Below are 72,089 nucleotides of genomic sequence, written 5' to 3'. Positions count from 1 at the left end.
GACACATATTAACTACATGTTCTACTTAATAATATACAGCTCTCTGCCTTAGTGATCTATAGACCTTTCTTAGGGCAGACTTATATATATTATTGAGAGAAGTGGTGGCTGTGACATTAATGGTAATGACAAAGTTGAACTGGCAGTGTGACAACTGCCCTTCCAGTCTGTAGTTGCAGGCTGGGAGCCATTTGTACTTTTTCACACACAGGGTGGCACAAGTAGTGCTGCAGCCCTGGTTAGACACTACGCCTTACATGCCCTTGGTACCCTGGGTATCATATACTAGGGATTTATAAGTCAGTACTTGCCTATTGGGGATAGCCAATTCGACATACACTTTGTAATGGATAAGAACACTGTTACGGAGATCTGGTTAGCAGGCCTCAGTTACTCTCTCAGAATCGAAATACCAGCAACCAGTAGTCCATATGCCAAATGGGGCCAAAAAGTGGGGTGAGCCTGCAAAAAGGCTGTTTCCTTACACAGAGGGGCCGATTCCGATGTCGGACGGACTCTGGTCCGTCCGTCATCGGTCAGAAGCTGTAACCGACCGACCTGCTGTCGCCGGTTACGGCCCTGCAAGTACGATGCGACCGAACCCTGTACGGTTGCACACTTATGCTTCACAATGGGAGCATGCATTCCAAGCGGAATGCATGCTTGCATTGTGAAAAGCAGGGGAGCAGTTTATCCCTGCACCCTGTGGCCGGCACCCCAAGGTGCACGCCACCGGGTGCAGGGATCAACAGGGGGCACCATAGGTGCCCCCAGGCTGCCATTCGGTGGCCTTGCACCCATGGGGGCCCTACTGGGGGCCCCCAAAGACAGTTTCCGACTGCCTTTTCGTGCCGGAAAGACCGGCACAAAAGGCAGTGAAAAACTGCCATCGTACTCCCTCGGTCGTGAAGAGGTGGCCGGGGGAGTACTGAAGGATTTCCAGACGGCGGACGGGCTCTCCGAGCCCGTCGGAAGTCATCCGGAAATCCGAGTTGGATTTCTTTCCGACCAAGCCCATCGGAATGGCTTGGTCGGAAAGGAATCAAGCCGGCACGTTCCGATTCAGTCGGAAGGGCTCCGACTGTCGTTCGTTGCCCTTCCGGACGAAATCGGAATTGGCCCCAGAGTGTCTTAATTGTTACTTTCCCGTGAAATCACCCTGGGATCGTAGTAAGAAATGTAATGTTTTGTTTCAATTCCTAAATATATCCAATGAGGTTATACCAAGAAGGCTCTGCAAAGTAATCAATCAATCAATCAATCAATCAATCAAGATATTTGTAAAGCGCGCTACTCACCCGGAGGGTCTCAAGGCGCTAGGGGAAGGGGGGTCCGCTACTGCTCGAACAGCCAGGTCTTGAGATGCTTCCTGAAGGAGAGGTGGTCTTGGGTAAGACGGAGGTGGATGGGGATGGAGTTCCAAGTCTTGGCTGCCAGGTAGGAGAAGGATCTTCCTCCCATGGTGGCTCTTTGAATGCGTGGAACGGCGGCGAGGGCGTGGCTGGACGATCGTAGCTGGCGGGTGGGAGTGTAGAAGGTCAGGCGGTTGTTGAGGTACCTGGGGCCCAGGTCGTGGAGGGCTTTGTGTGCGTGGGTGAGCAGTCGGAACGTGATTCTCTTGCTGACGGGGAGCCAGTGAAGGTCTTTCAGGTGTCCAGAGATGTGGCTGTGTCGGGGGAGGTCCAGGATGAGTCGTGCGGAGGCGTTCTGGATGCGTTGGAGTCTTTTCTGTAGTTTGGCTGTGGCTCCGGTGTAGAGGGTGTTACCGTAGTCCAGGCGGCTGGTGACGAGTGCCTGGGTGACCGTCTTCCTGGTTTCGGTGGGGATCCATCGGAAGATCTTTCGGAGCATGCGTAGGATGTTGAAGCATGATGATGAGACGGCGTTGACTTGTCTGGTCATCGAGAGGGAGGAGTCCATGATGAAGCCCAGGTTGCGTGCGTGGTCCGTTGGTTTGGGTGCGCTGCCCAGGGCAGGGGGCCACCAGGAATCGTCCCAGGCAGAGGGTGATGGTCCGAGGATGAGGACTTCCGTTTTGTCTGAGTTCAATTTCAGGCGGCTGTTCGTCATCCACTCAGCTACGTCTTTCATCCCGTCGTGTAGGTTGGTTCTGGCGGTGGCTGGGTCGTTGGTGAGGGAGAGGATCAGCTGGGTGTCATCGGCGTAGGAGATGATGTTGAGGTTGTGTTGGCGTGCGATGGCTGCGAGGGGGCTCATGTAGACGTTGAAGAGGGTGGGGCTGAGTGATGATCCTTGTGGTACGCCGCAGATGACTTCGGTGGCCTCGGACCTGAACGGGGGGAGGCGGACTCTCTAGGTTCTTCCGGTGAGGAATGAGATGATCCACTCCAGGGCCTTCTCTTAGATTCCGATGTTGTGGAGGCGCTGCACCAGGGTGTGGTGGCAGACAGTATCGAATGCTGCAGAGAGGTCTAGGAGGATGAGGGCCGCTGTTTCCCCTTTGTCGAGCAAAGTTCGGATGTCATCAGTGGCTGCGATGAGGGCGGTCTCGGTGCTGTGGTTGGCTCTGAAGCCGGACTGCGAGTGGTCGAGGGATCCGTTCGTCTCGAGGAAGGTGGCAAGCTGTCTGTTGACGGTCTTCTCGATGACTTTGGCAGGAAACGGGAGGAGCGAGATGGGGCGGTAGTTCTTGAGGTCGGTGGGGTCTGCTGATGGTTTCTTCAGGAGGGCGCTGAGTTCGGCATGCTTCCAGCTCTCCGGGAAGGTGGCGGTGTTGAAGGAGCAGTTGATGATGTCCCGGAGTGGGGGTGCGATGACGGAGTCGGCCTTGTTGAAGACGTGGTGGGGGCATGGGTCGGTTGGTGATCCGGAGTGGATGGTGTTCATCGTGCGGATGGTGTCTTCGGTGCTGACCGGGGTCCAGGCGCGGAGGGTGGTGGTGGGGGGAGTCGGTTTGGTGGTTGGGTGCGTGGTCTGTGCGCCGAAGCTGTTGTGTATGTCGGCGATCTTGCGGTGAAAGAACGAGGCCAGTGAGTCGCAGAGGTCTTGTGAGGGAGTGATGTTGTTGTTTCCGGCGCTGAGGTTGGAGAGCTCTTTGACGATGTTGAAGAGTTCCTTGCTGTTGTGTGCGTTGTTGTCTAGTCGTTCCTTGAATGCTGTCCTCTTGGTTGTGTGGATCAGCTGGTGGTGTTTGCGGGAGGCGTGCTTGAGGGCGTTCATGTTGTCTGTAGTCGGGTTTTTTCGCCAGGCTTTCTCGAGGGTGCGGCAGTTCTTCTTGGAGTTTTTGAGGTCGTCGTTGAACCAGGGGGCTGTCTTGCTTTTGGTCCTGTTGGCATGGTTTTTCAGGGGTGCGAGGTCGTTGGCGCAGTTGGTGATCCACTGTGAGAGGTTGTTGGCTGCTTGGTTGGGGTCCGTTGAGCTGGCGGGAGGGTTCTGGCTCAGTGCTGTGGAGAGCTGGTCGGTTGTGATCTTTTTCCAGCTCCTGCGGGGAACCTGTTGCTGGTGGTGGTGAGTCGTGGTTCTTCTGAAGCTGAAATGGACGCAGCTGTGGTCTGTCCAGTGGAGTCCGGTGGAGTGGCTGAAGGAGATGTGCTTGCTGGAGGAGAAGACTGGGTCAAGCGTGTGTCCGGCGTAATGTGTGGGGGTGTTCACCAGTTGCTTGAGTCCGAGGTTGGCGAGGTTGTCCAGCAGGGTGGTGGTGTTGTTGTCGCTGTTGTTCTCCAGGTGGAAGTTGAGGTCCCCTAGGAGGATGTAGTCAGCGGAGGGGAGGGCGTGTGGGCTGATGAAGTCAGCGATGTCTTCACTGAATTGTGTGCGGGGTCCTGGTGGTCTGCAGATGAGGGTGCCTCTGAGTGTGGTCTTGGGGTCGGTGTGAATCTGGAAGTGAAGATGTTCGGCGGCTGTGAGGGTGTCGTCGGAGTTCGTCGTGATGCGGATGGTGTTCTTGTGGACGATGGCGAGGCCTCCTCCTGTCTGGTTGGCGCGGTCCCTCCGGGTGATCTTGTATCCGTCTGGGATGGCGATGTCGGGAGCTGAGGAGACGTTCATCCATGTTTCCGTGAGGAAGGCGACGTCTGGAGATGTGGTGTCGAGCAGGTTCCAGAGTTCCATGGCGTGTCTGTGGACGGAGCGGGTGTTGAGCAGGATGCACTTCAGGTGGTTGCTGCTGGTGCTTGGCTTGGCGGGTGTGGTGCGGGTCCGGATGCAGGAGAATTTGCAGGATTGGCAGGTGAAGGGTCCATGGGTGCGTCTTGGGGCGGCGCGGGAGCAGCCGGGGATTCGGCCGGTGTTGAGTGCGATGAGAGTGGCGGCGTTGTAGGTCTGGCGGGTGGACTGGCATCTGCGGGGGCCAGGGGGACCGGCGCTGGGTGCGGGCCTGGCGCGGACGGGCGCAGACGGGCTTCCCTTAGGCGCGCCCGTCGGCGGAGTAAGGGATTTCCTCACATACAGAAGACTCCAGGGGATGTTATTCACAGAAATGTCTGACTGCAAAAGCTTTTATTCTCTCCTGCACCTGTGTCTCTTTGTTAGATGTGTATAAGACGGGGCCTGTTGGCTGATTATGGCCACAATATATGTACATGACCTAAATCCATAAGTTGAGCGGGATCTGTACAGAATGACATGCCCATACTTTTTTAGTTTAACAAAAACAGTTCTCCTAGATTTAGGTAAAAGAAAGAACAGTCTGGGGATGGTTAATACCAACAGTTGAGATGTCTCAGCTGAAAAGAAAAAGGAGGGATCTTCTGTGGAGCCAAGGGAGGAACAGACAGCGAAGAAAGAAACAAGCCTTCTCACCAGGATGTCTGCTACCCAGAGAAATGTAAATGCGTGTTGTATTAGCTTTAATTGATGGAGCCATTTGAAGATTCATGATGACAAAGATTTATTGTTTTTAAGAGGTAACGTAAGGGTGTCACCAGCTGAGTTGTGAAATGCATGATTTTTAATGGACAATAATAAAACATGTTTGCACTGGGTCCAGTCTGATTGCGCATTACTAAAATCTACATTTTGAAAGCATTTGTATCTCAAATCTAAATCTTTTTGCATATTTTATAGCAGCTTGTCTTATTCTGCATGTAATGCAACTTTGAAATAATTACATTCACAGTGATTTCTGTAACTGATCAAGAAAGGTAAGCAAAAGGTGGGTGCAGAGGTTGCAGAGCTTCACCTGCATATTTGAGGCCTGTTGACTGGCCACAGCAGGATCTACGGTGACATTTATCTACAGTTTGCACTGGGTTTGCATCACATAAGTGATGCAAACTGATGCAAAGTATTGATTTGGGGATTTACTTTCCAACACAAATCCTGATTTAGCTATGAATGTAGCCTAAAGTAATGCAAAATAACATTATCCACTGCTTTTTGGTACCTTGCGTCAAGGTGGAGCACTCTGGGTGGTACATGGGCATTCTAATGCAACCACTCATAGGTTTTGCCTCAAATACATATCTACTTAAAAGATAGACAGGGGTTTGCATCAAAAATTACACATCCATGAGACGGTCACAACATATGGGAAAAGCTTTCTTTTCTCAAACTGTTCTAGTTTTGCACATGTGCTGTAATGTAGAGTATATATCTAAAGTTAGAAAAGATTTTAACTATGTGTAATCATAGTTTTTTTGTGCAGGATGCGTACCCTTCCAATACAAAACCTATGCTTGATATCACACACACACCCTTTCACTATGGTGCACATGTGAGTGGGTTTGCGCTCGGCAGCAAAAGTGCACCAGCACTAGTGGAGAGAGCAGCAGGGTGTAAAAAGTAGATCTTCTCAAGTTGTTTAAACCAGGAAAGGTTTATTAGGTTCAAGAGATAATAAACCCATCCATCACCAACTCCTGCAACTGCCAATAGCTAGTTGCTTACATTCTACCCCACCTGAAGTTCCACACATTCCAAGTTCTAAATCCAATGGCATAGCAACCTAGAACCAATGCATATGCCAATTTAAGAACACTACATCATCTCCCTTCTCAACAAAACACATAGAACATATAACCAATGTCAATAAAATAAAAGAGAGAATTATACACAAAAAAAAGAAATAACAATCAAACAAAGTCATTGAACTTAGCAGGGTGCCGAACAACCCTACGAGGTCTAACAAATCTTTGAGGTGTACCAGTTCCTTGAGATGAACCCACATCAGAACCTTCTGAAACCTCTCTGGGTTGACACTTTGCAACCCTGTTCAAGTTCCAAACTTTATGATTACTGATTTTCACTGCATTCTTGAAAACCTTGATCACTCTGAATGGGGAACTAAACTTTGATTTAGACTTGCCTAAACGAGGAGATTTTATTTTCACCCAATCTCCTACAGAAACTACTGTGTGCTTGACAGCTCTCCTTTCATCATACCATTTCTTCCTTTTTTCCTTAATCTCACACTCTCTTTCTTTCCAGCCCGCCACACTACCAGCATTCTCATCAATTAACAGTCTCTTAGAAGACACCCATGAAGGACACACTTCCATGTTAGCTACTCTCCTCTTGAACAAACGAAATGGTGAAACTCCTGTGGAGGAGTGAGGAGTAAATCTATACTCCCTAACCTTTTTCATCATAGCTGTGAGAAGTTGGCCTGATATGTAGTGCTCACTATTCTAGTGATCACTGTGTATCATTCCAAACAACCCTTATTGATGATTGGTTGTAAGTCAACCTTATAGACCAGCTATCCTAGTAGCGTGGATACGAGCAGTCTTAGGCTAAACTCTAGAGGGCGTGTTAAGCCAGCTGTTTACCATCACATATACCCCTTGAACACCAAGTGAAAGGACACCACACAAGTTGTTATGAAAATAAAGGATATTTATTTATAACAAGACTACCCTGGCTCTTTATGAGTCAGGGAGCTAAGCACAATACAAAACTCTTAGGAAAATACTTCTGGTTGCACAATTTACACAAATGCCCGAGGGCACGAAACCATTACACTGCAAGTGGAAGGGGAGAAGTTAGAAAGTCTAAAGTTACTGATTCCGGAGTGATCCGATCAGTGGGACTAAACGAAAAAGGAACTGGACACTTGTAAAGCGAACCTGTGATGGAGCACCGAAATGCTCGAGTTACCTAGCCCAGAGGCTGCGGCTGTGGAAGGTTCGGCAAGATGTCGGAAGTCCTCGTTGTAGTCTCAGGAGCCTGAAAGAAGAGTTGCTGGCAGGCGACCAGTGTCGATGTTCAGCGAGATCCAAGCCTGGATCGGTGTTGAAGGAAACCTGAAAGCAGAGGGGACTCAGTTCTCAACCGCTAGCCAGCGATCGTGTGGGCACCAGGAGGGTACCGGCTGAAGTCACCTCGACCAGGTGAGTGGATGACGTCGGACTCGGCTGTTCCTCGGACCAGGAGGCGCGGCGGCGACCAGGATGGAGGGCGAGCTGTCCCACGAGGATATCTGCTGTCGATGATGCTGGGCCCAGGAATGGGGCAGCGGATCTTGGCAGTGGCAAACCCACGCGGTGGAGTCAAGATGGCGTCTGGAGTGGACGCCAGGAGCAACCAGACTAGTGATGAAACAATCGTGGTGCGTCGTGAAGAGGGCCACAAGCCGGTCGGCAAGTGGTCGAACAATGCGGTGAACAGCAAGGAGCGGAAGGGCCCCCACGCAGATCTCGTGGATGCTGGGGAGGCAGACTTCGGTGCTGGAGATGCTCAAGGTTAGGGCTTCTCAAACCCTAGGTGCACTCACTCGAGGGTCCCTCGGTGGGCGTGCTAGATAAGCGTCGTGCAGGTTCTGAAGATGGCCGGTCCCGCAGGTCTCGTCACACCTACGGCTCTCAGCTGGGCTGATGAGGTAGGTAAAAGGTCAGAGATGGCAGGGACTCGGGTTTCGTCGAGCTGGGCAGTCTTGATCCGTAGGAGAGACTTACAGCAAACCGCAAGCGCTTAGGTGGTGCCTGCTGGTGCAGGGTGGCTACTCCTTAGCCACAAGGGAGAGTCTTCAGAAATAGTCAAGAGTTCCTTTCGTGGAAAGTAGTTCAAGATTCCGAATTATCCAATTTGGGAAGGGGACTCGCTCCTACCTTTATTCTAAGAAAAGGGGCTGGCCCGTGACTAGGTTCTACCTATGGGTGGAGCCAGGAGGGGGGTGGTTACACCCCTCTCCTTTGTCCGGCTTCGCCCCAGCTCAGGGGCTGGTGTGCCCCCGAAACTGGTTTGAGCCGGTGTTAGACGGCGACCTCAGAGGAGCCCGGAAAGGGGTCCTGACTACCCTGAGACCCACCCTCAAAGTATCGTAGCCGGGCACTGGCGGGAGATTCCCCAGGGGGAGGACTCTCGCAACTAGGATCGTACTTCTGGCACCACACGACACAGAGGGACCACACTGGGTATTCTCAGAACAAGCTTTATCAAACAGGTATCACTGCAAATATGTACAAGGTGAGCACGGGCTCAAGAGTCTCGGAAAGGTAGGGGGTAGCGGGACTGTCTCTGGTAACGGTTCAAAGCAGGGACGTACCCGGCGCACAGCTCGCAATCCTCGAGCTGGGGGATACGTGGTCGGAGTTGGGGTCCGGCGGGACCGTGAGAGTCTGGGGGAGCCGCGAGTCGCTCAGCAGGGCTCAGGTACAAGTTCGGAGGTCTTACGATCTTCAGGGAGCCGCGAGTCACTCAGCAGGGCTCAGGTACAAGTTCGGAGGTCTTACGATCTTCAGGGAGCCGCGAGTCACTCAGCAGGGCTCAGGTGAGTTCCAGTTCCAGGAGCCGCGACCACGTCAGCAGGCTCTCGTTGTTCCAGCGTCGAATCTCCCGGACAGCCCCAGAGCACCCCTTGTTATAGTTCGACCCCCCTTTGATGTCCGGAGTCTGTGCAGGCAGGGGTCTTGTCACCTGGGGGTTGCTTGTCGGGATTTCCTGCTATAGTCTTTTGATCCTTTCAGGGCCGGGTCGGGAGGAGTCCCAGACACCCAGCAGGCGTGGAGCCAGCCCTCAGGGAGGCCGGAGGGCCAATCGAAACCCATCGTCCCGGGGGAGTTCAGAGGTGCGATAGAAACTGCTCCTCCCTCTCTCATCCCCTGGAAGCGTGATGTCCTCCAGCCGGAGTGGCGCCTCTATGCCCGGGTCGCGCTGGGGCCGGGTGGCCATCTTGGTGCATGAAGTGGGCACGCGGGCCCGGGGTGGCCGAAAGGGGAGAGGCCAGGGACGGGGATGTCCGGGTCGGTGCGTGTGTCCTGGTGGGGAGGTTCGGCTGGGCCGGGGGCTTGGGCTGTAGGTACCAGGTTTCGGTGGTGCGGGGGCAAGGAGGGCCATTCTACGAGGCCGGGTCCAACACGCGTCCCCCCCAGCTGAAAGCCGGAGAGAACTGCCCATCAGCTTGGGGGGTTCTCTTCGCTGAGGCGGAAGAACCGGGAGAGGCCGTCAGCATTGGCGTGGTCCGTACCAGGGCGGTGTTCCACGGTGAAATCCATCCCCTGGAGGGAGATTGACCACCGCAGTAGCTTGGGGTTTTCTCCTCGCATCTGCATGAGCCAACGTAAGGGCCGATGGTCAGTTTGGACTCTGAAATGGGTGCCAAACAGGTAGGGTCGTAGCTTTTTGAGTGCCCAGACCACGGCAAAGGCTTCGCGCTCTATGGTGCTCCATCTTTGTTCTCGGGGCAACAGCCGCCGACTGAGGAAGGCGACGGGCTGGTCTAGGCCTTGGTCATTTACTTGGGACAGGACGGCCCCAATGCCATGCTCGGAGGCATCGGTTTGGACTATGAACTCCTTGGCGTAGTCGGGAGCCTGGAGGACGGGGGCAGTACACATGGCCCTTTTTAGGGCATCGAAAGCTTCCTGGCAGGCAGCCGTCCACTGCACTTTCTTTGGCTGTTTTTTAGACGTGAGTTCTGTGAGAGGGCCGACAAGGCTGCCATACCCCCGAATGAATCTTCGGTAGTAGCCTGTGAGTCCCAGAAAGGCTCGGACCTCCGTCTGGGTGATGGGTGGTTCCCAGGCCAGGATGGCGTCGATCTTTGGCTGTAGCGGGGCGACCTGGCCACTCCCGACCTGGTGCCCCAAGTAGACCACGGATCCTTGCCCGATCTGGCACTTGCTGGCTTTTACTGTGAGGCCTGCCTGGCGCAGGGCGATTAGCACCCTTCGGAGGTGCTGGAGGTGCTCACTCCACTCTGAACTGAAGACAGCGATGTCGTCCAGGTATGCCGCGCTGAACTGTTCTAGCCCGGCCAGGACTCTATTCACCAGTCGCTGGAAAGTGGCCGGGGCATTTTTCATCCCGAAGGGCATTACGCGGAAGCGGTAGTGCCCATCGGGGGTGGAGAAAGCGGACCGCTCTTTGGCCCCTTCGGTGAGCGCAATCTGCCAGTATCCGCAGGTGAGGTCAAATGTGCTGAGGAACCGGGCTGCCCCTAGTCGGTCAATGAGTTCGTCGGCTCGTGGAATGGGGTGGGCATCGGCTCGGGTAACGTCATTGAGCCCCCGGTAGTCCACGCAGAATCGGAGCTCGGGGGCGACACCGGGGGCCGCTGCCTTCGGGACCAGGACCACGGGGCTGGCCCAGGGACTGTCAGAGGGCTCGATCACCCCCAGGGTCAACATCTTCGAGACTTCCGCTTGAATGCAGGACCGGACCCGGTCAGGAACCCGGTAGGCTCGGTGTCTCACCGGCGGGCTGTCCCCGGTGTCCACATCATGAACACACCAGTCGGTGACCCGGGGGGTCAGGGAGAAGAGGTCAGAAAATTGTCTTAGGAGCTGGCGGCAGTCCGCTTGTTGCTGGGCAGTGAGGGCTGGGGAGAGGTTCACTCCTTCCACGGAGCCATCCTGCTCCTTGATACACAGGAGGTCCGGGAGGGGATCCGACTCATCTTCGGCCCCGTCATCGGTGGCCAGCAGGAGGCTCAGTTCTGTCCGCTGGAAGTGAGGCTTGAGGCGGTTCACGTGCAGGACCCGGAGGGGATCCCGAGGCGACTGGACGTCCACCAAGTAGGTGACTTGGCTCTTCTTCTCGACCACTTTGTAGGGCCCAGTCCATCGGTCCTGGAGAGCGCCAGGCTTTACGGGGGCCATGACCCACACCTGCTGGCCCGGCTGGAACTCGACCAGAGTAGCATTCTGGTCGTACCAGCGCTTCATTTCTTCTTGACTCGCCTCCAGGTTGGCCTCGGCCAGTTCTCGGAACCTCCTGGTCTGGTTCCGGAGGGCCAGGACATATTGGAACACATCTCGGGGGGTGGTCTGGGGTGCTGCCTCCCACCCTTCCTTAACTAAACTGAGGGGACCTCGGACGGGGTGCCCATAGAGTAATTCAAACGGGCTGAACCCTAAGGACTTCTGGGGGACCTCCCGGTAAGCGAACAAGAGGCAGGGGAGCAGGACGTCCCACTTACGCCGGAGGGGCTCTTCTAGGCCAGCGATCATCCCTTTCAAAGTCCTATTAAACCTCTCTACTAGGCCGTTCCCTTGGGGATGGTACGGGGTAGTGAACTTATAGGACACCCCACATTGTTGCCACAGGGACGTCATATACCTGGATATAAAATTAGTGCCGCGATCGCTCACGACCTCGCGGGGGAAACCCACCCTGGAGAAGATCCCCATCAGGGCCCGGCCCACCACGGGGGCCGTAATGGTGCGTAGGGGAATAGCCTCTGGGTAGCAGGTGGCGTGGTCCACTAGGACCAAGATGAAACGGTGATCTTGGGAGGTGGGGGGGTCCAGTGGCCCCACGATGTCGATCCCGACTCGTTCGAAGGGGGTACTGACGACCGGGAAGGGTTGGAGGGGAGCCTTGCGCTTCCCCCCACTCTTCCCACTGGCTTGGCACGTGGGGCAGGACTTGCAGTGGGCCTCTACCGCTGCTTTCATCTTAGGCCAATAAAAATGGGTCACGAGACGGCTGTAGGTCTTGTCCTGACCCAGGTGACCGGCGAGGGGGACATCGTGGGCTAAGCCCAGGAGGAAATCCCGGAAGCGGAGAGGTACCACCAGTACCCGTCCGGATCCCAGCTCCATTGATTTCTGCTCACTATACAGGACGTTATTCTCCCAATAGATTCGGTGCGTTCCGGTCTGGTCACCTGCGGCTTGGCCCTCGGCCTGGCGCCGCAGCCCGACCAGGGAAGGACAGGTGGCTTGCTCCCGGCAAAATTCTTCTCGGGTGGGCCCGCCCTCGTGGCGCCAATGGGCCAACTCGGGTAGATCCCCCAACTCGGGGACCGGGGCGGGGTCGGATGGGGCGGGTTCGTCGCTGGCGACGGACCCTTCCGATGGGGGAACGGGAGGACCCTCGGCGGGGACGGTGCTGGCTACTTCGACCGGGGTGCTCTCGATTTCTCTCCGGGGAGTGAGTCGGGCTGTCATAGATCGGGTGGTGGCACACACCCACTCGGGGAGTCCCATCATTCCTAGGTGGGCCTTGCGCTCTACGTGCTTCCAGGGAGAACTCTCCAGGTCGTTCCCTAAGAGGCAGTCGACCGGCTGGGAGGTTCTTACGGCCACCTTGAGTTTACCTATCACCCCTCCCCACTCAAATGGCACCAGGGCCACCTGACACATACTTTCCCTATTGTCTGCAGATATTACGGGGCAAAAGACATTGGGGAGGATCTGCTCCTCGGGAACTAGGTGCCTGAGGACACCGGTGATACTGGCCCCGGTGTCCCGCAGGGCCTCTACCTGGTGGCCATTGATCTTGACGAGCTGCCCATATTTCTGTGTGTTGGACGGTAGGAGGCTACCAGGGATCATTTCCCTATCTCCCAGGGATACTAGGTCCATCGCGGCTGGTTCCCACTCCTCGGCTTCCTCAACCTCCTCACCTAGGGCTACGTTGGCTATCTGTCTCGCAGGGGTGACTTGGGTGGCCATGGGGCACTCTGGGTCATTGGCGTAGTGCCCGGGTTTCTGGCAGCGGAAACATGTGACGGTCACCCGGTGTCCCCGTCTCCCAGGGGGCCCTGTTACTGGTGGGGGGGGCGCCGGGAAAGGTGGAGGTGGTGTCTTCGGGGGGCTAGGCTGGGACTCCCTCGGCCCTCCCTGGTTCCCTCCCCCTCTCTGGCGGGGTGGTCCCTGACTGGTTCGGGGGTACTCTCCTACCATGCCCCGGGAGACCCGGGTGTTGGTCCAGCGGTCGGCCTCCACGGCCAGCTTCCGGGGATCTGTGAGCTTGCTATCCAGCAGATGTTGACGTAGCTCTACGAAGCAGTTCGCAGCCAGATGTTCCCATAACATGAGGTCAGTGAGTTCGGCAAGGGTGGTGACTTTGCTGCCCTTGACCCACCCATCGAAGGCCCGACTAAAAAAGTTTACATACTCCACCCAGGTGGTGCCCGGGATCTTCCTGCAGTCCCGGAACCGTTGGCGGTACATTTCTGGGGTGAGGCCGTATCTTGTGAGGAGAGCCTCTTTCATGTGGCTGTAGGAGGTCTGCAGGGAGAGGGGTAGGTCGAGCAGGGTGTCCCTTCCTTCGCTCAGAAACCGTCCCCACAACCCCGCCCCCCAGTCCTTCTGTGGAATCCGATGGGAGGTCATGGCGACCTCGTAGGCCCGAAACCATTGCTGAATGTCATCGTTTTTATAATATTCTTTGACCACATCCTTGGGGATGTGGACCTTCTGTTCCGCTGGGGGGGCCGTCTCTCGGTTCCCCGAGGGCCTCCCGTCCTCATTTCGGGCCTTGAGCTCGAGTTCCTTTAAGCTCCGTTCGTGCTCCAGTTGGAGCTTACTTCCTTCGTGCTCCCGTTGGAGCTTCTTTTCTTCCAGTTCGCCTTGTACACGCATTTGCTCTACTGCTAGCTTCTTCTCCGCTAACTTCAATTCGCCCTCGATTTTGAGTTTGGCTAACTCGAGTTCATGACTGCGGCTTCTCTCTCTGTCCGCGAGCTCTTCCGGGGATAGGCCCCCGTCTGGTACGATGCCTCGCACCTGATTGCTACTGCTTTCACTTTGGGGGGGTTCGGCTTCGTCGGGGCGCTCCCCCGTGCCTTCCGGGCGGGAGGCCCCGGTCTCCACCCAAGTTTTCAGTGCTTTCTGCAAGTCTTCCTTAGTGTTGAGGCCAGTGGTAGCGATTTTAAGTTCTTTGCAAAATTGTTTTAGCTCTTTGTGTGTGTATTCTTCCAGATGCTCCACCTGGAACACTCTGTTGGCGTTGGTTTCTGCGGAGCTCGTGGCGCTTCCTTCTGCCATCTTTGTTGGTCGTGCGTCCGTCGTTTACTGTACGATCTCTAGGTGATGGGCCCGAATCCCGTCGCTTGCCACCAATGTTAGACGGCGACCTCAGAGGAGCCCGGAAAGGGGTCCTGACTACCCTGAGAACCACCCTCAAAGTATCGTAGCCGGGCACTGGCGGGAGATTCCCCAGGGGGAGGACTCTCGCAACTAGGATCGTACTTCTGGCACCACACGACACAGAGGGACCACACTGGGTATTCTCAGAACAAGCTTTATCAAACAGGTATCACTGCAAATATGTACAAGGTGAGCACGGGCTCAAGAGTCTCGGAAAGGTAGGGGGTAGCGGGACTGTCTCTGGTAACGGTTCAAAGCAGGGACGTACCCGGCGCACAGCTCGCAATCCTCGAGCTGGGGGATACGTGGTCGGAGTTGGGGTCCGGCGGGACCGTGAGAGTCTGGGGGAGCCGCGAGTCGCTCAGCAGGGCTCAGGTACAAGTTCGGAGGTCTTACGATCTTCAGGGAGCCGCGAGTCACTCAGCAGGGCTCAGGTACAAGTTCGGAGGTCTTACGATCTTCAGGGAGCCGCGAGTCACTCAGCAGGGCTCAGGTACAAGTTCGGAGGTCTTACGATCTTCAGGGAGCCGCGAGTCACTCAGCAGGGCTCAGGTACAAGTTCGGAGGTCTTACGATCTTCAGGGAGCCGCGAGTCACTCAGCAGGGCTCAGGTGAGTTCCAGTTCCAGGAGCCGCGACCACGTCAGCAGGCTCTCGTTGTTCCAGCGTCGAATCTCCCGGACAGCCCCAGAGCACCCCTTGTTATAGTTCGACCCCCCTTTGATGTCCGGAGTCTGTGCAGGCAGGGGTCTTGTCACCTGGGGGTTGCTTGTCGGGATTTCCTGCTATAGTCTTTTGATCCTTTCAGGGCCGGGTCGGGAGGAGTCCCAGACACCCAGCAGGTGTGGAGCCAGCCCTCAGGGAGGCCGGAGGGCCGATCGAAACCCATCGTCCCGGGGGAGTTCAGAGGTGCGATAGAAACTGCTCCTCCCTCTCTCATCCCCTGGAAGCGTGATGTCCTCCAGCCGGAGTGGCGCCTCTATGCCCGGGTCGCGCTGGGGCCGGGTGGCCATCTTGGTGCATGAAGTGGGCACGCGGGCCCGGGGTGGCCGAAAGGGGAGAGGCCAGGGACGGGGATGTCCGGGTCGGTGCGTGTGTCCTGGTGGGGAGGTTCGGCTGGGCCGGGGGCTTGGGCTGTAGGTACCAGGTTTCGGTGGTGCGGGGGCACGGAGGGCCATTCTACGAGGCCGGGTCCAACAGCCGGGCTATGCACAGTGAGCACCGGGGTGCCACTGGCAATCACCTTCCTTTCAGCCCTGCCTACCTGGGATACACAAACCCTGTCTGGGATGGTGCTAACACCGCCCTCGACAGGAAACCCTTTGTCCAAGCTCCCCTCGCTGGAAGGTCTCCCAGCAGCAGGAGGTCAGACTTGTGTCTGGTGGCAGCATCCATTTTGTGATGCTGAGGCTTGAGTCAACTTTAACCGGGGTTCAAGGTTACTTCCATGTCGTGCCCCTCTAAAAGGGGGGAACGCTAACCCCGTCGCCAGAACTGGCGAGGGGTTCGTATTCCAATTCGTATGACACCTTACTCGACATGTGTAGGTGATGCGATGCCAAAGTTAGCAAATAACCGCAAGGACTATAATGCATTTAAAAGTAGTTGGCCCGCGTCACCATGGAACGGCTATTAGGACTTGGTTCCGCAAGCCGTCGACGGGCTCAGCTCGCGCCAGAGCACCGTCCCACATGATTCCCTGCACTCTGCCTTCAGGATTGATAAGGCCTGCCATAGGAGTGACTGATAGGAATCCATGTGTCCATTTTAGGGTTAGGTGTAGGAATACTACACCTACAGCAACGGGTGATTACACCACGTTGCCCCAGCTGTCGTGCAGCCAGTTGTGTCCGATTTGGGCGGCCATTCCAGGGGTGGCATAATACATGCTGCAGCCCCTGGTAGGCCCTGGGTACACCGATGCCCTGGATACCTGTGGTATGCTGAGACAGGGACTGACAAGGCGGCCCAGTTCCAATTGGTGGATGCACCTACTGTACATGTGTTTAATTTCGAGAGAGAACAGCTAGGCTGTGGGTCTGATTGGCAGGCCCACAGCCGGGGAAAGTCGTAAACCAATGAAGCAAAAGCAAAAAATCTGGGTGATCATAGGATTGCAGACCCTACTCTCCTACAATAGCTACCTCCCAGTCCGTTCCACTTGCCACTGCATGTTGTACAGCCTCTTTTAACACTTTCACAAATCTCTCTACCACCCCGTTGCTCTCAGGATGATAAAGAGCTGCCTTCTTATGTTTGATGCCCCTAGAAACCAAATAGTCCTCGACTACCACTGAGGTGAATTGTACACCGTTATCAGAAAGTATAGACTTGGGAAATCCTTCCCTTTCAAATAAACCATCCAAAAACTCAATTACTACTGAAGATTCTACAGAAGTGACAATCTTGATTTCAGGCCAGCGAGAGTACATGTCTAAACAAACCAGAACGTATACGTCCCGTGATTTTAATCTAATGGGGCCCAAAATATCAATAGCTATGTTCATCCAAGGCCCATCTGATTGCTCCCTCACCACCATGGGTTGCGTTCTACATTTCAACACCTTGTCACTGCAGGCACACTCTGAACAATTCCTAACTTCTCTCTCAATCCACATATCCATGGCGGGCCACCAATAAGCTTCACTTAGTCTTTCCTTAGTTTTCACTATTCCCATGTGACTGGCATGTGCACTTTTCAGTAACTTCTCCCTTAAGAGACGAAGAGGAATCAATCTACTGCCTCTTAATAGAATACCCTCTACCACAGACAAATCATCTTTCACTTGCCAAAACCCAGTGAGCTCTTCACTACACTCTTTCTTGTCACACCACCCCTCTGATACCATATTAATCACTTTTTGCAGAAGTTCATCCTCAACTAGGGCCTTTTTCCAATCATCTTCGGATACAATTCCATCACTCAGCAGACAAATGTCAACCTCCTCCTCAAATTCTTCCCCACCAAACTGATCATGTTCTTGTGGTTCCTCACGCACTGTGCCCAGTCTTGACAGACAGTCTGCAAGTATATTAGAGACTCCTGGGAGATAAGAGACACTGAAACTAAATTCTTGAAGTGCAACCACCCACTTGTGTATTCGATGAGACACGAAATCAATGCCTTTTTTTGTAAAAACCTCCTTCAACGGTTTGTGATCCGTTAGAACTTCAAACCTGTTGCCCCAAAGAAATTTTCGTAATTTGCGAATAGACCAATATATAGCCAGAGCCTCTCTTTCTACAACGGAGTAGTTCAACTCTGCTCCTCGCAAAGGCCTGGACATAAACAAAACCACTTTGTCTTCGCCCCCTGACCTTTGAAATAGAACTATACCTAAACCTTTAGAACTAGCATCAGTCATTAAATAAGAAACCTTTTTTGGATCAAAACTGCTAAGGTCTTGTGCGTGATTTAAACAATTCTTAAGGTTCTTAAACTCTTCTTCACAAGCAGTAGACCATATAAATTCACAACCCTTTTTTAAAAGCTCACGTAAATGTCTGGTGACTAGTGCAAAATTAGGGACGAATTTATGGTAAAATTCTGCCATTCCTAGAAATTTTACCAGTTCATCTTTATTCTGAGGAGAATTTAGCTTGTAAATGGCATCAACTAGAGATGGCTTGGGCTTAATTCCATTACTAGAGACTAGGTGACCTAAATATTCGATTTCACCCACATCAAATTTGCATTTATCCGCTCTTAAGGTTAGTCCTGCCTCACATAACTTTGTTAAAACCATCCTCATCTTTGTATCATGTTCTTCAGAACTGACCCCAAATACAAGAACATCATCCTGATATATTTTGATGCCCACGACACCCTGCAAGACACGTTCCATCAGTCTTTGGAAGACAGAAGCAGCGGAAATTAAGCCAAAAGGCATTCTCAAAAATTTAAATGTGCCAAAAGGCGTGACAAACGCAGTTACATCTTGAGAAGAGGGGTGCAATCTGACCTGATGGTAAGCAGAAGAAAGATCGAGAGAAGAGAAATGCTTCGCCTTCCCAAGTGAACACAGCATCTCATTAATATTTGGCAAAGGGTAATGATCCACCACCACAGCCTTATTGAGTTCTCTCAAGTCAACACAGAGCCTGGCCTCTCCATTCGCCTAACGAGCCAAAACTATTGGAGAAAGCCACTCAGTGGCCTCTACCTCTTCTATGATTCCATTGTTTTTTAATTTGTCAAGTTCAACCTTCATAATGTCTTTTGCCACTAGTGGAACATTGCGAACTTTAGCCACCTTAGGTACAGAGCCAGCTTTTATTTTTATTCGGTGCATATAATTTTTAAGACACCCTAATCTCTTGTCGAAAATTTCTGGAAACTCTTTTACCCATTTATTACATCCCGCCGTAACCTGACCGACAGTAGGCATGTCCTTTAAACACACCAAAGGATTTTGATTAGGATCCAAAAACACATACAGGTCACGTTGATGGAACCAACTCAACAGTGAGTCACCCTTCATTGAAACATAAATTTTTGCAGGAACAATTCTTCCTTTATAATCAATTGTCCCCCAAAACCATCCTAGAAGATCAATAGTTTCTCCACTGTACCCCTTTGGTCTTATATCAGGTCTCATCAGAGAGACCTTGCCTTTTAAGAATTGATCAAAAAAATTCTTTGGAATCAACGTCACCTTTGCCCCTGAATCAAACAACATTTTTACAGGTGCATCATTAATTAAGACAGAATCTATGGGTCCGCCAGACCCTTTAATTTGGCATATCTCATTTTGATCACCCTCATCCTCAAATAAATAAACCTCTCTAATTTTCTTTTGGTCTCTAGTAGACCTACAGCACTTTGTAAAATGACCTTTGCGACTACACATTTTACAGATAGACTTCCATCCACGACAGTCTTTAAAATTTGCAACATGACCTACATTGCCACATCTAAAACATTTAACTTGAGAATACTTTGAAACATTAGATTGATTATCAGACTTATATGAATTTAAGTTCGACTTAGCCATAGGTTTTGAAGTTTCATGCAAGTTCTTGTCTTTAGTACTATCCACTTTCAAAACAGCGCTTTGCCCTTTGCTAACAGAAGAGTCCTTATCCTTTTGAATCGCTTCAAGACACACTTTTGAGTGTTCGTATGTTTTAGCAATTGTGACGACGTCATGCAAAGAAGGATTATCCTTCTGCCATAAATTGTCTTTAGCTTTATCAACACTGCATCCTAGCATCATTTGGTCCCTGAGACGTTCTTCAAGTGAAGCTCCAAAGCTGCACGTAGAAGCTAACTTGCGTAATTCAGTAATATATTGTTCAACCGTCTATTCAGGTTTTTGCATTCTTCTTCCAAAGTGGTATCTTTCTAAAACCATGCTCACTTTGGGTAAATAATGCAAATCAAGTGTCTTTATGGCAATTTCAAATTCATTGAGTCCTGATGCATCACCGGCTGACAAATCAGGAAGATGTTCAAAGACTTCTTGCCCCTCAGGACCCAAACAATGCATCAACAGGGAGGTTTTTCTCTCTGCGCTGAGTGAGGTTCCACAAACACGCGCATAATGACTAAAAACCTTTTTCCACTTCAACCAGGGTATCGCAGGGTCACCAGGTGCAGATAAAAAAAATGTTGGAGCAGGTACGTTCTGCATTGTCAGATAAGAAACCCAGTAAAAAGTTACGTAAGGAAAGAAGAAACACTAGTGGATATGTAAGTTCAATGTGTGTCTCTGGTGTTGCGAACAACTAAATAAAACCAAATTAAACTTTGATAAATGTGAGAACTTCACTACAGAAGGCTTAATTTGCACTTCAAAAGGAGAGATAATACACCAGAAAAATCAGCCATCCTCGTCGCCAAATGTAAAAAGTAGATCTTCTCAAGTTGTTTAAACCAGGAATGGTTTATTAGGTTCAAGAGATAATAAACCCCATCCATCACCAACTCCTGCAACTGCCAATAGCTAGTTGCTTACATTCTACCCCACCTGAAGTTCCACACATTCCAAGTTCTAAATCCAATGGCATAGCAACCTAGAACCAATGCATATGCTAATATAAGAACACTACACAGGGCCATATCTTATAAGATACTGGGCTGACCTGCTCTCTTCTTTTCATGCATCACGGAACAGCAACATTGGTTGCTGTGCTACATTCATCAACTTGTATTACATTTCCCCTCCCAAGTCTATAGCAAGTGTCCAAACTGCAAACACTGACCCTGGCATAGCAATACTGACTAGGATCTGAGATGGGTAGGAGTAGAGCATGAAATCTGTTGCCTTTGATAATTATCTCCAGGTTCATGTGTGTGGCTAAGGGGAGGAATGCAGAGTCATCTGTTAGCTTTTGAATCTTTCTAAATGGGCAGGATGAAAAAGCTGATCTTGTTTCATCACCCTTCCAGGGTACCACAAGGCTATTACCTGATAGGCTCGGAGGCCCAGAGGTCAAGAAGGGGCAAAGAGGGCCTGCAAGTCCAATCTGATTAAGAAGGATGGTGTATCCAGGCACTGAGAAGGCTGACTGGTGAGGCCTAGAAAACTGACTGGCTGCTGACGAGAAGTATGGTGGGGTTAGTAGAGGAGGTAGGATTATTGGGTTTGACAAGATTGACAGGTAGGTCAGAATGGGATGGTGGGCTGGTAGGCCTGACAGTGTGGGTGTTTTAAAGGAAAGGCAAAGTTAGAGCAGTTTTAGGTTTTAATTTTCCTGAGACATACGTTTTTTGCAGTTTTGTATAGCGCAGACTCGGCCTTGGTGCTTTGAAGTACTTTGCATCAGCTTCAATTACATTATACAAGGTCAGATTCACTTTTTATTCTTTAGGCACGGGAAGATTCAGGGGCAGATTTATCAAAATTCTTGCAATGCAGCGTAGCAAGACAAGTGTGACAAGTAGAGTGCAAGAATGCACAATATTTAACATATGGCACCTTCCTGTCCTCTCCTTGCACTGGTGAACTGAGTGCAGCCTAGCACCAATGCAGGCACCCTTGCACCGTGGTGCAACTGTGCCTGTGTTGCAGGGAGGGACACCTATCAGTACAAAAACAATACTCTGAGGTTTCTTCCCTTTTCCATGTGTGATGCAGGACGCAGCACACCTAGAAAGAGGACAAAATGAGAAGAAATAAACATGTTTCTCCTCATAACACCTCCCCTGAGAAGACATAGCATTTTGCCAGAGGTACGCGCAATTATTGCACCGTGGCCTCTTCTTGCTAAACTTTTAAAGGGCTAAAGGTGGTTTAATAAATAAAACTTTTAAAGATGACTTGAAAGAAAGGTGAAATAGTTTCTTTGAAAGTTAATGGCAATAACAAGTCATTTTTTAATTTATTTTGCAGTTTTGCATCGCTCAAACTTGGCCAAAGGGCATTAGAGTTCTTTATATGAGAATCGGATTACATTACACATTTTTTCTTCTTGAGGCACAAGGAGGTCAAGTGATCTTCCCGGAATCACAGGATGTTGAGCCAAGGCCTACACTCAAATCTAATTGCCGATTTCCATGGTCGGCAACTCAGGCCTCCAAAAGCAAAGCACTGTAATGGGGCTGGCCAACGGAATCATGTGATTTTGTTGTGAGGGTGTTTTTCGCATATTTATGGATCTGATACATTGCCACATAATCCATTATCTCCTGCATAATCTTCAAATTACAGCAAGAAAAAATCTCTTGCTGAAACAAATCAAAAGTTATTAAAAACATGGCAACACGCAGTGGAAATTCCCTTCGCAAAGTTTGACTGGTCATCTTTAAATTACGTATTGCTGTGTGTGGGTGTTAAACTGGTACTTATAAAGGTGAAATCTTTGCCCAGGCAGTATTACCATGTGCAAAAATAAAAAAATAAGGTGGTAATACTATGACAAAATTTGCCTTTTCTTGACGCCTAATTTAGTCAACCATCTTGCATAATTTGGTCCTCCCCTGCCACATTATTCCAGTGGCCCTGGGGACCACCATGTTTGGGCGTAGGGCCACATATGTATGTCATACGCTGAAATAAACCAACTGTTCGGAAAGAAGGCCACAATTCTCATCAATTAAGTTTCCCAGCTGCGCTCAGTTCTCGTTTGACAGGAGGGCTGCCCTTCATTAAGGCGCAACGTGGCCTACAAAAAACAGAGAAGTCTTGCAAAGGCTGATCCGTTTAATCCCTCTAATGTGTTATTCACGTTCCGGTTGCTGAAAGGCTCCAATTATCCAGGTGTCCTGTGAAGCCTGGTGCAGTAACTCCCAGCGACATCTGGGACACGGTCTTCGCACAGCGGCCATTTCCCTGTTGGCTCAGCTAACGCTGCAGAACGTCACGTGATGACGCCAGCAGGTGTTCCGGCTCTTAAAGACAACTGGATACATTTCACGCACCGACCCACAACCCGGAATTAACAAATATTTCAACAGGAAGGAAAATGTTCAGCAAACGTGGACATTAGTGAGTTCAGACAGGTGCACATATGAAATCCCCACAAGCTGCCCAGTAATTCGGCCTCCATAATCAGCTCATAAGAGATGGAAACTGCTATTTTTAACTGAAAGTGAAGTTGTAGCACTTAATTGTCAGCAGTAATTAGGATTCTCCCTCGATTTGACTTGGTATTCCACCTCCTGAAATATGCACTGAGTTGAGGAAACACTGAGGCTATCGCTGCGACAGATTCATAATCAGGGACTATATTATAACAGTGTGGTCAGAGCACACAGAGAAACACATAGAGGGAGGCCCAGGTTCTGACCTTGGGAAATAGCTCCAGGGACACAAGAGCTGAAAATGCTCAAATCAACAAAGTGGTAGCCACCACACTTGCCGTGCCGTGCCACTGCCAGTCACCGGACACACAGAGAGAGAAATCGGAGATAGCCAAAAGTTGTACCAGTGTCTGTCAAACCCAGGAATGCTATCTGTGACCGGTTTCATTACACCCAAGGGACACTAGCACCCACCAATGATATTTTCTGTGACCGCTCAGTCACAAGACCGAGTGCCCTGCTTCAGCTGGCCTTCTAATGTCTCAAGGAGGACACAGAGGAACCCCAAGTGCCATGGTCAAAGCCACCTCAACCCACCTGTGGACCGAGGGATCAACCTTACTTTAAAGTTGAGAACCTGCTTCAAAAATGCTCTGATGGCTAATTAACTGTCCAAAGCATCCATTCTAGACTCCTATGCCCTGTTGGAATTGGTAGTCCAACTCGGGTCGGAGTCACGGAACTAAATGTTTCAAACTTTTCAAAAGTTTACAAAGTTTTTGTTGACCAGTGTTTCTTTGCGGTTGCATTTAAAAGTATTTCTTTCTTCTAAAAATCTGTATTATTGGGACCCTCCAGTTGATTTTGATGATCAAAGATTCTAAAAAAATCATAAAATATGCTCTATTTCTTTAAATTGTTCTTGTGTCTCTTTCTTGTTGTGTGACTTTCTCATTCCTTTGTTTGGTGCTGTTAAATGCTTCATACTAAGTTCCTTTGTCAAGCCTTACTGATCGCAACCACAGCTACCCAAGTTTGAGCTAAGATTGAGTAAACAATAGCGACTGGACCCAAGACAGTATCTGTGAGTGTACTCCATGATAAGGCCTACAGCCATGTCATATAGTACACCGAAATCCTCACAAAAACGATACCCCTAATTTTCATTACACAATTTCAGGGCGTTTATACCCATAGACCCCTGAGGTATTTCAGAATAGGGATCAGAATGTAAAGCTGCTAAACTTATGCAATGTCTTTGACGTGTAAAAACAAGCATAAATGAACGATAAATTGAAGGCCAAAGGGATGGCAGTTATAGTCAAGGATCATAACAATTTTAAGGTTTTTCTATAACCCTCAAATATTCTGTCACAAGTGGGAGAACCCCAAACTAGCTCACAATGGGCATTTCCGTCTGATAGCCAATCCCTGGGCTTCCTTATGGTATTCATTTACTTTCAACTAGCATTTGAAAGGAGCCCATAACTTTGTTTCATCAGTATGAAGCCACCCTCTACGAAATCCATTTTTAACAGATTAAGGGGCATATTCTCAAGGAACTATCGCCGAATTATCGGCACTTTATCACACCCAAAGTCGCGAGAAATTTATCGCCCCATTCACAAGCTGGTGCTAACAGCCCATATCGCCAGTTTACCTGCGATAGCAGTTGTAAAAAACATCGCCATGGATGACCCCGGCAACTATCGCTAATGAGATGCAGAGTAGGCGGTCCCGAGCAAAGACCCACAACAACAACACACCTCAACATTCTCAATGACCAGCAAGATCGGCGATGAGAACACAAAACACGCGATAAGGCGCGTTAGCAGCAGGAAATTAACACCTGCTGTGACCTGATGCAAAGTCGGACTACAACCTGCACCAGAAAAGGGAGCCCAGACCACAGCCACACATGAAGAATAATAGATGCCATGGAGCCTACACCATGCATCCCAGAGTTCCGAGAGGGCAACAACACCCAAAGCCACCCACCCCCGCACCAACCCCCCCCTCCCCCGCCGGGCCACAACCCGGGCACCCCCCACCTCTCCCGGACCAAGAGAATGCACATCAACGTCACGAAACATGCACAAAATCATTCGGCTGATGCCGCAGAATCACAACAACTAACAGCCATGTGAGTACAGAAAAAGCAGAATCAATCATCCACCATTGATAGTCCAAACAAAACATCACAATCAATTTCCACACCAAACAACTATTTTGTAGAGTCATGGCGGGTCATCCCTGGACAATCTGCAAGTGACAGCCTGTAAGACAATATCCCAGATACGAAGGTGTGTCAGGCACCCATCAAAGGACAGAGAGAGAGAGAAAGAGAGAGAGAGACTGAAAAAGGAGCGCAAGGACAATCGTGCCCTTGGCACATACATGCCAACTGTTGCGTGTGTCTCGCAATTGGTACACCCAAAATCTAAGGCCTGTAGCATATCGTCCACAGAACTGCAGCCGGTCTGAGGAGTGCCGGTGGTACAAGACCAACAAACGCAATGGCAGGCAATCCCGGGCACATGCACAGCCCCAGTCACGTGGAACTGTACCGTGCACGAATGCTGCATCTGTTGGGAGCTCTGCCAATGGCAGTTTTGCGAATCAGTTACCGTCTGAGTTTCCGGCTGACGTACGTCACATGCGTCCAGCCATGGTTCCACTGTCGATCATGCACATTCGAGTGGCCCATTGAGGTCTACCTTTCCAACATAACAGTAGCTGAACTGGATTACGACTTGTGTGTGCGCCCCCTGTCGGCCCACGAACAGGAGTGCAGCTCGGATACCCGGGCATGGGATGCCTTGATATGTGGCGTCTGTGCAAGCAGCAGTGGATGGGAGATTGCACAAGTCATCGTGTGCAGTGACCACATCGAGGCGTTCCCCTATTGGGCTGTGTTGCGGATTGGTGAAACTGCGTGGTCGGAGCACATCTGTCTAGGCCAGACAATGGATTGGCTCTCCCTCGTGTTCCTTGGATTCGAGAACAACGTAGTTCTGGAACAACGCCTATGAAGCAGCGCTCTCATTCATGGACGAGTAACTACCTTCCTGCAGCCAGCCACAACTGATTGACACCCAGAGCACAGGTCCCAACACCATGTTGCATCCTGGAGGATTGGTTCCATAAGCCAGTACAACAGTGGACATGTCTGCATGCACTCAGACTCAGAATCAGCCACGGTCGGTAGTAGGAGTAACTGCAGGGCGGTGACGTGGGGAGGGGGAGGGGCAGGGGCAGGGTGGGGGGTAGTAAACTATGGATTACAGAGGTTTACAGGTAAGTTAACATATAAATTAATAAAACAAATTTCGTTGCGTGCACTGCATCGCATTTGGGGATGCAGTACACGCAACAAAATTCGTTTTATTAATTTATATGTTAATTTACCTGTAAACCTCCGTAATCCATAGTTTACTACCCCCCACCCTGCCCCTCCCCACGTCACCGCCCTGCAGTTACTCCTACTACCGACCACGGCTGCTCAGAATGCATGTGCGTGCACCTACGCGTGTTGCCACACACCTGTGCAAGGTGCTACAGCCCCATGGGCGGAGCTGCACAGTGTCGTTTGGCAAAGTTCCTAAATCTGACATACTGACGGAGGGAGACTGCACACATGGCAATGTAGCACGACATGTGACCTTGTTGGTCCCTTTCACCTGCTCACTGTCAGCAGAGCACACAGTCGGCGCAGTCCAGTGGTACAGCTCCATGCAGATCCCATGGGCTGTGAGTCGTGTTCCCTGACATGGGTCAATGACCAGATGCCAAACATCACATGACTCGACCAGCAAGGCAAGGTGGGCTGAGACCGTTGACAACCGTAAGGATATGTGTACATTTTTGCCACCCCATTCCTTGAACCTCGACACGTTCCCATTCTGCCTGTAAGTGTCTTAAGCATTTGTCTGCCTGTTGTGGCCCATCACCTGCCCGTACTGACACGCACATGCTAATAAAGCCTACGCAACTTCACCAGTGTACAACTGTGATGAGTGTTGACTAGTATGACCAATCGTGTGCCTCAATGAACATTGTCCATACACAGGGAGGGACAGACTGCCTCTGGTATATAGGTGGCGAATCCGTATTGGCAGCTCCACCTCTGTGAGCCACACATTGTGTTTGGGATAGTTACTGGTAGACCAGTGCTCTTACGTGTCTTCGGCAATGTGAGTATGGTGTCCAACATCTTGCCATGTGGATCAATATTTTCCATTAAAACAGACTGTGTACACATTGATGTGTGTGAGTACGTCATGCGAACAGAAGTTCCATAGCCACATTCGATGGGGGACACTATTTCAGGCGGGATACCGATTCTGACATTAACACACACAGCCCTATATGAAACATGTACGTGGGGCTCCGTGCATGTGCAATGAGGCCACAGCTAGTTCACACCTTCACAGTCATCTAATTGGCCATGTGGGTCAGGCTCAAACATGTGCCTTGATGACATTTACAAGGGTGTACCTTTATGTGCAATTAACGTCCTTACATTCATCCATACTTCTACACGTGGGTGAACATAGACATGACACATCTGTGTGATTTGGAATGTTTTATTCACATTCTGGGGGGTCTCGGAGATGAAGGGGTACATGGCCAGTTGAAGTCCACATTACGTGGTTGCCCAGTGGTGGGCCAACCAGAGTCCTTGGGGGAATGGAAAGTTAATCTGAAGAGGAAGAGTACAGTCCTCAGCCGGATTGCTGTGTCTTTGGTACAAGAGCAGATATGGCAGTCCATTTTGGGGTCCTGGTGAATGTTGCAGAGTGTTCCGGGGGACAGTGGGAGGTGTTGTTCCAGGGCATGATGCATAGGGCTGAACCATGCAGGGACTGGCCATGTGGCGGGTATGGATGCAACTGCCTCCTTCCTCACACAGTTATTGCACTCCACATCTTACTCCTCTGAGACGTCTTCTGTGTCCGGTATTTCAGGTATGTGTGGTGGTGTTATGGCTGCATCACTGTGGGCTACTGACACATCAGGGTGCGGAGGTGTAATGGCCGCATCACTGTGTGTCAATGACACATCAGGGGATGGAGATGTGTGTGTCAAAGTTCCTGCAGCAGTCATCTTGTACAGGCTCTGGGGCAGCAATGGCAAGATGAGGATCTGCAAGGCCTGGAAGATCCCAGCTACATGTCGCTGGTGTTCAGCCGTGGCTGCCCTACTTCCAGCCTCATGCGCTCCATGGTCTCCATTGTCCTCCGCATCTGTGCCAACTCTGTGCTGTCATCGCTGGAGCCTATCTGACTTGACAGTTCTTGTATCCGAGTAATGGCCCCAGCGAGGTCAGCCAAGGACTGTTGGTGAGCATGGTGTGGACAGGGGGTGTCCATTATGGACTGTACCTGGTCCCTGCTGGGACTCAGATACCCACGTATGGCATCGAGTTTGTCTGCCACGAGGTCGAAACCCACCCGCAGCTGATCTGACAACTCCTCCTGGCACGATAACACACGGCATTGGAATTCATAATGTTGATCGTGGGGGTCCAGTGGGCCAGCCATGGTGGTGTGTGCTTCCAGCTGTGTGATCTGTGCAGGGTGTGGGCTCACCGCAATATGCTGGGCTGCACTGCTACTGGGGATGGTGTGCGGAGGCTGTCCACGAGCCGGTGCAGGGTGTCCTCTTTATCATCACTGTGGAGATGTGTGGTCTGCTCTTCAGGAGGTGTTGATTGTCCCTATGCCTAAGGGGAGATGAAGGTAAACAGTGTGTTACATGTATGTGCATGCATTGTACATGTTTACATACAGACTGCATGACAATGTACATTGTGACTGTTTTGGAGGAGCTGGCTATTTGCTGGGAAACAGTGTACATTTGGACTTCATGACGGATGTGAGGTTGTACTCGTACATCATCATCTCATAGTATCATGCAATGCCAGATGTTTTTGGCCATTTTCTACGCACGAGCGGCACCAGTTGTGTCCTCTGTCCTGTCGTGGAAGTGTTGCACTTTGTACCACATTGTCGTCAATGTTGATGTACTGTGATTGCTATGTGTGTGTGCTGCATTGTTGGCAAGTCGCCCCTACAGCTCTGATTTGGCAGCCCCTCATCCCTTTGAGTCGATGTGCCTTTGATTTGTGTGCTTTTTGGGTGCTGTGATGTTTGCGACTTGGGTCCTTTGTGCTCTTGTACATATTTTGTACTCTTGTGCATTGTTTGTCTGCAGATATGTTTTTGACGTCATGGGTTGTAGGTGCACGTGGATGTGTCAGAGTGTGACCTGCTCCTTTACGGGTGTTGTCCACACTCTGCCACCTCAAAGTCGTCTCGTGCACCATGTCATGTATTGTGACTGCAGCCATGCTGTCTGTCATGCAGTGTCACTTACATTGTCCGTGTAGCTCAGTGAGCCGCTGCATTTCTGGATTCAGCACATGTTCATGGGTAGGTTGTGGCATTGGTGATATGGAGGGGGGCCTATTTGTGAACATTGTGGACGGGGGCATACTTGTTGTTTCTATGTGTGTTGCAGTGTGCCAAGGGTTTCAGGGACATGTTCCACACTCATTGTGGGTGTACAGTGTGCTGCGCATGATTGTGCATATGTGCCATTGTGCCCATCTCCCTCCGTCCCCCCATGCCCTGGCCGTTACTCACCCTGTTGCTGTTGGGTCAGGTCATATCGAGCTGTGTCCAGACCCCCAACTCCTTGCACCGTCTCCGCACTAATGCCTGTGGCCACCATTTCCTCCAGCCCCTCCAGCTCCTCCTGTGGCGCAGGACTCCCACCTACAGTCACCTTTGCTGCCTTCCTGTTGGCAGCGAGTTTCTCCTTGGTTAGGCTGTGCACTTCATGCCAGAGCATCTTGACCTCCTCCATTGACCTCCTCGACACTCCAACTGCAGTCACGTTGTTGACGATGGACTGCCATATTTCCGTTTGTGTTGCCAATGACGTAGTGGAGGTGATGAACAGTTGTTTGTAGTGTTCTGTCACCTCCGTGACGATGATCCGGTCTTCTTGCGGACTGAACCCCTTCTTCCTCTTCCTCTTCTCCTTGCCCTTACCTGAGCAGGGGGTTCCTGGCTGGTCCTCCGTGGGGCTTGTGGGGTTTGGGTTGTCCTCTGCACTCGGTCCGTGTGCATCCATGGTGCTATGCAGTTTGATTGGGTTTTGATGTGGGTTTTTTTTTCTTTTATAGTGCATTTTCCCGCATAGTGCGTGGGATTTGGAGGCCTGTGGCTGGTTTTCACAGATTTTTGTTTCGCGCTTGGCCTCATTGCAGCTTTTTTTGCGTTTGTGTTTCGCATATTTGCGGCGTCGCGATGACTTCATCGCGGACATTTGACGCGTTATCGTGAGCCTATCGCATGGTGCTGCTGGCTTGGGAATGCCGTGTTACCAAGGTGTAATTTTCCCGCGATGGACTGCGATGTGGGGAGTTGCGTTAAGCTACTTTTGCGGTAGTTGTCACACGTTCTTGAGAATATCCCCTACATTTCTTGGCAATAGAATGAAAAAAAATAACAAATATTCTTCTTTAGAGACTAAGGGGTTAATTACGAGTACGGTGGTCCTGGGACTGCCTTACTAGCGGGGGCAGTCCGACCACCTCCACCAAAGCTGGTCCACCTGCCATATTATGATAGTGGCGGTCGGACTGCCAGAAGACCGCTGCCTCTGCTGGGATCCTGGATCCCAAAGTGGTGGCAGAGCGAAAAGGGGCCTGATAATGCTAGCAGTGCTGATGTGGCAGCGACGAGCATATTCCAACTTGCATATCCACCGCCCATTTCATGGCGGGGAGTATGCCATGAAAAGGTGTGGTAGAGATGCAGATAAGGAGGCCCGAACAGGCCCCTGCCAAATCTGGGCCTGGGGGTGCATCCGGGGGGCACATGCTGTGCCCCCCTGGAATTGCACCCTCGTTCCTGCACAGTATGGCATACACAGCACGCTGCATGCTACACCGTGCAGGAACGTGCTGCAGGCACTCTCATGGCGGCGGTCTGCTGTTAAGACTCTCCTTTGCGCCTAACAGACTGCCGCCAAGAGACAGCCTCAGCACTGCCTGCCTACCCTGGATTCAACTCGGAATCCAGCAGGTGGGTGCACAACAGGCTTGGTGGTTCTCTTGTGGTTGCAGTGGTGGCGGTCCTGCAGGAGGACCATTAAATTCTTAATCAGCCCCTAAGACTACATGAACGTTCGGCATTCCAAAAACAAACTTTTTCCCTTGATGTCTTGACCAAGAATGCTAGAAATAAGTGTACTTACATTTAGCCAGAATTCACCAAGGGCTGGATAGGATACCAACGTATGTAGATCACCAGCTTTTGGCAAATCACATTTGGGGCATAGAAGGCATCTGCCCTGCCAAATTCACAGTGAAGAGGACAGAGTCAATCATTAACTCATCATGGGATTCTTAGAGAGTTCCACGTGGACTGCAGTTCCTGTAATATGGGACTTCCTGTAGTATGGGATTCCCATCTGCATTCTGCCTGAATACACTTTGAATTACACTTTGATAAGGGCCTGTAAGACCTTTAAATGAACCTTCTTAAGTATTTGGGAGTACATAACCTATAGACTAGCTCATCGGAATATGGTTCTAACATATCCCTAAGAAGAATACTCAGCTTAGTTTCATCTGGAGATCTAAAATTCTTTAACTGGAAAGCACACTGGTACAGCTGAATATCTAGTGATGCTGGTCTTCTCTTCTTTTAAAGACTGCTGTTGTGTGTTTTTGTCAGGACAGTCTAACCCCTTTCGATGCCCAGACAAAGTTGTAATGAATTGCTTGAATGTTAGCTACAGTTTTCATCCCACAAAGGGGAATGGCTTGAAATCAATAAGCTGTATTTAGAAAAAATAAGCATCTTCATCTTATTATGTATTAAATATACCCAGATATATTTGTTCATTGAATATTTGAGGAGAGGTTCATCCTGCGATCCCAACCATAATATGTACTTTAGCTTTGTTAAATATGTCCCTCGTAGTTTCCTATAATCCTTGGCAATCTCACCCATCTACCCAAGGTATTATTTCCCATTGATATGAAAAGTATATTGTAAAGTCATCTACAAACAGAGCTATTTTTTACTATCCCCTCTGCACTGATACAAGATGACCCCCATATCCCACCTCAAGCATGGTGCCAGGGGTTCAATAAATAGGTCAAAGAGGTCTAGCCAAAGGAGACACCCAGTCTTGTATTTCTTTAAATAGTAAACATCAGAGTAAGATTCAAGTTTTTTTTAACTACTGTTAATTGGCATTTTTAAAGCATTTGCAGTATACAGCACATGATCATGGAACAAAACAATATCCGAGAGGCGGTAAATACTTATTTTCAGTGTTACAGTTATCTCTCCAGTCTCATCTAGTATGACATCAGTTCCACATGCCCGCACAGTACAAAAGATGTCCCCTTGCTTTTACAAAGGGGAGTCATCGAACAATGCAATATAAAGGATATACAGTACAGTCATAATGGTAGCCAATTGGTCTAACAGGGGTAGGGTGAAAAAGAAGAAACAGAGAGAATAACAAACAAATCATATGGACACAGGTGAATAACCCAATCGGGTTTGTTCTATTAATCAATGATACAGGTGGATAATAAATACCGGTTATTAGGCACGCAGGTGGGGGGGTGTTAGGAGCCCATCCCTATGTAGCTCTCTTAGAGTAATATAACATATGACCCTGTCACTCGAGGTCCCGTCTCCAGTCCTGCTCAAGGTGGTGTGGGGACCTACACTCCTCTATGTTCAGCACCAGCGTGGGGACCCCTGGCAAGCGTCACTCAATCTCCTCCCAAGTCAGCGCTCATTCCTCTCCCCTCTTTGCCCCCGTACATCCTCTGCTCCTCCCTCGGATGCACTATCACTGGCCTCTGGCTTCCCCCCAAATCGCACTTCGGGTGCTCCCAAGCCACCAACACCTCAGTCCACAGATCCGCTATGGGACGTCGTCTCACCCCTCTAGTCTTCTCCATGACCAATGCCCGCTCCTCTGTTCTTGCCCACCGTGTCACATCAGATCTCCAGACACTAATCATGGGTCCCATCATAGATTTCCAGGGCATTCGGATACACCTTTTACCCAATGCGAGGACCACATCTGTGAATCGTTTACCTACCTTCCATGTGCTCGGCATCGGAAAGAGTCCCAAGATGCAAGTTTCCCGGGAGCAGGGAAGGGTGTGTCTTAGCGTGGAGTCTAAGGCAGCAACTACCTTCTCTCAGAAGGGATGCAGTCGGAGGCAATGCCACCCCAATTTGAGCAGGGTCAGCATGTAAGTACCTACATCTCGGCCTAGTATGGATTGGAAGGCTTTGGGCCATCCTTCCACTGTGTGGTTTATTTTAGCTTCCTTTGCCAAGTGCTGTCAGAGATATTCCACTATGTTATTTGCAATTTGGGTTGGCATCTGTGTCCAGAGCGAAGTAGTCTGCCAACACAAGTATCTTCGAAAACAAACACAAACATCCATGTTTCTGCCAGGATGGTGCCTGGCACATGGTGCATGGATGTTCTTTCCCTTTGCCGCTGCTCAAACTGCAATGGTAAACAGCATTTCACAACCACCTTCACAGTGGTCACATTGTAATTGGGCTGTTGGGACTGCTGACTCCTTGTCCGATGGTCCTGTGCCCAAAACGATGGCGGTCGGATGCATGTCCGACCGCCATCGTAATAAGGCCCTTAGTGCAGATTGTTGGAGACGTGATTTGATTGAAATGGTAGTAACAGCCTTGTGTGGCTGTGTGTTGGTAAACATTTTAAATTGTTTGAATCATAGCTTGTTCAAAGTCCATGATTATATTTTTGGGGAGTAGTAGTTATTTGTTTTGTGTTTAATGTGGTTTAAGAGTTTGTAGTAAGTGCTACTTTGTTTATTTGGCAGTAGAGCATATATAAAAGGGATAGTTGAGTTGTGATATTCATCATGTATGGTGCCTATCTGAGTGAATGGTTTGGGGGCACATTTGGAATGTCCCATCCATCATCCAGGTTTGACAATGGCTTAGTTTTAGTAAGTTATCTAAAATATTAGAATTAGTCTATCATTGTTTAGGTTGTGATATAACAGAAAGGGTTCCTGATTATGTGTCATTTATTTTTAAAAGTTCAAGTATTTCTATATCTTGGTATCACTAGTTATTTTTTTAGTTTGTGTAATTAAACGTTTTAAAGTGGGTATAGGTGGTAGTTGGCCTATGATGTGTTTAGGGACTTTAGGGAGTTTGGATATCTTTTAGGATTTTTGTTGTGGACTCTTCGGAACTAGTGCTTTCCTTTCTTATAACCTGCCTTACTTCTATTTCTGTTACATTTGAGGAGGGGGTAGTTGTGTTCTCTTTCCTTAATTACTAAGGGTGGGTGGCGAATTCTGCTCCACTAGCGGAGTTTGAGGAGTTTTGCCAACTCCGTGCTCTGCTGGGAATGCAAAGTTTAGCAAAAACTCAGATTCCGCGGCATAGCAGAGTTTGTCCTACCACCCACCCCAAGGCCCCCGCTGCTTACCTGGTCACGGTGCTTCTCTGCCGTGCCCGGGCTGTACTCCTCTTCCTGGCTGTCTCCTCTCCAGCCTCGTCCATGCAAAACGAAACCCGCACGCTGTACGTTTTGGAAGGACAGCCCGAGCACGGCACGGTGGAGAAGCACCAGGTAAGTCGCGCAGGTAGCCGCATGCATCATGCTGCATGTAGGCAGGGGGTGGAGTGGAATTCCACTGAGTTTTTAGGGAACTCCGTGGAATTCCGAGAAGTGGCACTTCGCCAACTCCGCCCACCCCTCATTAATTACAATATCATATTTTGTAGAGGCCCTCCCATACCATGCATTAGAGTAATATTCAGTACATGTCCAATCCACAGTATCCTTCGATGTTTTTTCTTCATTGTAGGTATAGGCCATGTGACTTAACAATTGCTTTGTTTTCTGTGATGTTATATATCTTGCTTTTTCTGTCATGTCTGAAAACAGTGTAATTGTATAAAGAAAGACAATTTTAAAATGCTTCTACGTTTTGTTATTTACACATAAAATCATACAGCTGCTTTTCTTATTTTTACTTATATGTATGTTCTTTGATGTTTCACACTTTTTTGACGGTTTACCGTTGAGGGTGTTGCAATGTGAAGCAGGTGCTTTCTTTTGTGTTAGTAGAAAAAAAGAGCGTCAGTTTCATTTTAAATATTTATTTGCTGTTAGTTTGTGGAGATTGAGGTTGTTAGGGTTTTTTTTTCAGTTTTAGGATAAGTTTTTGTTTTATAAAAATGTACATATCCTTACTTTTTTATGTCTTTTTTTCTGGTTTGTGATCAATGTCGTTTTTTGGTAGCTTAACACTTTGTCGATGCTGTAATGTTAATTTTTAGTAAGTGCATGTAAAGAGATAGAAGTTGTAAAGTGTTTTGCTAATTATTTGTTATTTTATCATTTTAATTTTAACAAAAAGTAAGTTTTTGTTTAAATATCAGATTTACTTACTTTGCAAGGTATTTGTCGATATATATATTTCTGTTTTCAGGTTCTGGACAGAGAGCCCAGCAGAGTTTCCTCATCTTGCAGCTTTTGTCTTTGTTTGGAGCATTAAACTGATAACATTTAGGTGTCTTTTAAATTGTTGATTTTATTGTTTGTGTGATTTTATTGGTTAAGTTTGTTTATAGTTTAATTGTATTTATTAATTTTGGTTTGGTTTGATTTTTTTTATCAGTTATGTCCTTTTATGGTAAACACTGCATCCTGAGGCCCACTGGAGGGCTTAATTAATATCCTTTTAATTTCTGGATTGCACAAACCCACTGGAGGGTATAAATCGGCAATAAGAACTACATTTCCCAGCAAGCATCAAAAGAGTGATTCTATTAAAGGTGGCACACCTGAGAACAATAAAAGTACTTTAGCATGCAGAGGATTGTGGGAGGCAACTTATCTGTGCAAATCTGGATTGCCCATGAGGAAGAGGCGAGAGGCCTTGAAATGGGTTGGCAGAAGGAAAAGCAAACTCAGGATGCAATGCCGGTTTCTGGTAAATAAATGATTTGGAAAATCCTCTGCCTTGGAGTGCGTTCTCATCTGCGGAGCAACTTATGGAAACATACATATCTATATATATATATATATATGTATATTACCTACTGGCGGTCACCAGTAGGTAGTTATAGTTAGGACCTATTTTCCATAGGAAATCCGCAACATTCTATTCCCAATAAGTCTGGCGCCGGTTGATGAATCCTCGTGAAATTTTCCAAAACGCGTTTTCCCCATGCAATTTCCCATAGGATCTGTTGTCGCAGCTACAGCCCGAACCGCTGAATGGAATGACACCAAATTTGGCAAAGAGGTAGTCCTCAGTTTGGACTCGTGCTTTTTGCATCTATGGTGTGAATCCGTTGAGTAGTTCCTGAGAAAATTAGAGTTAAAAGTACATAAATATCTATGGCCGCGGAGGATCCGCGCACCCTACACGCACCGTAAGCGCACCCTCCCAGAACTGAGCGCGCACCCTCCCGATCGCGCGCTGAATGCTAATTGACTGTCGAGTGTCTCTCTACATTCGAAACCAGGAACTGTTGGCGGCCATTTTCTGCCTCGGTAGAAGCGAGGCTGAAGAAGCAAGGGGAATAAGTGTGTAAAACATATAAAGGGGGCAGAGTGGAAATACTCTGACCCTCTAGAGGTGCTTAGGGGGTCCCAGAATGACCCCCTCGGGCCCCCTTTTTAAAAAAAAAATGGCGAAATGCGCGCACGGTGCGCGCATCCTATCGTGTTGGGTGCACGGATTCTCACGCGTAGGGTGCGCGGATCCACGGCAATGTTGTTTTAAAAAAGACAAGAAATCATTGGTTGTATGACTACTTTCTACACTGTAAGGTAGGGTGTATATTTCTGTTTTTTAAAGGTATGATTCTTATTGGTTAACAAAAACAGATTGTAAGGAACATTATATATGATAAGCTCATATGTTGAAAAGTCAAGCACACTTGCTGTCTTGTTTAGTAACATTGTGTGCTGAACTTGTGACCTGTGAGCTCAGTGCAGTGTTCCATGAGCTGTTTCTATGGTAACAGGCAGAAGGCAGATTGGGGGAAGGGTTGAAATGTATTTCAGTTGGAAAGGATTGAAATGTTTAACCGATAGAAATGTGTGTTTGCTTTTGAGTTTTTGTGTGAAGGATTGTGATTTTATGTTTACATGTATATGTGTGGAAAATGAAAGGGAAACTTTTCCATTCTTTGTTTTTGCTGAGAGGTGCACAGTGCAGAGATTCTGTAAAAGAAAATATGGTGAGTGACTGATATACTTCTTAATCTACAAAAGAACTTGAAAGATGAGTTATTTAATTGTGAGGGGAGGTATGTAGACTATTTTGATTTTAATCAGACTAATGTATTTCTCCTGCTAAAGTGTAGGGAGTACTTTTTTTCTCTACAATGTTATTGACAGTGTGTGTGCATGTAGAAACCATTTTGTGATAAGCATTTGTGTTTTTCATGTGTTTGCAGACAGATAACTGTGTTGTTTTTATATTTTGGTAGAATTAGAAACCAGTCATTGTTTATGAATTTGTGAAATGAGTTATGTTATGTTTCTATACTAAAATGTAGTACTACTTCTAGATGAAGAAATGTGTTTTGGTATAGTGCAAGGGATAGTGTTGTTTGTCAAGAATCACACAGGGTGTCTGTGTGCATTTGGGAACCACTGTGAGAGAAGCATTTGGTAACATCGTGTATTTGCTGACAGATAACTGTTTTAAATTGTCATGTTGTGAAGTTTTAGTAGCATTAGAAGACAGTTATGGCTTATGATTTGATTAAATGAGTCAGGCTTTGACAGAAAAGTGCAGTCCTGAAATATGTAGATTGTGTGCAGTTCCGTTACCAGTTGCACTGTAGTGAATGAGTTTTGGTAAACTCCTAGGGATAGTGGTGCTTGTCTAGAATCACAGTGTGAGTTAGTGTGTATTTGGGATCAGTGTGAGAGAAGCATTTGGTGACATCATGTATTTGCTGACAGATAACTTTTAAAAAACCTGTCATGTTGTGAAGTTTTAGTAGCATTAGAATCCAGTCTTTGCTTATGCTAGGATTAAATGAGTCATGCTTTGACACTGATGTGCTGTACTTAAATATGTAGATTGTGTTCAGTACCATTAACTCTTCTAGACTAGTGAATGAGTTTTGGTAAACTCCTAGGATAGTGTTGATTGTCTAAAATCACACTGTGAGTCTGTGTGCATTTGGGTAAGGATTGTGAGAGAAGCATTTGATAACATTGTGTATTTGCTGACAGATAACTGTTTTAAAACTGGTCATGTTGTCAAGTTTTAGTAGCATTAGAAGCCAGTCTTTGCTTATGCTTTGATTAAATGAGTCAGGCTTTGACACAAAAGTGCAGTCCTGAAATATGAAGATTGTGTGCAGTTCCCTTACCACTTTCACAGTAGTGAATGATTTTTGGTAAACTCCTATGTATAGTGGTTGTTGTCTAGAATCACACTGTGAGTCTGTGTGCATTTGCGAACCACTGTGAGAGAAGCATTTGGTAACATCGTGTATTTGCTGACAGATAACTATTTTAAAACCTGTCATGTTGTCAAGTTTTAGTAGCATTAGAAGCCAGTCATTGCTTATGCATTGATTAAATGAGTCAGGCATTGACACAAAAGTGCAGTCCTGAAATATGAAGATTGTGTGCAGTTCCCTTACCACTTTCACAGTAGTGAATGATTTTTGGTAAACTCCTAGGGATAGTGGTGCTTGTCTAGAATCACACTGTGAGTCTGTGTGCATTTGGGAACCACTGTGAGAGAAGTGTTTGGTAACATCGTGTATTTGCTGACAGATAACTGTTTTAAAACATGTCATGTTGTCAAGTTTTAGTAGCATTAGAAGACAGTTATGGCTTATGCTTTCATTAAATGAGTCAGGCATTGACAGTAAATTGCAGTCGTGAAATATGTAGATTGTGTGCAGTTCCCTTACCACTTGCACTGTAGTGAATTCGTTTTGGTAAACTCCTAGGGATAGTGGTGCTTGTCTAGAATCACACTGTGAGTTAGTGTGTATTTGGGATCACTGTGAGAGAAGCATTTGGTAACATCATGTATTTGCTGACAGATAACTGTTTTAAAACCTGTCATGTTGTGAAGTTTTAGTAGCATTAGAATCCAGTCTTTGCTTATGCGTTGATTAAATGAGTCATGCTTTGACACTGATGTGCTGTACTTAAATATGTAGATTGTGTGCAGTACCATTAACTCTTCCAGACTAGTGAATGAGTTTTGGTAAACTCCTAGGATAGTGTTGCTTGTCTAAAATCACACTGTGAGTCTGTGTGCATTTGGGTAAGGATTGTGAGAGAAGCATTTGGTAACATCGTGTAATTGCTGACAGATAACTGTTTTAAAACTGGTCATGTTGTCAAGTTTTAGTAGTATTAGAAGCCAGTCTTTGCTTATGCTTTGATTAAATTAGTGAGGCTTTGACACAAAAGTGCAGTCCTGAAATACGAAGATTGTGTGCAGTTCCCTTACCAATTCTACTGTAGTGAATGATTTTTGGTAAACTCCTAGGTATAGTGGTTGTTGTCTAGAATCACACTGTGAGTCTGTGTGCATTTGGGAACCACTGTGAGAGAAGCATTTGGTAACATCGTGTATTTGCTGACAGATAACTATTTTAAAACCTGTCATGTTGTCAAGTTTTAGTAGCATTAGAAGCCAGTCATTGCTTATGCGTTGATTAAATGAGTCAGGCATTGACACTAAAGTGCAGTCGTGAAATATGTAGATTGTGTGCAGTTCCCTTACCACTTCCACTGTAGTGAATGAGTTTTGGTAAGCTGCTAGGGAAAGTGTTGTTTGTCTAGAATCACACTGTGAGTCTGTGTGCATTTGGGTACCACTGTGAGAGAAGTGTTTAGAAAATCTTGTATTTGCTGACAGATAACTGTTTTAAAACATGTCATGTTGTCAAGTTTTAGTAGCATTAGAAGACAGTTATGGCTTATGCTTTCATTAAATGAGTCAGTCATTGACTGTAAATTGCATTCGTGAAATATGTAGATTGTGTGCAGTTCTCTTACCACTTGCACTGTAGTGAATGAGTTTCGGTAAACTCCTAGGGATAGTGGTGCTTGTCTAGAATCACACTGTGAGTTAGTGTGTATTTGGGATCACTGCGAGAGAAGCATTTGGTAACATCATGTATTTGCTGACAGATAAATGTTTTAAAACCTGTCATGTTGTGAAGTTTTAGTAGCATTAGATTCCAGTCTTTGCTTATGCGTTGATTAAATGAGCCATGCTTTGACACTGATGTGCTGTACTTAAATATGTAGATTGTGTGCAGTACCATTAACTCTTCCAGACTAGTGAATGAGTTTTGGTAAACTCCTAGGATAGTGTTGCTTGTCTAAAATCACACTGTGAGTCTGTGTGCATTTGGGTAAGGATTGTGAGAGAAGCATTTGGTAACATCGTGTAGTTGCTGACAGATAACTGTTTTAATACCGGTCATTTTGTCAAGTTTTAGCAACATTAGAAGCCAGTCTTTGCTTATGCTTTGATTAAATGAGTCAGGCTTTGACATAAGAGTGCAGTCCTGAAATATGAAGATTGTGTGCAGTTCCCTTACCACTTCCACAGTAGTGAATGATTTTTGGTAAACTCCTAGGTATAGTGGTTGTTGTCTAGAATCACACTGTGAGTCTGTGTGCATTTGGGAAGCACTGTGAGAGAAGCATTTGGTAACATCGTGTATTTTTTAGCAGATAACTCTTTTAAAACCTGTCATGTTGTCAAGTTTTAGTAGCATTAGAAGGTAGTCTTTGCTTATGCATTGATAAAATGAGTCAGGGTTTGACACTAAGGTGCAGTACCATGTACTATTCTGTTCACTGTGGCAGAACTGAAAATTTAAATGTTTTACCTAAGCACTGTCCTAGAAGTAGTCTGATTATTTAGTCAGTTTCTAAGTACCAAATAGATTGCTTCAAATGTCTATGCAGTATGCATGTAGTGTTCTAACATACTATATACTTGTCTTTTACACCTTCAATTCCCTAGTCAGTATCCATACACTTCCAGGAAACACCCTGTCACTTCCTTTGCAGTCCTCTAGAAACCCATTCAACAGCATGTACTAATCCATTCACTGTGCCAAAACCCAAACACTTATAAATTCACAAAGACACTCTCTTTCCAGTATTCTAATGATTCAGTCACTGCCTAAGTATTAATGCACTGAGCCAGGTCTTAGCACATGGACTTCTTCAAACCCCTATCCACTATGCATGCAGTCCTCTAACCACCTACACACTTGTCTTTCACACCTTCAATTCCCCAGTCAGTATCCATTCCCTTCCAGCAAACACCCTGTCACTCCCGTTGCACTCCTCTAGTGACCCATTCAGCATCATGTACTAATCCATGCACTGCGCCAAAACCCAACCACTTATAAATTCACCCAGGCACACTCCTTGCAGTACTCTAATCATTCAGTCAGTACCCAAGTACTGATCCAGTGACCCAGGCCTTAGTATATGGACTGCTTCAATCCCCTAGCCACTATGCATGCAGTCCTCTAACCACCTACACAATTGTCTTTCACACCTTCAATTCCCTAGTCAGTATCCATACACTTCCAGGAAACACCCTGTCACTCCCTATGCAGTCCTCTAGTGACCCATTCAGCACCATGTACTAATCCATTCACTGTGCTAAAACCCAAACACTTATACATTCACCAAGATACTATGTTTGCAGTACTCTAATCATTCACTCAGTGCCTAAGTATTCATGCACTGAGCCAGGCCTTAGCACATGGACTGCTTCAAACCCCTATGCACTATGCATGCAGTCTTCTAACCACCTAGACACTTGTCTTTCACACTTTCAATTTCCTAGTCAGTATCCATACAGTCCAGCACTTGTCACTGCCTTTGCACTCCTCTAGTGACCCATTCAGTACCAAGTACTAATCCATTCCCTGTGCGAAAAGCCTAGCACTTATAAATTCACCTAGGCACTCTCCTTGCTGTACTCTAATCATTCAGTCAGTACCCAAGTAGTCATGCAGTGAGCAAGGCCTTAGCACATGGACTGCTTTAAATGCCTATGCAGTATGGATGCAGTCCTCTAATCACCTACACAGTTGTGTTTCACACCTTCAATTCCCTAGTTAGTATTCATACTCTTCTAGCAAACACCCTGTCACTCACCCAGTGTGTCTCCTTATAGTACTGTAATCATTTAGTCAGTTAGCATGTAGAGTTTTAGTGAGGTAGGCTTTAGGGCATGAACTGCTTCAAAGTAGTATGCACTATGCATTTAGTGTTTTAACCATTGTCACACTTGTGGTTCAGGGACATAGTTTCTTAGTCAGTATTTATATAAAATGTGTTTGTACAGTAATGGAATAGTATAATTTTGAAAATTATTAATATACATTTATTTGTGATTCTTTTTTACAGATACAGAATAGGAGTGTTTCTCATCTGTTTGCACTCTTCTCGTGCAAGATTGTTCGGATGAAGGGTCCTTAGGTGTTTCATCATACTTACCGTGCCGCATGAGTATTTTTTGTTAGGATCCCCTCGTAACAGAACTCTTTTGAAAATCTTGTGCATGATCAAGGTGGCATTGGTCTTTGTTTGCCCCTTGGGAAAAGTAAAAAATGTCCTCACCACTGAAGAAAAACGTTGTGGGTGTGGTGCCTTCTGCAAAAAAAATTCCTCAGATTCGGTAAATATTTTAAAGCGGCAACATTTACAGTTTTTGTAAGTTAAACTTATAAACATTTTGTTAGCTGTATACATTTTATATATCTGTGATTTGTTTCTTCTGGTATTTTGTTGAGAATACCATGTTGTTTTTTTTTTAACAATCTTTCTGATTTTCCAGGTCTGTCGTCGACATCCATGGTCTCCACAGGAGTGTTCCGCCTTGTTGTTTTGTATTATTGTTGTTACATTTTGTTTATTAGTTTATCGTTCATATATATGTTAATAAAAAAATAAAGTTTGAAAATAGTTTATCGTTTACATATTTATGATTATAAAAAATACAGTTTGAAAAAAAAATTAATAACGTTTTTGGTTGTTCTCTTAACTGCTGTGTGACTCTTTCTTGTTCTTATTACTGTTATTTGATGGAGTCCACCATGGTGTTAAATTTTGGGGCACTTATCGCTGGAATACTGGTGATATCTGCAGTTTGCACCAACTTCTGAATAGTGTTTTAGATTTATCTCAACTTTACTTCCGTTAAAGTGCTGATAATGAAATGGAGACTAGCCGTTCTCGTGCAAGAAGACACGAGGTGCACCTTTCCAATTTATTCTAAATACTAAAATCCTGTATTGAATTGCACTGAGGTATTGGCTGCACTTACAGTGTACACACAAAATCTATTATGAAATCTCATTGTATTTATATTGATTAGGAATAGTGCGTCAGGTGCTGGATCTTGACGAGATACACTGCTCAGTTCGTATATTGTTCTGCACACGAAAAAAATCACATCACAACTTTCACACCAATTGCAATGCGAAACAAATTCCGGCGATAAGACACGTTAGCACCAGGGATTTTACACCTGCTTTCTGCTGGTATTAAGCAGGACAACTACCTGCACCATGAAAGGGAACACAGCCAAGAGCCACAACAGAACACCGACAGGTGCCATAGAGTCAATGAGCATGATACAGGGATACCCATGAGGGCCAGAAGACTCATCTCAACAACTCCAGGACCGCCAATGCCCCCCAAACCCACATCTTAGTAAGTGTGTCCCTGTGGTCATTGTCTTACCATGATAGCCACGAGCCCTGCAGCATCACAGTGTGCTGTCACCTCAGCGTTGGCAGTGAGCCTGGACGTGTAGCTACGCACGCATCCTCCTGCATGCACAACTGACGTGTGCTGGTCTGGGGTTCACAGGTCAGTGCAGGGGTGTGCCTATCCGGCAAGGGGAACGGGGTGTCTCGGACATGTCCGTGTATAGGAAGTGCGGAAAGTGTGTCTCTGTGTTCTGGTGTGGCCTGCTACAAGAACTGCAGCAGTCGATTTTGTAAAGTGGCATGCACCACCTCCAAACGGCACTGTGATGGTGTAGTTGGAATGTAGCAGGACATGCACAAATAGGCATTACAATGGTGTGCCGTACGAGTGCACGAGATACAACAGCGCACCGTACAAAAGTGTGGGGGATCGTGGGAGGGAGGAGCAGCCGTTTGGCAACATAACACACAGTGAACTCGACCATGTGCCACATGCTGGGCATCTCATCCATGATGACCACGGTCGCAGACATCTCACAACACCAACGACTGGCCTTTGTACACATCCTGTATGAATGCAGCGTGGTTTTCACTTTTATGCTCGTTTAGTGGTGTGATGTTGGTGGGTTGTGTGACTTGTGCTCCTTGTTGGTGTGTTTCATTTTGGCCATTGTTAGTCTATATGTGTGTTGTACTTAATTGTGCATGTATGCCATTCTGCCCATCTCCCCCTCCCCCCACTCCCTGCTTCTTCCTCTTCCTAGTGCTGTTGTGTCTATAATTTTGTTGCTGCACACATAAATACATGTAAAGAATAAATTAGAATAGTTCCTTGATTCTGTTAGGTTTCAAAACTTCTCTATTGGTTTCTTTTTAATTTTCCATATGAACCGTTTTTTAAATATTCAACAACACATAGAAGTCAGAAGTGCAACGTATTCTATCATTACACTTTCTAGAGCATTCTACAACACGTGCAGGTTAAAAGTTCATCAATTTTTTAAAACTTAACGATATTTTTTTGCAACATTTTCTTGAACATTTAACAACACGTGCAGGTTAAAAGTTCACGATTGTTTTAAGTTCCAACAGTGCCTTCCAAATGCAAGTAGCAGGTGTGGTTGAGCTGAGCAAATTTTATCCTATGATATGTACTCCACATTGAAACTGCTTTTTCTTAACCAATCACAAAGATGCTTTTCCACAAAACTAATGTGCACCCTACTTTTAAAAAAGAATGCTTTTCATGATATCTTTAGAGATAAGTTATAGAAAGGAATTAGCATTTAAAAAACCTTTGAAATTCACTGAAAAACCATAGGTTTCATGCACGTTATAGTTAGGAACTGGCATTTAAAAAACCTTTGAAATTCACTGAAAAAACCATAGGTTTCAGGCACGTTACAGTTAGGAATTAGCATTTAAAAAACCTTAGAAATTCACTGAAAAAACCATAGGTTTCAGGGGCGTTATAGTTAGCTGGACATTTCCCTCGTACAAAATCCTAGAAATTCCCCTGTTATAGTTAGTTCAGCTAACTATAACTCGCGCCCCCGCAATGCACTGCTGATGATGTCACATATTACATCACTCATGACATGGTCAGTGACATCACTGATGACATCACTGATAACATCTCAAATGACATCACTGATGACATCACTGATGACATCATCCTTGGGATAGAGTGGCAGACCTCCTCTCACCATAATAGAACCTTTAATACACACTCACCATGTCATGAGTGATGTAATATGTGACGTCATCAGCAGTGCATTGCGGGCGCGCAAGTTATAGTTAGCTGAACTAACTATAACGGGGGAATTTCAATGGTTTTGTACGAGAGAAATGTTCAACTAACTATAACGCACCTGAAACCTATGTTTTTTTCAGTGAATTTCTAAGGTTTTTTAAATGCTAATTTCTAACTATAATGTGCCTGAAACCTATGTTTTTTTAGTGAATTTCAAAGGTTTTGTAAATGACAATTTTTAAATGTATTATTTGTTATGTTGATTTTTTTTATACTAATTACCTACATTTTTTAAAACTATTTATTTTTAGATATTTTATTTTTTAAATTACATTATAATTACATTATACATTACATTACAAAATATACTTTCTCAGAATGAATTACTTTAGTTTAGATACTTTGCAAATAGGCAATAGACTTTTAAGTACAGTAGTTACAGTTGTTGCAATGGGCAACACAATTTCCAACACAATGCACCATTGAGCTCGATGTGAATTTCTAGTTAAATGCAATTAGTTACTTTATGGAATACTTTTCTAATCACAGGACTGGATCCTAGATTCAGTCCTTGGACATCTCCTGTAAAGAGTTGAGTAAAAGCGTTGTGGTTACAGTAGTGATTTTTAAGGAATATTATTGTATTTTAAAAGTTGACACATACAATCACCAATGTTATCCTATGGCAGGAAATTCACTTAGCAGGTAAGTAGTGTTATCGTCACTTTTTCTTACTCAGTGGTGGATCCTGGATCCAGCACTGGTGCATCTCCTGTAAACAGTTGAAAGAATGCGCTTAAGTCATACATGCGATTTTTAAGGAATATTTTTAGTTTGTGAAAATAGACACTTAGAAACTTTTCTGCTGAAAACCTGACAATGGATACCTATGGAAGGAAATACAAGTTACTGGTAAGTACGGTTAGAAATACTTTTCAGGTTCAGTGCTGGGCTAAAAGATGCAGCACTGAGGTCTCTCCTGATAACAGTTGAGTAAATCAGAATTCGTAGTTCTGCTGATTTTATAGGAATATTTTAAAGTTCCAAAACTCCACACTTAGAAGAGGAGGTGTTTGTGAGAGCTGCCTTTGCTTCAAACAGCGTGTACCTCTCTGCGTGTGATGGTTCAATCGGGGGGCAACTCTTTCTCTCTTATTTCAGTGGCTTGCCCGGCCACGGACTAGCACTGCCGCGTGATCCAAGCGGGTCCGTTGTGGTTAATTGTAGCCGCTAGTACGGAGCAGCGGGTGCTGAAACAATATGCAAGGGTGATATCACGAACTGCTGTTTCCTTGGGATGACAAAATTTGGTTAATGCAGTTGACGGCACACAGCCCACTTGGGAAGTATATTTTGGAACTACTGGTCCCATGATGCAATGCACGTACTCACCTGTGCTTAATTTCTAATTTGAATAAAATGAAGGGGATGAACTGTTGTTCCGTTGTTGGTCGCCATTTGCTGTAATGCTGCCCATGAAGAAGGGTTTTTACCTGAAACGTGTCGGCAGTGGTGGAGGAGCTGAGGAGGTGTTTGTAAGAGCTGCCTTTACTTCAAACAGCATGTACCTCTCTACCTGTGCTGGTTCAATCGAGGGGCAACTCTTTCGCTCTTATTTCAGTGGCTTGCCTGGCCACGGACTAGCACTGCCGCGTGATACAAGCGGGTCCGTTGCGGTTCATTGTAGCCGCTAGTACGGCGCAGTGGGTGCTGAAACAATATGCAAGGGTGATATCACAAACTGCTGTTTCCTTGGGATGACAAAATTTGGTTAATGCAGTTGACAGCACACAGCCCACTTGGGAAGTATATTTTGGAACTACTGGTCCCATGATGCAATGCACGTACTCACCTGTGCTTAATTTCTAATTTGAATAAAATGAAGGGGATGAACTGTTGTTCCGTTGTTGGCCGTCATTTGCTGTAATGCTGCCCATGAAGAAGGGTTTTTACCCGAAATGCGTCGGCAGTGGTGGAGGAGCTGAGGAGGTGTTTGTGAGAGCTGCCTTTGCTTCAAACAGCGTGTACCTCTCTGCGTGTGCTGGTTCAATCGAGGGGCAACTCTTTCTCTCATATATATAAATATATATATTTTTTATATATATATATTTATATTTATAAATATTTAGATTGCTGTATAAAGGTTTGTCGTTTATGTAAATATAATTTAACTAATGCTGTTTAGTATTAAGTTATATTTTTATTTGCAGTGATTTATAAATAATTTTGGTGATCTAATATATTTTTTTGCACAACCCTTTGTATATGTTGTTTATTGTTTATTTTAATATTTTGTGTAACATAAAAAGTTGTTATTATTATGTTTATTAATTATAATGAAATTATTTTGGTGATATTATTGTCGTCTATATTTTGTGAGGCAATATTTTTGGCTAATCATATGTGTATTTATAGGTAACAATATTTTTGGTTCTGATATTTTTGTTTTTGATGTAAGTAGAAAAACAATATTTTTAATAGCGAAATTTGTGTTCTTGATATTTATGGGTATGGGTTTATTAGTTAAGTCTACAAAGGCAATATTTTTATTAGCGATATGTAATTTCCGATATTTTTGTATATCATTACTGTGTGCATCGATATTGCCTCATTGAACCCATACTGAGGAATCTCATCTCTCTCCAAGTGACACCAAAACTGCACACGAACCACCAGCTTTTCCTTTCTCTGAATGCATTTACTGCCTGTCAACTCAGGGTATCTGAAAATTTCACATGTTTTGCAGCAGGCACATTAACCCTCTGTACTACTTTATGATCACACAAAACTGCCACTAGACATAACTCCATCTCCCTCCAGCGGGTACTTTAATCATAAGAGTTAAAATTTTAATTGCTGCCACATGGATTATGGCAAAAAGTAAGTGGTGAGGGGGAGCTCAATGGACAGGTCCCAAAGTTAGGGGTCAAAAGAATGTAGATTGGGATCCATATGTTGTGGTTGGCCCTCATTTTACAATGCAAGCAATGCTCCTTTTTTGATTCAGGGACTGGAGCTCCACACAGCTTGGAGATTAAGTTTGCAGTGGAGAAAGCATGTAGTCCTCTTTAACACCAGCTGGCTATGGGGATAAAAGTACTTTGTTTAGGGGAGCGGGTGGATGGCTCAATATACTGTCCAAAGTTGGAGGTCAGAAATGTAGGCTGGGGCTCGTCAAATATAATTTATCATTTTTATAGCGCATGTACACCATAACATCTTGGCACTAGGAAATGTGTGATGTTTCTATATGCATGTGTAAATACAGCAGAATGTTTGGACATGAGAAGCAACTTATTCCTTAATTCCGGAAGCGCACAAAGGCTAACTGGTTTGCAAAGTTGGGCTAAACAAGTCCATTCTTTCACTCTGACCCATAAGAATGATACCACCAAATCCTTAAAAACAAAGGCCACACCGAAACATATCATTAAAATAGCTTCCTAAAATAATACATGATAGATAGTGGCTGCCAGACCCCAATCTTAATGTAGGAAGTACCAGGAATCATACCACTACCTTGTCTCTACATTTACCCTTTGTGTCTCAACAATACTACAGTTGTTAGCCTGGGATTGTGAAAATGTAGACAGATCACTCTGCACAGATGTGAATACCACAATTAAGGGGCGATTCCGATGTCGTTCGGTAAGCATTCCTACCGAATCGGTTCCGGAATGCTTTCCGGACGACTCGGATCAGGGGAGTCCAACCGTTCAATTTGGATGTATCCGGATGCTTCGGGCCCGCAAAGACAGATTCCGGCAGCCCATTTGCTCTGGAGGAACCGAATCGGACCGGCTGTCCGGATCTGTCATCATACTCGTTTGCTCAGAAACCAAGTCCATAGAGCTGTACGATTCGGCTCTGAAAGACGGGACCTGTCTGAATGCCTTTCAAACTGATTCGGACAGCCCTACCGGTTTCAAGGCATCATACTCAGTCGTTGGGAAGTGTGTACGATTTGGTCGGCAACAAGGGTTCTGGATCGGATTCGCCAAAGTGCCCATTTCATAAACAACCATTCAAACAAAGGATGAATGGGCAATATACTTCAGCAGATATTGCAAGAAAAATGCCAGTTCAAAATATTGTGCCTCATTTACAATATTTTGCGGTATGGCAGTGCCGCAATCCTTCCTGCTACGCTGCCCTATGATAAAAGAAAAGGGTAGGAATGTGCCATATCTATCAGATATGGCGCATTCCTATCCTCTTTCCCTGCGCTGTTGCTCAATTGGCTGCCATGCGCCAACGCAGGCACCCTTGCACCATGGTGCAAGGTTGTCTGCGTTGTAGGGATGATTGTTTTTGTGCAGCAAGGGACATCTTCCTGCATAAAAACAATCAATGGAGGTGATTTCTTCTATATGTGCTGCTGAATGCAGCAAACATAGAAAAAGGCAAAAACAAGAAAAATAATGTTTTTTCTCCTCGTTGCGCCTTCCCTACATTTCCCCTGGGGAGGCGTAGCCTTTTGACGCATTCCCAGGTTTACAGCGTGTTGGAAATCTGGGAATGTGTCAAATGCCATGGGTGTTACATGAGAACACCCACCTGGCACATCTCCCCATCATAGTATGATTTGCGCTGCATTACCTCACTCCATATCTACAAGGCCATGAAAAGCCACGAAGGGTAGCTTTATGTGGTCTTGTAGATATGGCTAAGCCCTGTGCGCCACCGGGACGTCACAAAAAGTGATGTTCCAGCAGCGCACTGGGCTTATAAATGAGCCCCTAAAACTCTAGACTAATCTACATAAATATCAGTTGTCTTATCCCCCACCGTCAAAAATACCTGTGGGTTTCAGCATTGTACTCTGTCATTTGCTTTTGCAATCGCAAACAAAAATAAGTTCACCTGCTGAAGACAAAGTGAAACGCTTTTAAAATCCTGCATATGACTCACTGCCCTTTAGCTCATCCAAAACTCTTTTGTCAACTTTCTGTACTGCAGTAACTCCTGGTACAGTATTACTAGTCAGTGGTGGCTCCTCTGCTAATTCTGATGAGCGTTGCCCCACTGCTCAAGAGGAAAATAAGATTATAATAAATTATTGTTATTATCAATTTAGTTTTCCAATTGTAGTCAGTGGCTCATGGGATGGGGCGGGGCTGGCCAGAGTAGGGGTAGGAGTGGTTTGCACTCCCTAAGTGCGCAAGACTGCTTGGCCGGCCCTCTTGGGCCAGCCAAACAGTCCTGCGCACTTTGTATCTTCCCCACCAGGTTGTAATGCACAGCCTGGTGAGGAACATGCCCAGCCTCCCATTACCCGTCTGAGCACCGAACCACTATGTTCAGACCAATCACAATGCTGCATTGCAGCGTTGTGATTGGCTCAAGGTAGCCTGTGAACCTGGGTGCTTCCCGTTGCTGGGACCTGAGACAGGAAGAAGATGACAGAGGAAAAGCAGAGTAAGTGATTTCTTTTTTTGTCCCTCCGCCCACCACCCAGGTCTGGTAGCAGCCTCTACTGTTACTATTGATGGCCATCCAGGCTTGACCACTCATAATGCATATTGTGCTTGATCGTCTCATCCTGCTTGAATATTGGTGTTAATTTTTTTAATCTATCTCCTTATATCAAATCCAGATGGATGAAAGCCTGAATTATCGTCACCAGGATTCAAACCCTTCTAATATGGGTTATGGACAAATCTCCCCTCTCTTGAAAAAACCTAGTCTTGATCCGGATCCACTGGGTAACTTTCGCCCCATATCGCTCCTCCCAGGGATTAGTAAAATAGCAGAGAATTACGTCAACGAGGAGCTTTCAACATATCTGGAGTCCCACAACCTCCTCCATCCCTCCCAAACTGGCTTTCGCCCGGGTCAAGGAACAGAAACTGCGTTGTTGGTAGTGGTCGAAGAGTCTAGCAAGATTCTTGACGCCGGAGGCTCCACTGCGATTATCCTCTTGGTCCTCAGTGCAGCCTTGACACGGTCAACCACCAAATTTTGATCCATCGACTTAGAAGTTTGGGGGTTACCGGAGTAGCCTTAACCTTGCTGCAATCATTCTTGGAAGAGAGATCCTTCCAGGTTTTCGAGGGTGATGTCACTTCTGAACCTCTGCCTCTCCATTGCGGAGTCCCCCAGGGGTCGTCCCTTAGTCTCTCCCTTTTTACCTTTTTAATGTTTATATGACCCCGCTTGCAGAGATTGTGCTCCCATTTGGGGTTTATATAGTGACTTACTCTGATGACACCCAACTTGTTGTAGCTCTGAACCACTCTGATAATGCCTCCATCGGCCTTTGTCCCTGTCTAGAAGAGGTAGTTAAATGGATGAACCACTCATACCTAAAACTAAATGGTGACAAGACCGAGTTGATGCTCCTTGGTATACCATCCCTCTTCAAGGCAGACATTATGTGACCAGCCTGCATGGGCGCCGTCCCTACTCCTAAGACCCAGATGAAGAGTCTGGGTATCTGGCTTGACCATGACCTCCGCTTGATGGTCCAGGAACGGAAGGTTGCGGCTTCCTGTTATGGCATCCTCAGGATGCTCCGTAAAGTGCTTCCACTCCTCCCCTTCCAGGCAAGAAAGCTTATGATACAGGTACTTATTCTTTAACGCTTGGATTACGGGCACGCCCTTTTTCTCGGAGCTCCGGCCTCCACCATTACAAAACTCCAAATGGTGCAAAACTGCGCAGCGAGAATTCTTGTGAGAACCTCGAACCGGCAATCTGCAAAGCCCGCCTTGAAGTCCCTCCACTGGCTCCCTGTTCGGGAGAGAGTTAACTTTAAGGCCATGTGCATTGCCCACAAGATGTTTACAGGGAATGGTCCTGTGATCAACCATTCCATGGTCCAGCTTCTGTGGCGAATAGACGGCTGCACTCAGATGACTTACATCTGGCCGCGGTTCCAAGGATCAAGAGGGCCAGAAGTGGCAGTTGCCTATTTTCTTACAATGCCGCTAGGCTTTGAAACACTCTTCCTCTCCGCCTACTGAGGGAACCCAGCCATCTAGCCCTTTGGAAACTACTGAAGACTTGGCTCTTCCCTTAAGTGTGCTGCGATGTCTCTCTCAGTTATTGTCATAGCGCTGGGATGCCCCTGGGTAGCTACGCGCTTAACAAATGCTGTTTTCATTCATTCATTTCATTTCATCTGTGAAGTTGAACATTAAGCTATAAACTATCTTATATACTTAATTGTGCAAAAAGGCTGAGGGGTGAAAATTGGCATTTGTTTCTTGGCTAGAAAGGTGGTCATGTGACTGAAATGCTGATGCACTGATGTGCCTTTCTGTGACCTGCAGGTCACTAACTGGTTTGGCACTTGGCAGGATCAGCTCAGCATTTCATTCTTCCATGACAATCAAAATAAGAACTTTTGCGTTGGGGAGAAATACCTCTCACTGCGTTTTCACTGCTACCTTTAAAACCCTGCGCCTTGAAGCCCCATGTTTCTTGATTCGATGTTCATAATGCAGAACATGAACGCAAAACTAACAAAACAGCTTTTCTGGATCAAATATGAAAATCGGCACTGCAGTAAATAGTGATCCAATCCAAGCAGCCTTTGAACCAAATATATGTATGTGATTACACAAAAAAAATGCTTATATAGCTCACTGACTTTGTGGCATTTAATAGTTAGTGTTTATTGCCAACTGACTGAAACAGTTTTATAAGCCTTAGAATAAGGACAGATTGAGTCAAAACTTGCAAGGATCCGAAAGAGACAGTTTGGACTCTGACCCAGAAAGTTGCACGAATTGGGCAGAGTACACACCATTGTACAATTTTCACTTAAATAGGGTGCAATTGGTAGTGGCAGACCATAAAAGAAATAATCATGCATCTGATTTATTTCTTTTTAGCAGCTTTTCTGGTCTCGCTACTGTCAGCTCCAGCTATGTGTTGAGAAACACCATTGTATTCAATACTCCACAGAGCCAAATTATGTTCCAGATTGGATGGCTTTCCTGTTCTTCTCATTTGCCTTGCTCCTATTTGTTTCTCTCCTCCTTTTCTGTGTTTGACCCACATGTAGGAGCTTCTTAGATTGAGCCTGGGCAGTGCATATGCTGCTCTGCGAGGCATGCTGTCCTCTAGAGTGTGGCTTGAAGCACCTCCCATCTTTTCCATTCATTCCTGTCCCTGCTCTTCATAAATGCCTGCTTTTGTTTGGCCAGTATGCTTAATTAGTCCTGCCTTTTGGTGTCTCAGACCCTCCCAGCAGACTGCCCCCGCTACGTGTGGTCTTACACTTTTCTAAATTTACATTCCTTCATGCACCACTTTTCTTTGGGGTTGTATATCAGCACGACGCCAGCTTCAGGGACTCTGCACTGCTATTTTCAAAGGAGTACATTTTTATTATAATCAGCGTGGCTGCAGCCGTGTTTTGTTACGTCGGTAGCCGTGTTTCATGTAGAGAATGTAGTCTTTAAAGGGCATCTTTTGCGTGTGCATTATCCAACCTGGCCGTCTACGATTCCGAATGAGACACAAATCGCTTTTGTTTCTATAAATTCTGCAGAAGTCTTGTGGCTCATGTACTGTTTTCCATCGGTGTGTGATGAAAGACAAGCGGCTGCGCCCTTCTCTTGCTGTTCGGTGTAATTTTCTGCTTTGTGGCTGCTGGCAGATTTTATAGTCCTGGTGATTGTATTGCAAAAGTTAATACTGAATTCTGTTCTTGTTGAGATTGTCAAATTATGAACAGTTGCAGTGGAGTAGGTTTAAATGGCTGCCGAGCAGGGGATGGTAATAATATCTATGGGCCCGATTCACAGAACTAACTTAAGACAAAATCCTAAACTTACTACCATTTTGGTGTTCATAGAAGGCACTTATTCATTTTGGTATTCATAGAAGGCACTTACTCATTTTGGTATCAAGAGATGGCACTTACTCATCAATGAGTAAGTGCCTTCTGTGAATACCAAAATGAGTATGTGCACTTACTCATTTTGTTATTCACAGAAGGTACTTATTCATCAATGAGTAAGTGCCTTCTGTGAATACCAAAATGAGTAAGTGCCTTCTGTGAATACCAATATGAGTAAGTGCCTTCTGTGAATACCAAAATGGTAGTAAGTTTAGGATTTTGTCTTAAGTTAGTTCTGTGAATCGGCCCTATATTTTTTGCATCACTTTTGTATTTCAGTAATACACATTCGCGGCTCCCTGCGCTTCATCTTTTTTCACAGCTCGTGCTTTGTTTGACTCTGCTCGTGTTAATGTTTTGTTTACTTGTTTTTCAGTATTCTTAAGCTAAGGGTCTACTTTTCACCACTCCTAACGCGTTCACACAACGGTACCTATCGCGCCCACTCTCCCCCCAGCAAGGCTTTATGCTGTTCATGAATTTGTGATGTATATGCTTTCAAAAAAATATATATATATTTTCATTAAAGAAATTCCTCATTAACATAATTCGGAAGTGACTGTGCGTGCACGCACACACAACACCAACCCAACTCACCGCCATGCATGATGTGAGCAGATCGGGCAGTTAATGCAGGTGAATCATTAGCGCTAGTCTGCTCCACCTTCCGCTGCTGAATGCAGGCGTGTCCGATTAGCTTTAGGTGTTGCTGGAAAATCAGTAGCCAGAATTTTTGCCTCTGCACCACAGTCATCATTGTTATTGTGCAAGCTTCCCTCAGACAGAACATGTAGGAGCTTGCATGCATTCTCCCACACGCAGCTTTGAATAGCATCAGCAGCAACTGCGCAAGTTGCGCTCACACAGCATGGTACACATAGCAGGTCTGTAATACACAAACAGGAGTAGCTATACACCAGCCCCATACTGTGGGTGACACCACCAACCAGCCCTGTCTTTTTAGCCAATTGCACTGCAATCATGGCCCTTAGTTTTGCTATACAGATTGTAAATATGGGCTGAAATCTCAGCTTGCTTTTGACTGCAAAATTCAGCGCTGGTTGATGAGCAGGCCTGGGCGTAGTTCGCGGACTTTCACTCCTCGGAGCTCCGCAAAATGACAAAAAAACTCCATGGAGTTTCGCAAGTGGCAGAGTGCAGTGCGAACTGCCGTTCGCGCTGGTCTTCCTGCTGCTCGGGTAGAAATTCTCTCATTCGCGAGCGGGGAAAAAACTCTGCTTCACTAAGTGGAGCGGAGATTTCTGCACTCCGCAAGCTCCGCGGAGAGCGGAGTGCAGAAAACTCCATAAACTCTGCAAACGGAGCGGAGTTCACTGCCCGGGCCTACAACAGATCACTCATAACATGGGGGCTGGGTAGCAGTTGTACACAATCTCCAACTTATTAAAACTTATCTTCGTAAAAGCAATCCACCTCACCAACAGAATGTTTTATGGTTAGAATTAATAGCCACAAAGATCTACAACAATGTAATAACAGATGTGCTCATATTTTCTCGTTATTCATCCTTTACAGTCTAAACTCAAAGAAATGGACCTTTAGCCAACGACAATAGCAGAAGTTAAGAAGCGACAGAGGATTAAAGGGTCCAGCACTCCCGGCTCCTTGCATTCTCTTTGTTATACATCATTTGCTATGAACTCACTGGACCTCTTAAAAGTGCTTCTGTGAAATGACAGGAGCACTGCCTGTGTTCTTCAACAGGCTTGAAGGATTGCTAGTTGTCTTTGAATCAATCAATGTTTTACAAAAAAAATCTGCTTCAGCCATTTAATAAGTCAATATCAAATATACAATAAAGGTAGTATTTTAGCGTCTAAATTCCACCTGTTTCTCCTATTTTCTTTGTAATAATTAATTTTAACAATTGAAGCTGACCCATGCAAACGTGGGAGGCTAAGACAATAAGCAGCACGCAGTTGGTCTGTATTTCCAAGTCTCTTCGGAAATGTGGCACTGCCTCAAACCACCTTCGCATTATGGCGTCCATGTTTAGCACAACAATAATAATGATTTGCCTGTTGGGGCTATACATGTCATGATGGTGCTCACCTATCATGTCACTTCTGCCATTAATCAATATAGGTTTGTGTTAGGTTCCGACTTGGAACCTGTGGCATGAGCCACCGTGACTCTGTTGTCACGGTGGAATGTAGAAGGCTGGGGGCTGGATGTCAGTTACTGGCTGCCATTTGCTCTGTCAGTCGCACCAGCATATACTTAATAAAGTGAGGAATCTTGCCTTTGTGTTGGTCCTTCATTGGAACTTTTTAGTTTGTTGTCATTGCATCACCAACTGGTGCAGTAACTGAAAAGCATTATTTGAGTAACAATTTCAGTTCCTTTACTTTGCAGACTTGCCCCATCTGGGCATAAATTGCATTTCCACTGTTCAGTAAATAGCATGGAAAACCAACCTTAGGTGTGTGGCAGTCCACCAGTGGCACACAAGGCAACAGTAGATGTTGTAGCACAAAAGAAATTGTGCTACATCACTAAACCCTTATAATAGGGTCACCAGGCGTCCTGGACTTGCCGGGACAGTCCCGGTTTTCCGCCAGCTGTCCCGGCAGATTTCAGGAGATTAAGCTCATGTCCTGGTTTTTAGGGAGGGTTGGATGAAAAGGGTGGGAGGTATCTTTTTATGTTTTGCCAAGCAGGGATAGTTAGCAACTGTTATAAGAAAGCACTTTGATTAACAGGCATGCTACTGGCTTTCTAAATGTAATTTTATGTATGTTATTACTGGCTTTTCAGTAATTCTGTGCTAAGGAGGACCATCATTCTGTGCGCTGGGTTGAAGTAAAATTGTAGTCCTTCTCCTATTTTTGGGAAATGTCCCGGTTTTTGGCTTTAAAATGCTGGTCACCCTAATTTAGAAGGACCTAAAGGCGAGACCGATTGGCTATGCCAATGCTTGTTTGGTTTTGGTGTTCGTAGATTTGTCCTTAGTCATCTGACAAACGCAGCATTGAACATCGCCACGTTCAAACACCACCAGTTTTCTGCCTCTCAGTGCCACCTAGTGTTCACTAGAAAAACTGCAGTAGAAATGGTTACAAGTACAACATCGACCTTTACAAACCTTGAAGGCTTTTTTTTAAACAAGCATTGACAATGTAAACTAGTGTCGCTTGTGTGTAAAGGTAAGCGAGACCGATTGGCATTGCCAAAGCATGTTCGAGTTAAATACACCTTTAGGTTCCAGCCCTGAATGAGTTAACAGACACGTTACAGGAAACCTCAGGCATCCCAGATTCCTGGACATCTGCAATTAATATTTAAAATACAAGAAATGTGGGAGGAGAAGCACCCAGACAATTACATCCTAGTCTCTCACCTGGATGCTGCAGAAAAGGTGCCTAGCATTGGTTCAGCTTACCGCATAAATGAGTGGATGATCGAAAAAATAGTTATCACCTCAGACAGCACTGAAAGGTTTGACTGTAATTACTGGCCAATGTGATCACCCATATCTTATGTGTAATTTATATGTGATGATCAACAAGGTTAAACTACATAAAAGGTGTGGCCAATTTGATAACTTACTGAAAGTTCTACATGTTGGCAATACCAGGCAGGGAACATTTGGTCCTCCAGTTGAAAGCACTAAGGGATTTCCTATTTTCATGAGTAACGGTGCAGCTGTGTCTTAGTATCAGTCGTATTTATTACTCTGTGAACGAATAAAATATGTTTTTATCAGTCTAAATCTGGGCACATCTATGTTCAATAGAACCCTAAGTCCTTATCATTTCACTATTTGTTGACAATGAAGTACTTTTGACCCGAGCAGAGCAGATTTTGGTATGTACAAATGTGTTTCTGGTTTTGTTGACTACTGCTAAATGAAAGAAATGTTCTCTGGTGATAGCTTTCTGCATGAGGAGATATCAGAAACGCCAGTCTCACTTCAACAGGCTGTGCAATGTACAGAAAAATTGAAAAACAATTCTTTAAGGGTTATTTGGTTCCAATTTAGGGCTAGATGCACTAAGCGGTGTTTTGCCAAAGGTAGGCACCGATACTTAATTCTAAACACTAGCACTTATGACAGTTTCTCACACGATGGCACTTTTTTCTATTTTTGAAGTGAACACATCAGCAGAGTGTTTAACAAATATACATTAAAAATGAATAATATCAAAACGCTCAGACCATTCTTGTAACTTTGGGTGGCCTGGAGGTATCTAAATTGTAAAAACAACAGTTGATGGACAGAATGCAGAACAATGTCATACATTCACCCCAGTCTCGAGATCTGGGCCTAAATCCATTGTTTTGTGCTCACCATGTCATTCCAGGTTGAACCCAGCTATATGCAACTCAGTCTTGACCCAGTGCCTCATGGGAACAGTCCAGCCCGAACTGCCAAGCCAGGTCCTCCCTGGACTGGAAACAAGCATCCTAGGACTGGTTTCAGGGTTTCACCCCTCTTCAGCCAGGATAGCTTGATTCCAGTGGCATGGAGAGCACGGGACCCACGTCTGGGCATACCTGTCCCACTCGGGGTGACAAATGCAAAAACAACAGTTGCTGGACAGAAAGCAGAACAATGTCATACATTCTCCCCAGTACAGAGATCTGGGCCTAAATCCATTGTTTTTTTGCTCACCATGCCATTCCAGTTTGAACCCAGCTATATTCAAATCAGTCTTGACCCTGTGCCTCATACGAACAGTCCAGCCCGAACTGCCAAGCCAGTTCCTCCTTGGACTGGAAACAAGCATCCTAGGACCAGTTTCGGGGTTTCACCCCTCTTCAGCCAGGATAGCTTGATTCCAGTGTGTAGTGAAAGAGCCACTCTTGTGGTTTGGCACCTTATGATGACCTCCAGCTACCACCATTTTAATTGATTTTAGTGTGTTATTTTACCCTAGCCTTAATGTAGGATGGTCCTGCATATGCCTGCTTCTCTTCTGTCCTGTAATCTTGCTGTCTTTCAGTGGGAGCTGTTACGGAGTGGAACAGTCTTGCCAAGAGCAGAGCATGTGGGATGTGCATTTGAAGGCGTGCAGTTGTGCAGAAACGTGTATTGTATTGTACATTGGTGAGAATTATGAGTTCTTACTATTGGCTTTGACATGGTTTAATGTCATTCTGTTTTCTAACTTTACCTTGCTTTAAGGCAGTGCTTACTATTTATTAGCTTTGACATGCTTTCATGTCATCTTGCTTTTCAATTCCATCTTGCTTTGGGCCTTTCTGTGTGCATGGCCTAACTAACTCTGTGCTTGCACGTAGCTGAAAAGTGGGGAGGGCATGTCCTCCTGTTTTTCGCACTTTACTGACTAGAGAAAATCGGTTCTTGTCAGAGGAATGTACATGGTCCGTATCGAAGCCATAGCAAAGGCCTGATCAACCGATGCCATGGCCTTGGAGCAGACTGGTACGGGCTCTCATGAGAACGAGGGGGCGAGGCTTGTTAGAAGCTTCGTTATGTTTGGATTGGTATTAAAAAGGGGAGCTTCCACTGGTCTGGCGGGAGTTTGGATTCAGAGCGAGGGCAAACGTGTCTATATCGGATTGAAACCTGGCTTGCTGAGCTCTGATCCCCGGCTGTGATTCCCCCAGTCAGTAGTCATCAGTGTATGCACCAGGTGATGTATTTAGTTGCGTGGTTCTTTGATCATTTGAGGTATTTTCTTTGTGGTGTGGGAGGTACACATCCAGAGTGATCCTCTACTGTGTATATATATATATATCTTTCTGATCTCTTGCAGGACGTCCAGTGTATCTTATCTTATATGAGTTATTGCTTGTTTACTAATCAGTATCATTATTGATTCATGCCTTTAGATTATAAGTTTGCTACATATATTTGAATCTTATGCATTTGGTATCTGAGACAGCCTTTGTTTAGAGAGTATTATGTAATAAACCCCAAGCCTTATTCTAAAAGTGATAGAGTCTTTGCATTTTGTTAAATAAAACCCCTTTTCAAAAGGTGCTGTTTGTTTTGCGTTGAAGTCTTGCTGTGCCAGGGGTGGTAAGACATGCTCAAAAGTGTATATTATTCAAAGGTGCAGTGGTATATTTGCCTCCCAGGTGGGAGTGCAGGGATTGGGTTTGGCTTATTGGTCAGAAGCCACAATCAAAACACAGTGGCATGGAGAACACGGGACCCAGGTCTGGGCATACCCGTCCCACTCGGGGTGACAAATGCAAAAACAACAGTTGATGGACAGAATGCAGAACAATGTCATACATTTACCCCAGTACAGAGATCTGGGCCTAAATCCATCGTTTTTTTGCTCACCATGTCATTCCAGTTTGAACCCAGCTATATGCAAACCATACGGCTTGATGAACCGCCAGAGGTACCGGGTGGTGCCTCCTTTCCTGAGCCGTTGCCAGGTGAGGTGAGGTCCTTTCCTCATGCAATACGGATGCTAACAGCATTTCGTCACTTGCAGAGGACTTGCATATCCCGAAATACAGGTGACTAGGTTGTATTTGTTCCAACCTTTCACAATTTTTCTTTCTTATATATATTTCACTAATGCAGTAGCAATATTGATGTGGTCCTGAAGGCCTAGGATTAATAGATCCCATCTGGCTGAAACATTTTGACCCCCATTTTCTACTCACAGACAGTTATTCGTTGAAAACTGTCATTGCACTGGTTTTAAGTTTGAGCTGTGAGAGATACCAATTAAAGATTTTTTTTCTCTCACCGTTCAATTTTAATTCACTACTTCTCACTACTTTGCACTCCTACACAAATCTATTGCTCACATCCGTAGGATCAAATATAGCGTGTCATATTGCTGCAATTTGAACAGCATAAAAACATCTGTGAGCTCCCCTTTCCTTCTGAAAGGGTCGCAGCCCTTAGTGACACTAGTGTGTTACTAGGAGGAGACCCAGATGATGAAGCATGTCACCAATGGTGAGTGATGGGAATCCGTCCTTTTTAAAGATATTTCTTTGCAGTCTGTAAAGAGGTGTAATTGTTGCAGGTTCTTTAGATCCGATGTGGTTCATATACACTTAAATTTAGTGCGTTTGTATGAGCAGACCTGTGGATATTGTGTTTTGTATGCAGTGTTGTAGGTGCCTCTTCCAATTAATGATTTCTATTCATCCAAAATAGCATGTTGTAAGCCACTAAAAAGTTACAGATCCCAATTTAGAGTGGTAAACAATTCACAAAAGGGAAGGCATCCCTAGGAGAGCCCTTTCTGTTTGTGAATGTTAAAAAAGCTTATTTGGAAGTAGGCAAGGGTCCACTGGACCACTGCAAACTCTCAAACAAACCAAAACAAGCATTTTCAATGCAACAGGTCCCACATCTGCGAGAGTTTAAGCTATTGGCATTGTAAATGACAGTGCCTTTCATTTATCAGTTTTGATAATTAACACATAAATAAAAGACTTTGGGCCCGATTCACAGAACTAACTTAAGACAAAATCCTAAACTTACTACCATTTTGGTATTCACAGAAGGCACTTACTCATTTTGGTATTCACAGAAGGCACTTACTCATTTCGGTATTCACAGAAGTTAGGAGTCCTAACTTTAGGACTCCTAAATGCCTTCTGTGAATACCCAAAGTCTTAAAATTAGGATTTTTCTCAGTTTAGTAGTAGTATAGTTAGGACTCCTAACTTTAGGACTCCTAAATGCCTTCTGTGAATACCGAAAGTCTTAAAATTAGGATTTTTCTCAATTTAGTAGTCCTAAGTTTAGACTTAGGACTACTAAATTGAGAAAAATCCTAATTTTAAGATTTTGGGTATTCACAGAAGGCATTTAGGAGTCCTAAAGTTAGGAGTCCTAACTATACTACTACTAAACTGAGAAAAATCCTAATTTTAAGACTTTCGGTATTCACAGAAGGCATTTAGGAGTCCTAAAGTTAGGAGTCCTAAACTTACGACAACTAAATTGAGAAAAATCCTAATTTTAAGACTTTGGGTATTCACAGAAGGCATTTAGGAGTCCTAAAGTTAGGAGTCCTAACTATACTACTACTAAACTGAGAAAAATCCTAATTTTAAGACTTTCGGTATTCACAGAAGGCATTTAGGAGTCCTAAAGTTAGGACTCCTAACTTCTGTGAATACCGAAATGAGTAAGTGCCTTCTGTGAATACCAAAATGAGTAAGTGCCTTCTGTGAATACCAAAATGGTAGTAAGTTTAGGATTTTGTCTTAAGTTAGTTCTGTGAATCGGGCCCATTGTCATTTACAATACCAACAGATGAAACTCTTGTCAATGCTATATTATTTCATTTCAAAGAAGCGGCCGCCATTGTCCTGGGCTACTTGGAAAGTGAAAGTGGGCATGGCGCTCTGAATCTTGCAAGAAAACATATAATGCCTGCAGTACGACAAACTCATTAAAGAAAATAGTGCTGACAGAAAAAAGAAGACATACCGTGTAACAACAGTAAGGACGGTTTTTGAACTCCTCTTATGTACATCTCCCTTTGTTACAAACCTAAAATCAGTCGTCTTTCAGAACCACCATATTGTACTTTTAATTTGATGTTCTACACAACGTATTAAACACTGAAGAAGCCACATACAGCTGGATCGGTCATGCTGCATGAAGGGTCGTGTAGATGTTGGTGCAGGTGGGGTGTGGAGATTTTTGGGGGAACAAAACATACTCATCGAAAAGGTGTAGACGAGTGGCAGATTTGGATACCTGCGCAAAGGCCAATGTTGTTTAGTGCTTAACAAGGGATCTCATGATGCCTCATCAGGGGTAGTAAGTGCTATATAATTACATTTACTATTAAGGGTACTTGAATCCTCCTTTTAGGAAAGGAAAAAACTTAAACGTAAAGCGCCACGCACAGGTCCTTGGAGGGAGCCTAGCTCCGTCCTCTTACACTCACTACCTCCTCACCAGCGGTTTGTTGCTCTCATCTTCGGCTTCCACCATCTTCACCAAACAGAGCGATGTCTTAGAGTCGCGGCCGCTGCACACAGTGACAGCCAGTCTCCGTGGCGACCTACGGACGCAGAAAGCGGTAGAACGCAGCGGCAATCTTGGAACTGGTTAATTGTAAATTAATCTAAACAAAAGCTAGCCGGTGGTAGGGAAAATTCCGCGCTGAGAGGTGAAGAATCACAATAACAAAATCTCCATCAAAATGCCACTGCTTCTGGTTTACCTTACAACGACCACCTCACGTTGTAAATGTGGGGAACCCACCATAATAAAATTCAATAATAGGTAGTCCGAGCACAGGTATATAAATCAAAACAGTAATTAAAGTCCAGATATCAATCTTGATTAAATTCTTCTTTAGTTTATTTCAGGCTTTTTTGTCCAGTGTTGTTTTTGCATTTCAAGCAAGTCTTCGAACTACACAAATTGCCAACACGTGTTTCGTCCAATAGACAATAAGTCATGGACTTCCTCAGGGCTAAAGACAAGATGAAATGACATCATTAATATAAATAGTTCTAATCTCAAGCCTTGCCATTAAGTAAATAATGGTTAAAATACCCTGTGAGCTAAAAAGGAAATATAAAAGAAAAGAAAAGATGTGGGGGTAGGGCAACTTTGTGTAAATTTGCGTTTTACTAGAAGAAAGTACACATTGTGAACCTGTTCCACAAAACATAGGAAACAATGAAAGTACAAAATAGGTAAAAAAAGAAGAAAATCAAACATAGTGAGTAGTGTAAGAAAAGGGCCAATTACACTAAATAGAAGATTTTAGCTAAAAAGCACACCGATCTTATATGAAAAAAGCAAAGCAAAAGCCTTTCATTTGTCCCAAATATAGTCACAAAGTGATAAATAATAAATACACAAGTGTACCCATGCGCCTAGCTAAAGTGAAGTCATAGATGGCCAACACTTACCAATATATCACAATCTTACTCCAAATAGAATTAAAGGGAAAATATTGTTCCAAAACCCTATAAAATAAAAATTACAGCAGACTTAGTCTCAAAATTTAAAATGTCCTATTTAACAAACTAGGGAACCAAATGGTGAAATAATCTTAAATCCGAAACTAAGTCAACATAATAAAAGAAGCAATCAATGTAATGTTGAAAAAAATGTATTTACAACAGGACTTAACCTGATACATATTAAGAAGAAAGTTTAATCACAATTTATACCATAAATAGTAACAAAGAAACAGTTACTGTTGCAACTCAAAAACCGTAGTGCATACCTGAAATAATAATTCAAATTCCTCATAGAGTCAGTGCGAGTAAATATCCATAATGTAAAGTTAGTAGTAAAAATTTGTCAGTGTCAGCCAAATGTCCTAAACTCGAAACAGAAGAAAAAAGAAAAAAACAAGAACTAGATATATAGGTATATATATACATATAGATAAAAGTGAACACAGAGGTCCTAATATAATCAAATCTCTCTCTATAGAAGCTTAAAGGTCTGAAAGCTCAGCAGTACATTGGGCGGACGAGCAAGAGTGGTGAATCGCTAAGTAACATGACCAACTGCACGATTTCAATGGGGATACGTGATGACCGCATAAAGCCTAAATGACTATAATAGTAACACAGTCCTAACCAGCTTGTTGATGATATAGGCTTGTTACTCATGAAGAGTCAATAAATCAAGCAGTATTAAATAAAGATGTGCAGACACAAAACACACAATAGTATATATGAAACGTTATATACTATTAAGGTCGAAGTTGGAAATAGTAGATCAGTCCAACCATCATGGCATGAGAAACGCATGAAGTAAATTGTCTTACTAATAAGTAAACTGGCCCAATTCATATGATGAGCAATATATAAAGCATAATGTACAGCTTGAGTCAAAACTGAAGTAACAGATTGAACAACGTCGCGTTTCTCAAAATATCAAATGATCCTTCTATGCAGCCACACTCTTCAAGCGTTTCTTTTATTGACTGCACTACTAAAAGTTTCCCCAATCCATAATGACCACCAAGACACATCACTTGCCCATAAAAACAAAAGAAGGACGTCCGTAGGAACGTCATTATGACATATTATAGTGAATTCGCGATTTTAAGAGTCTGTGAACAAATCTGTAACTGCATGTTTGAAGAAACCAAACGAGAAGATTTTGAGTATTTCCTTTTATTGCCTCGTTATTTATTTTTCTGTTTTATAGATGTAGCAGGCGTCGCATTTCTAACAGAAATAATTTACTGAAGAATTGAAGCGATACTTAGACGTCATCGATTGTAAACAAATACCGAATGTGATGGTGACAATTATGATTTTTTCTAAGCCTGCATTGCAAATACAGTGTACAACGCATAACTTGAATAACAAATGGTAACAAGCAGTGACGAGTGGAATGCTGTCCGTTCACAAGCTGGTAAATGGAAGCAGCTGACGTAAGCGTGCCATGCCCGCACACCATACGCGTGCACATCTCCTGTCCGGGTGCATGCAAATCTCCTGTCTCCCTTCCAAAGAAAAATCAACAACAATACATCTCGCCAAGCGGGCAGCGCATGCGTTGCGTCGCTAGGCAAGACCTAAAAAGGGTAGACAATTCTTTTTAAATGCAGCCCGGTTTCCTTTCAGGAAAATCAATTAGGCGGTACTTGTATAGCACTGCTTAGCACCCGAGAGGGTATCCAGGTGCTGTGCTGCTGTGTCAGTCGAAGAACCAGGTCTTGAGTCCCTTCCTGAAGTGAGTCAGCAAGGGTGAAGTATGGAGGTGGAGGGGAAGGGTGTTCCAGGACTTGGCAGTGAGGTGGGAGAAGGAGCACCCTCTGGTGCAGCAGTGACAGATGCATGGTATTTGAGCAAGGTGAGTGGAGCCGAGGTTACTGGGAGGTAGGTGGTTATTCAGGTGGTGGTTCATGTAGGCAGGTTGTTGGTCGTGGAGGGTTTTGTAGGCATGGTTCAGGAGCTTGAATTGGCATCTTTTCTGGATGGGGAGCCAGTGGAGGTCTTTAGGTGCTGGGTGATGTGGGTCTTCTTAGGCAAGTTGAGGATCAGTCTGGCTGCTGCATTCTAGATCAACAGGAGTTTTCTCATTATTTCAGTGGTGGTGCCTGCATAGAGTGTGTTGCCGTAGTCCAGCCGGTTGGTGATGAGGGCCTGTGTCACCGTTTTCCTGGTGCTGATGGAGAGCCACTTAAAGACTTTGTGGAGCATGCTGAGAGTGTGTAAGCAGGCTGAGGAGACAGCATTGGCCTGAAGTTTCATGAAGAGTTCACTGTCCAGGATGATGCTGAGGTTGAGGGTGTGGTCTTTTGGAGTGGCAGTAGGTCCGACTTCAGATGGCCACCATGAGTCATTCCAGAGGGAGGTGTGTCTACCAAAGATCAGTACTTCCATTTTGTCCGTGTTGAATTTCAGGCAGTTGCTCTTCATCCAGGCTGAGACGTTCTCCTTACAGTGGTGGAAGTTGGCCTTAGTCGTGGTGGGGTCCGCTGAGAGCGAGAGGAAGAGCCAGGTGTCATTGGGTTAGTAGAGGATGTTGATGTCATGGGTTCTGATGATGTCCACGAGTAGTGCCTTGTAGGTGTTGAAGAGGGACCAGGCTCACTGTGCCACTGGATTCAAGCTATCCTGACTGATGAGGGGTGAAACCTCTAAACCAATCCTAGGATGCTTATTTCCTGTCCAGAGTGGACCAGGCTTGGCAGTTCAGGCTGGACTGTTCCCGTGGGGCACAGGGTCAAGACTGATTTGCATATGGCCAGGTCTAAACTGGGGTGGCATGGTGAGCAAAAGAATTATGGATTTAACCCAGATCTCTTGACTGGGGGTGAATGTTTTGATTTGTTCTGCATTCTGTCCATCAATTGTGTCTTTTGCTTCCTCGCACCAAGTGCACCGGGTATGCCCAGACGTGGGTCCCAAGCTCACTGTGCCACTGGATTCAAGTTATCCTGGCTGATGAGGGGTGAAACCCCGAATCTGGTCCTAGGATGCTTGTTTCCAGTCCAGGGTGGACCTGGCTTGGCAGTTCCGTCTGGACTGTTCCCATGAGGCACAGGGTGAAGACTGATTTGCATATGGCCAGGTCTAAACTGGGGTGGCATGGTGAGCAAAGATTGATGTATTTAATTCAGATTTCTTGACTGGGGGTAAATGTTTTGATTTGTTCTGCATTCCGTCCATCTATTGTGTGTCTTTTTGCTTCCTCCCCCTAAGTGCGCCGCGTATGCCCAGGCGTGGGTCCCGGGCTCACTGTGCCACTGGATTCAAGCTATCTTAACTGATGAGGGGTGAAACACCGAAAATGGTCCTAGGATGCTTGTTTCTGTTCCAGGGTGGACCTGGCTTGGCAGTTCGGGCTGTACTGTTCCCACGAGGCACAGGGTCAAGACTGATTTGCATATGGCCAGGTCTAAACTGGGGTGGCATGGTGAGAAAAAGAATGATGGATTTCACCCATATCTCTTCACTGGGGGTAAATGTTTTGATTTGTTCTGCATTCCATCCATCAATTGTGGGACTGTGAGATGAGCCTTGATGGATGCTGAAGATGGTGCGTTTGGGTTGAGAGGTGAAGAGAGGGAGACGGATCCGCTGGGTGCGCCCCGTGAGAAAGGATGCCATCCATTTGAGCGTGTCTAGTGTGATTCCGATCTGGCATGGCCGGTCGATGAGTGTGTGGTGGGAGATGGTGTTGAAGAATGCATAGAGATTGAGCAGGATCAGGGTGGCTGATTCTCCATTGCCAAGTAGGATGCGGATGTCGTCTGTTGCAGCAATCAGGGTTGTCTCGGTCCAGTGATCATCTCGGAAATCAGATTGGGAAGGGTCCAGCAGGTTATTTCTATCTAGGTGTTCAGAGAGTTGGAGGTTGATGGCCTTCTCAAGGACTTTGACGGAGAAAGGAACAGTGAGATGGGACTGTAGTTCTGGAGCACGTTGGGGTTTGCAGAGAGTTTCTTGAGAAGGGGTCTGACCTCTGCATGTTTCCAGGCATTAGGAAAGGTGGCTGTGGCAATGGAGGTGCTGAGGATGGTGGTGAGCTGGAGGCTGATCTTGTCTCTTCCAAGGTTGAAAAGCCAGTGGGGGCAAGGGTAGGTGAATGCTCCAGAGTAGATGATGTTCAGTAGAGTATTTGTGTTCTGTGTACTGAGCTGTTCCCATGTGGTGATCTGGTGGTCGAGAGCAGTTGTCGATGGGATGCTGATGAGGTCAGTGGGTTGGGGATCGAAGTTTCTGTAGATCGTAGTTATCTTGTTGTGGAAGTGGCCGGTAAGGTTGTCGCAGGGTTTCTGTGTGGAGGGGATCAAGTGTTCTGTGGCTGGGAGGCAGGTGAACTCTCTAGCGATGGTGAAGAATTCCTTGGTTTGGTTGGTGCTGGTCTTGATCCGGTGTGTCAGTGTCTGCTTTTTTGCTGCTTTGAGCTAGCAGTGGTAGTTGTTGAGGGACGACTTGAAGGTGGCTCGGTCCTCATTATTCCTGCTAGTTTGCAATTTCCTTTCCAGTTGTTTGCATCTGCGTTTCGAGGTGCTGATTTCCAGACTGTACCAGCTGGCTCATTTGGTGGATCTGTGTGTTCTGGCCAGTTTGGTGGGAGCTACTCGGATGGAGGTGTTAGTGATCCAGGCATTGAAGTTTTCTACTGCCTGGTTCAGGTCTGTGGAGGCATTGGGCTGTGTGATGCTGAGTGCGTCAGTCCACTGGTGCTGAGTGACCTTGGTCCAGCTGCAGGAGGGGGCTCTGTGGCAGTTGGTGGTGGTGCGGGGAGGTCTTGCAATGGTGAAGTGTACAAAGCAGGGGTCCAACCAGGTGACATCCTTGGTGTTGCTGTACTTGATTTTGCTACTGGACGTGAAGATGGGGTCCAGCGTGTGTCCTGCTTTGTGTGTGGGGTCTGTGACCAGCTGCTTGAGGCCGATGTTGTCCAATCATTCCAGGAGGTCAGTCGAGTTGATGTCGGTGGAGTTAACCAATTGGAAGTTTAGGTCTTCCAGGAATACGAAATGTTCGGATTCGATGGCGAGTGGTTTAATGAATTCAGCTATGGTGTCGCTGAAGCCGGTACGTGGTCCTGGAGGTCTGTAGGCGAGGGTACACTTGATGGTGGCTGAGTTAAAAACAAAGTTGACTTTATTGAAAGGTAATCACAGAAATGGAGATCTGCTGACTTCAGCAGGCCACATTCCCTGTAATGAGTCATAATTACAACCTACCTCAATATTATTCATGAAGTAGGTCAGATTGTGACACACTATAATTCGGAATTTTAAGTTCGATTCTGAATTTTAAGATCTGACCTATAAATCCATAGGTTGGTTCTTAAAATTCTTTACTGGTTGCAAAAATACCTGTTGCAAATTGAAACTAGTAATTTGCGACCAGTAAACAGTACATCTGGCACATAGTAATCAACCCATGAAACGTTTTTGACGTCGAGTCTAGCGTTGCAGCGCATTACCTGCTCGCTTTGCGAGGCATACAGTATTCAGTATAGCATGGAGGCCTCGTGGAAGCTCCGCCCACTCTCCGGCCATCATTTTCATTGGCTTGTGTCTTAAATGCTGCCTTCCGATTGGTTGTAGGCTTGTTAGTCCCTCCTTATGACGGCCATGTCGTCATGTGGGTACTTCCATAGCTACTGGCCCCTTTACTGCACAGACTACTTTCTTCCCGTGGTGCCCCCGCGCAGTCCGATGCCTTCTTGCCCCGCCAAATTGTCCACCACCCGCACGTGCCTTGTCGCAGGCCCGCACTCTCGATTGCAATGCAATATGTCTCGCGTAAATGCGAGTTCAATTGCATTGCAAATGCTTGTTTATAGAAGCAGGTCTGCCGTATTCATTAATTAAGGAGCATGTTAGTGCAGATTCCACTAGATGGTGCCAGATGCCATGTTTTCTCTTTCTCTGGAGTTCGTTTTCTTTTAAATACTTAGAAACATATGCTTTACTGCCCCAGGCAAATGCGTAAGAAGCCTCCAGAGGGCACTACATTAAGTTTGCGCTCTGGGCCTCGCACGAGCTTCTCACAAGCAGGTCAATGTCTGCAAATCGGATGTAGATTTTGCAAGGTGGTAGCTGCAGTTGAAACCGTTACAGGAATGAGGCTGCTTTGCTCCCTTGAGTGTTTTCACATATTATTCACATTTTTTCCACCTTTCCCGCCCGACTTGTTTTCATGTTTATTTTCCCCTTTCTCTCCCCTACACACCCGTTGCCAAAACAGCAGTGCATTCACTGATGCGATGCACGCACGGAGGATTAAGCGGAACTGTGTCCTGACACTCCTGACTGAATGGCCCATCAGTGGTTGACAGTGACGCATCTCCTTATTAAATCTTCCCATCCACGTCACAGGCGCCTCTCGGCGCTTAACTTCCAAAATCTCTTCCACTAGACCTAATTATTGCCTCATACATTTTAAGCCTAGATTGAAGGAGCCAGTCCCCTCTTTGAGTCTCTCTTTTTACTGACAGCTTAAATGTGGGCTTTTAGCTCACCGTAGATGGTACTGTGTAGGGGACTCTCTCTCTTCTGCCCCTCCCCTCCACCCCGCTTCTGTCTCTGTCTCTCCTTCGCTCTCTCGTTCACACGCACAATCACATGCTCTCTCCCTCTAGAATCACAGTGCCCTTCCTTCTTACGTGACAGTGAATGGCAGTGTCTCTTTGCCGCTCTCTGGAGAGTGGGTTTCCTAACTGTGAGTGAATGGTGATCTGTCCTTGCTGTCACTGGCCCCTTGTGGGTGCTGTCTCTTCATTGGGGTCTGAGGACGGGCCACCTCCTTGTGCACTGTAAGATGGTGTCTAGTCTCAGTGTGGGGTGAAGGGTTGTGTCTCCTCACTGCAGCACATTGGACGTGTCTCCTCGTTGCAGAGCCCCGCACGTGGGGCCTCAGCACTGTGTGCCAGGGGGCATGCCTCAGTGGTGTTGGACGGTGTCTCCTCGATGTTGACCAGAGCATAGCATCTGCAGTCATTGCGGGTGTTTGTTGGGTGCAGCTGTTGAGAGCACGTCTTCTTTCCACAGTGGTATGTCTTCTCCCTGAAGTTGTTGCAGGACTGGCGTGTTCTTTGAGGAGTTGTCCACGTCTATTGAATTTTTGTTTCATTTAGGGAACTTCAACACCTCGTCAGGGGTAGTAAGCGCTATGTAAATGTAGCTGATGGATGCAAAAGTCTCTGCTCAGGGGCGGGTGCTTTGTCTCGTAGGTGAACTCTCGCGCTGCTCTCTTACGAGATGTTCTTCCAGATACTGCAGGATGCACTGTCCGGCCCGGTCCCCCCTGTATATAAAGGGGATGGCTCGGCGACCGACATGAAGTTTTATCATCTCTCTACATTGCGGCGTAGGGGACATTCCAGCTGCGCGAGCGCTTACTTAAGAGTCATTGTTAGGTTTGGGGCACACGTCCCCTCACAATTGCAAATCCAACAATAGCTCCTCTAAAAGATCCCTCGGCCAGAGAGCCCCGGCTAGGAATATTTTGCCCTCATCCCATTAATGAAGCGCCACATTCTTAAGGGGAGGCCTGTTGTGCTCCCATCCACTCTTAGTACTCCGCAGTGACTATTTCTGGGTCACTGGACGGGATCCACGCCTGGACCTCGGCCTCAGAAAAATACAATTCATAAATGGCTCCTGGATGGGGGCGCCGAGGAGGGGGCTGTGGCCAGGCGCCATGGCAACTCGGCTGTTCTCGCTCGCCGCCTCAGGTCTGCACCAGAGATGGCCCGGGCCAGGGACATCTTAAGGATTTTGGGGGCCCTGGGCCAGATATATTTTGGGGGCCCTTGTGTGGATCAGCTTTGAATTTATGATCCAGTTGCATCTCTCTCATAACCTCTTTGGCCAGATTACAAACAGTGCACAGACACACTGGTTCATATTCTAAATGTCTTTTTAGTTAATATTCAGGGACAGTGATGTATGTTTTCAATATTGTATCACAGCAGCAGCTCACTAATACTACTGCAAATAATCAGTGTGACATCCTCCCATTTCTCATATGTGAGGTCCTGTTTGGATCTAAAAGACATTTTTTTATGGATGTTGAATAAAACAAAAACACAACATTTGTCGGCAAAATGTCTGTAATACACTCATACA

This window comes from Triturus cristatus, chromosome 8 (assembly GCF_964204655.1).
Source record: "Triturus cristatus chromosome 8, aTriCri1.1, whole genome shotgun sequence".
NCBI classification, from domain to species: Eukaryota; Metazoa; Chordata; class Amphibia; order Caudata; family Salamandridae; genus Triturus; species Triturus cristatus.
Note: the sequence above shows the minus strand (reverse complement) of the source record.